We start from the raw sequence: 72,089 nt of genomic DNA on the forward strand, positions 1-72,089 counted from the left end.
CCCCATATCTCTAATTGTTCATTTATATTACACAGACTACTATATAAAGTAAAAGTAAATAAAGGGATGACAGTAGGCAATCCTTTCCCTTTTTAGAGTGCAGTCATAAAACTTTTATTCCACTTGCAAAATCTTAATCTACATGTTCCTCACAATTATGCTTGAGTTGTCATTGAAAGTTTCATGAAAAATTAAACACACCTGTCCATCATCTTAAATTATTTCTCTGTTAACTATCTTTACAGTCATGCATGTACAGCACAAAAATGAAAAACCCTAAAATAAGTTAAACACATTTTTTTTTGTTTTACTAGTGATTGATGTATATGAAATAATAGATATTAGGAAATTTGATTTTACAGCATCTTTTCTTGTAGATTTGTTCTCAGGTTGCCTAAGACGTTTAGATACATATAAGCACAGCAAAAATAATCAAAGTACACAACAGGGAACTTTACAAAGTATAAAATATGAACCATTTCTGCCCTTTCCCAGAGCCAAGTGGGTCACAATTTTCTGTAAAGGAACATTTCTGTAGCTGTAGTCAAAAGTGTGGCCATTGAAAAAAGGTACAGCAGGGGGAATACAGTCAGTGGTATTGTGATAGAGTTGCATGGTGACAGATAGAAGATCCAGTTGTGGTGAACACAGAATAACGTCTAGAGTTGTCCAATCACTATGTTGCATACCTGACACAGATGTGATATTGCGTGTCAGCTGTACTCAAAGTGTGCACACTGAGATTGTGTATTCCACAGATACACTTCATTTAACATGTGATAGCTGCTGAGATATAGTCACAGTGTACCCACAGTACTGTGTCAAACATAAGTTGTATAAAAGTTCCATATTCCTATATGGAGCTCCTCAAAAGCAGACAGCTCCCAAGGAGTGCTCTTGTTCTGATGAGCACAGGATGATGTATGGAAGTGTTGAATCGGTAGATGGTACACCTGAAACTAATATAACACTCTGTTAACTATAATGGAACTAAAATAAAAACCCAATTAACAATAAATAAATAAATAAATAAATAATAAATAAATGTATGTACGTCAAAAAAGAAAGACAACTCCCTACATGTTAATCAGCTTTACTCCTCTAATATTAAACATAAAAGTCACAAAAGGAAGATAAAAATTTAAATAGAAGTAACATAAACCTATCACAATCACAAACAAAAACCTATTTGGGATAGTTTGGTCAGACCAAGCGGTCTACTCTCTGTAAATTTTTAGAATGAGGCAAACAAAATTTGAAAGGCTAGTGAATTTTCCCCTCTTTTCCCTCCTTCAGCTTTGCTTCCTTGCTCCAAGGTCAAGTTGCCTCTCAGTCGTTGCATTATTAGCCTGCTGTCTTTGTATGACTCTTCACTCAGTGTATCAAGTTCAGCAATAGTCCCCTCAAAAGCTGTCTATAGAGCAGGCTCGCTCAGAGGAGTTCAGACCTCATAGTAGAGTACAGAAAAGTTGAGGATGAGACCCAATCAGATAGGATGTGTCCGTTGGCTCTTCGTTTCTGCTTACTTCAAAGCTTGTTGGTATGTTTGTGGTGACTGATCCACAATCCCTTTCCTCTCAGCACCAGAAGCAATTCCAGCCACGTAACAGTAAGACTCATCTTTCACTTACAAATAGAAGATTTTGCTCTCTGCTTGCGAGGAACGTGATCAAGAACTTCTCCAAAAGTGATAGTATATCATTGTAGATGTACTCTAAGCTTTGTCACAGTTATCTCTCCGTAATCCTGAATAATCCTGTTCCCCCCCCCCCCCCCCCCCCCCACCTTTAGCATCTCCTGTCTTTAGCTTGGTACTTGAGATGACTCTCTAAAATGACCTATGGCTTTTTACAACATTTTTCACTAGTAACCGAGAAAAAGAGGCTTTCCTCATTGGAGATAATTCAGCTCCTTGTTTGGTTATGGACAGGATGCAGGCTACCATGTCTTCATATTGTTTAGCCTGCTTGGTCAGTTTTGCTTCTGTTCCAGCTTAACTTTCCCTTTTTGTGTCTGAAGTCATTGGTAGAAGATGGATGGGTCTCAGGAATCTCTGCCTTTTTGTTTTCAAAAGATATTTTTATCAGATTAATGGTGTCCTCATCTATTTCTGAATTACTAAGAGTTGTTTTTTATTTTAAAAGATTTTTTAAATTTATTTGACAGAGAGAGATCAATCACAAGTAGGCAGAGAGGCAGGCGGAGAGAGAGGGGGAAGCAGGCTCCCTGCTGAGCATAGAGCCCAACGAGGAACTCGATCCCAGGATCCCAGGACCCCCTAGCAGAAGGCAGAGGCCCAACCCACTGAGCCACCCAGGAGCCCAAGAGTTGTTTTTTTAAATTAGGAATTTAGTTTGAATTTTATCTAATGTTTTTCCTGAACCTATTTGAAAGAGTCATATTGTTTTTCTCTTTTAATACCATAATGTGGTGAATTGTATTTGCAGATTTTCTAATATAGGCCTGAAGAAGAGCAGTCTTACACATTTTCTTTTTGTAAATTTCTTTTAATTGTCTTATTTGCCCATAAAAAGGCATATTTTTCAGTTTTTAACTTTATTAAAAAGTTTATGATGCTACATGTAATAATTTAGGGCTCTTGCCCCTACAAATAATATATTGTTAATGTTCATACTTATTATATTTAGCTACAATTCATTCATTTTGACTGTTGCTTCATATTTGATTTTGAAAATAAATAATTTATCATATGCTTGGTCATATTAATTATGAGACTTTTTATAAGTCATAATAATAAAGACAGTATGTAACTGGCACAGGGGTAGAAAATTGGCCAATGGGATGGAACAGAGAACTAAGAACTAGACTCAGGCATCCATTGGAATTTAGGTACATCAGAGGTGGCCTCTCTCAACAGTAAGGAAAGGTGAGAGAATTCAGTAAATGAAACTGGATGATTGGTTACCCAGAAAAACAAAATCATCACCGGATAGATTAAAGATTTTAATATTTAAAAAACCTGTGAATGTCTCAGTAGAACATATTGGTGAACATATTTTCAGGCACAAAAATGTTAACAATATTTGACAATATAAAAATTTAAAAACTTGGTTTGTCAAAAAATAATCCTAAGTGAAAACATTAGTTACAACTGGGAAAACGTCATCAGCAACAAACGGAGTCAAAAGGAAATTTTATCAAGACGAGTTAACAAACCCTTATAAAATTAGTATGTAAAGCATCAGCAACTAAGAGGAAACAAGGGGCAAAGCACATGAACAAGCATTTCACAACAGAACATGTACAAATGGCTAGCAAATATATTAGAAGATGATTGACCTCATTGTCAGGGCAATGTAAAGCAAAACTGACAGAACTTTTAGAAAGTCTGATTGCACCCAGTGTGGGAACCTTCTATACTTTATACATTGCAGCGGGGGTGGGAATGGGTGTGTGAAATCTGAAACCACTGATCCCTGCATCAGTGTGATTGTCTCTTGAAAAAATTGGGGTGAAAAAAGCACATACTGTATGATTCCATTTACATGAAATTCTTAGCTACAGTGAGAGAAGCAGAAAAGTAGGAGCCCGGGAGGGAGGTGAGGGCGATATACTAACTTGTGGAGGAGCTCTAAGAACTTTTCAGGATTGTGTTTGTGTTCCATTTTTGATTGTGAAGGTAGTTACCCAAGACCAGGTATTTGTCAAAATTCATTGAATTATATGTTTAGAATGGATATGCTTTATTTTCTATAAATTATACCTGAACACAATTGACAAAAATTAAAAAAAAATAGGGTTTTCCTTTTGGTGGTATATTCACAAATCTATTACATTGAACATACGATCCAGTCACATAAATTTAGACAATACACAATAGAAGGCCACAGGTGGAACAGTTGGATGATGAACTATTCAAGTCTGAGCCCTTTAAAATCATTTAAAATTTCAAAAGTAACATGTCTGTCCATGCTATTTATGTAGGCCGCTTAGAAAAATCTAAATAAAGATTAATTGGCATGTCTTAATACCGGTATGTGTTTGTAATATTTTCAATAAAGACATATATTTATTATTTCCCTGATATTGGAAAGTTTATCAGAAATAGAGATTTACATGACTCTTCATCTGCTATTTATTGTTAATACATACTGAGAAAATAACAGATAATCTGGAATTTTCAGGATGTCCATGGGATGCTTGCAGATATGGGTAATGTCTGATTCTAGCACCCTGGGGCTCTTTTTTTTTTTTTTTTAAGATTTTATTTATTTATTTGACAGAGATCACAAGTAGGCAGAGAGGCAGGCAGAGAGAGAGGAGGAGGCAGGATGCCTGCTGAGCAGAGAGCCCGATGCAGGACTCGATCCCAGGACCATGGGACTGCGACCTGAGCAGAAGGCAGAGGCTTTAACTCACTGAGCCACACAGGCACCCCTCCCCTGGGGTTCTAAGGCAGACTCAGGGATGGAGGAAGAGACATGCAGGGCAGGAACAGATATTCCTGTAGAGATTGCTTAAAAATAGTATCTTAAAAAATAAAATAGAAATCACTTGCTTCTCTGAAAATGACTGAGCTTTATACAATTATATAGACGTCATTTCCTAAGAATTCCACATAGTAATCACTATAATTTCTTTGATAGAACTGATTAATAAAGATACCTGTACTATGGCTCTAATACATGAACTAGCTGTCAGATATTGTCCAGACTATTTTCTTGTACTGAAATCCTTTGCTTGAGCAGTAGTAGAAAGGGTGTAAGTGTAGGAATCAGGTAGGCTGGGGTTCGCATTCTAACTCTTTGTTCTCTTCATTCCCTCAACAGATTAGATGATGCCCATCTACATTGGTGAGGACAATCTACTTCACTCTGTTCACAAATTCAAGTGCTAATCACGTCCAGAAATACCATCACAGACATCTAGAAATGTTTATCCAAATATCTGAGCACCTCATCATCCAGCCAAATTGACACATAAAATTAACCATCATAAGAAACACATACGTACTCATTTTAACAGTGATATTACTACCAAAAAGGCCAAGAACTAAAATTAGTCTAATGCTGGTCTTCTCATTGAGAATCAAGAGCATGTTTACAATTATTTACACAAAAAGTAAAATGTTTCTTCTCTTATTGTTTGAAACACACGTTTTCCAAGCTGAAAGTGACCTAGAAATTATCTAGTCCAAAACTTCGTTTGTAAATATGAAAGTATTGATGCCCCAAATGCTCATGTTTTCAGTTAATGAATTCCAGAGCTGGAATTGGAATCTAATCTCCTAACATACAATTTAGTTCATCTCAGAATATGACACTGAAGATCTTAACAAAAGATCAAAAAGTTACACTTAGTAGCTATTTAGTGTTGAACAAGTAACCTAAATTTTCTATATCTTGGCTTCCTCTTCTATAATTCCAAGATAATGATAATAACAGTACATATTTTATAGGTTTTAATATGTTTATAATATTAAATGAAATAATAAAAACAAGGCACTTAGCACAGAGTAAGGACTCAACAATAGGACAATTATAAAGAGTCTATTGAGAGATAATTTTTTCCCAATTAAGTGTTTCTATCATGACATTTTGTGATACAGTTTTGTCCTGTGCTTTGGAAGATGAATTTTCTACCTGAGAGGGATGGATTCAAGATCTTTCTCACCCTAGTAAATAACCTGGAAACAGGTTCTCAGTGGACTTGTGTTGGGAAACCTATACATCAAACTGAAAATGATTAACTGAGGAAAGAAAGAACAAGTAGATTTTTATTTCTTGAAGAGGTATCAACAACCCTGAGTGTAACTGTATGATCCTTTTCACTAATACTCTGTCTATTTCTGTCAAAGCCCAAGAAAATCTGCTAGGCTGTGTCTGTGGCCGGTGATTCACTGGGACGTCTCATACCTCCACTGACAGGCTCTTCTTACCATCTCTCTGGGGTTTTTCTCTCCCTGTGCTTTTTTTGAACAATATATATATATTTTTTCCTTCTCTTCAGTTGGAAACAAACAAAAGTAAACTAAACTAACTAAAGAGAACAATGCAAACATTCCTCTGTGAAACAAAACCACCTTGGAATATATATATTTTGTATCATGATAGAACCAGAAGCTTTTCCTCCATACCAGTATTTATAATTCCAAAGAAGAATAGCATTGACCAAAAGTTAGGAAACATTATAAAAATGTTACGAAGATGTGGGAACTTTCCAGGAAATGTTAATTTATTATCATCACTAAACTGGAATAATTTATTAGCCAGATCTGGATTGTCCTACCCTTCTAAATGACCCACTAAGTCATTTATCAACTTAGTCAGCATTTTTTTTCGGTATGAGAACCAATTTATGGAAAACAAATACAGTTAGTGACGTTTAACTTTTTGACCTTTAGTAACAAGTTTAAAAAATATGTATCTTTAAAAAGATGATAAATGGTCATTTTAAAACATCAAACAGTAAAATAAAATAAAATAAAATAAAATATGACTAACATTGAGAAAAGAGTGTTATTTAACAGGTAACAAAACACATTCATCCTATTTTACTTTACTGAATCCAAAGGGGACAGGGTATATTTATACAAATTAGACTACCTATTTATCATACAAAATCATCCCAATGAGAAGATAATTTTGCTTTATATCTCAGAGAAGTAGCAAGATAAAGGCAGCTTTCTAGAAAGCTCTTATCCTGGGGTGACTTAGTGGTTCAGTCAGTTAAGTGTCTAACTCTTGATTTTGGCTCAGGTCATGATCTCAGGGTGGCAAGGTCAAGCCCCTCCTTGGGCTCTGTGCTAAGCCTGCTTAAGATTCTCTCTCACCCTCTCCCTTTGCCCCTACTGCCCCTGCTTGCATTTCTCTCAATAAATAAATAAATAAATACATACATACATACATACATACATACATACATAAATAAAGCTCTCATCCTGAAATTAAATTGGAGGATACATTCTGAATCTATACGATCTCTATTTGATCACGAGTTGGTCACTGCTGGTACATAAGTGTAGATTACACCAATTACCTTCTGAGGTCTTGTTCTCACTTCTACTTCTTTGTTTAATTAGTTGAATCTCATTGCCAGTCAGGAGTAGAAGCCTCAAGGTTTATCCTTCTTCTTAGATCTTTTTAGATTTTTCTAGATCTTTAAGTGTTCTTACCACACACACACACACACACACACACACACACACACAGAGGTAACTAAGCAGGGTGATGAATATGTTAATAAGCTTGATTGTGGTAATCATTTCTCAGTGTACACATATATTAACAGGTCACATTGTTCACCTTCAATATGTATGATTTTTGTCAATCTTATCTCAATAAAGTTGGAAAAAAATATGGGTCACAAACCATAACTCACAATTATGGAAGGATATAGGAAAATGGATAAAGGAAAAAGCTATAGCCTTTTCTCTACGGAAGTTTCTGTTTAAAGGAGAATGCACAAAGCCTTTAAATATTTAAGACATCTCTAAAAGGCGGAAGTGGAGAGACACAAATCACAACTATAAAACCCTTCAGCTGATTAGGTCAGAGCTGAGGAAGCATTTTATTTTCTTTCTGAAGTCCTAATCTTTTCCTCTTAATTTTATTCTCCTACAGCAATGTGCCTCGGAAGTCAGATCACCTAAATTCTGGTTCACTAATCTTGTCTACCATTTTTCAATCACTCTTCTCTCATATCTCCTCTGTGATATCCTGGCTCCATACCCAACCCCCTCCGCCCCCGTCTTAGAAGTATGATAGAAACCCAGATTTCTATTACAGAAGGACATGCATACAGGTTAAACTAACCAACCAAACATATATACAATGCAGTTTGTTTTGCTCTAAATGTAGAAATTAACAGGGTTAATGTTGTGTCATATATTTAAAACAAAAAACTATGAACAAGGCTGCAGTTTTATTATGATCTGCCACCTACTGAATTCATGACTTTGAACAATTCTTTCACATTTCTGAACTTGAGTTGTTATGTCAGTAAAGCGAGAAAAAATAGAAGTATATCTACTCAGCAGGTTATATGTAGTCATTTTGCATATAATCTATGCAAAAACATCTCTATATGGTAGGTATTCAAAAAACCTCCATTTCCAGTATTTTCTATGATGAAACTAATTTATATTTTCATAAATTGCCGTTTTAGCTTTTGACTAAAAATGATTGAATCCTAATTTCAGGGAAAGTGTCTTGAATCCAATTCCAGTACCTTGATTGCCAAAGCGAAAAGCGAGTGCTAAAACTGTCAAGCGATGGCAAGTGATTCAACCTTCTTTTTGCTGGATTGTTTTCTGGTTAAGTTAACACACATTTCAAAACTCACCCAGAATTGTTGCCTTTTGGCTTCGACTCTGAACTTAAAGTGATGATATTTCAAGGAAAACCGAAATGCAAAGGGATGTTATGTTGCATTTACTTTAGGGTTCATTCACTATGACTTTTACATGACTTGTTAGACATTAGCCTCCCTGTTTTGAAAAGGCCAGGAACATCAGGGTCTGTGCAGAGGGTGAAAACCATTAGTCTGCACTTTATCACTGTCATCCAGCTGCAGAAGGGCTGCATTTTACATTCCACAGGTAATGGAGGATGTCAGAGCTGTTTCAACTCTTACACAGGTCAAAACTTCACAAAGACTCAGGGTTTCTGATTTTAGGCAGGGAGCACTTCTCTGCCCCAGTTCCTCAAATAGCCTTCACCCACTCTGCAAGGAGACTGTAGTAATTATTGCCTGTAAGTGTGCTTTGTAACCTATTAATGAACTTTGGAGTAGAATTGATTCCTAACTTATAATTCAAATATCTAAGTCATTAGAAGGCAGAGCCAAACTTTGCTTCAACTCTTTTCCTTGAACTGGATTTAACCAAGATTAGGTATCATAATAACATTGTGTTGTCATATCAGTCTTCACGTCAACTCGTAGATGTGTGGGATTTCAGAGACTGAAATGACAGCATGTTCACTCGATACAGCCCTGATCTCATGTGTGCCCACCTGAGCACAGCCCAGCTGGCTGAGGCCCCCAAACAGTGACGGGTTTCTTTGGGCGCCGAGCAGAGATTCTATTGCATTACATTACATCTTATTGCACTTTTCATTTTTTATTCCATTATGGCAGGCTCATCTTCCCCTCATATGGGGTAGAGGCTACTGATTGGTAATAAATCTCAGCATCACATCTACTTGAAAGGGGAGAAATCTAACGAGTAGAGAAGGAAGTAGACCATAGTTGCTGCTTCTTTTCATACTCACAGATTTTCTGCAACTTTAGGGGATTTGTTAAGATCCTCAGTTTAATATTCTGGGATGAACATAAATTGTATGTTAGGAGATTGGATTCTAATTCCAGCTCTGGAATTCATTAACTGAAAACATGAGCATTTTGGGCATCAATATTTTCATATTTACAAACGAAGGATTGGACTAGATAATTTCCAGGTCACTTTCAGCTTGGAAAACATGTTTTTTCAGACAATAAGAGAAGAAACATTTTACTTTTTGTGTAAATAATTGTAAACATGCTCTTGATTCTCCCTGAAAAGACCAGCATTATACTTTTTAGTTTTTGGCCTTTTTGGTAGTAATATCACTGTTAAAATGAGTATGTGTTTCTTATGATGATTAATTTTATGTGTAAATTTGACTGGGTTATGAGGTGCTCAGATATTTGGATAAATATTTCTAGATGTATCTGCGATGGTATTTCTGGAAGTGATTAGCACTTGAATTTGTGAACAGAGTGAAGTAGATTGTCCTCACCAATGTAGATGGGCATCATCTAATCTGTTGAGGGAATGAAGAGAACAGAGAGGTGGAGGAAGGGAGAATTCTCTTTGCCTGACTGTTGAGGGGACACATTGATCTTTTCCTGCCCTTGAACTGGGACTTAACACCATTGGTTCTGCTGGTTCTCAGGCCTTCAGACTTGTACTAGAATTACCCCACTGGCTTTCATGGGTATCTAGCTTGAAGAAGACTGTGGGAATCCCCAGCCTCCATAATCATGTGAGTCAATCACTTATTTTACGTATATATCTCATGGGTTCTGTTTTTCTAGAGAACCCTGAGTAATATACTTTTCTTTGCAAAAACTGGAGTTTTCAAAATTATTGACGAATTAATAATTCTTACTTCTAACTATACATGTTTACATGACCTTCAAGATACTTATGTACATATTGCCTTGTTTTTTCCCTTTTCGTTTTGTTAGAAAATATGAATTGCTTCATATAACTGGACAGGTTTTACCATCCCCATTTTAAGGACAATGAAGTCAAGATGAGCAATACTTAGGTAGCTTAACAAAGAATTTATGGTTAGTTAACAGCAGGAGATATAGTACAATTTAAGTCAGCTAAATGCTAATCATATATATGCTTATTTTATTTTTAAAATCAACATCTTATTATGAAATATAACATACAGAAACATACATAATACTTCGTTTAACAATAGCTGTAATGAGAACACCTGTGTAATTGTCATAGCCGTGAAGTATTAGAACATTACTGGCATCACAGAAGGCCCTTTATCTCCTCTGTGCCAGTTATCAGTTGATTGCTTCTCGCCTTGAAACCCACCTTTTTTTTTTTTTTTTTTCCAAATCTCTTCCGCAGTAACAGAGCTTTAAGCATCCCCTCCACCCCCCCACCCCCGCCGCCTTTGGTGCCCGTGTGATATTAAGCGTTATCGGTAGAGGGAGCTAGAGGGACTTTGAAAGAGGAAGGGGTTTCCCTTCCGGTGTGTGCAGTCTCTGGCACGTGTGGCCTCTAGGTCTGTGTCACGTTGCTGACACAGGATTCTCAACCGGGTGACGTCGCAGCTCCCTCTGTTTCTACCACGCAACCTTGACCCGTCTGTACCCCAGAGGGATGGTTCCGGCTTCCCCGTGACTGTGAATCACTTCTGCCTCAATAAAGCTGTGACCTTCGCCATGCTGTGGGCTACCGCTACCACCCTTTCTTAACAAGGTATGAACCCCAATCTTGAGGAAGCACACCCCTTCCACGTTTGTGCTTCCGTGTGTACCTCCCTCAGCCGTAAGGTATTCTTCAGAATTGTAGTTACAGCTTTATCATATCCCCCCCCCTTTTTTTTTTTAAGATTTTATTTATTTATCTGACAGAGACACAGCGAGGCAGGGAACACAAGCAGGGGAAGTGGGAGAGGGAGAAGCGGGCCTCCCTCCAAGCAAGGAGCCCAATGCGGGGCTCGATCCCAGCATCCTTGGGTCATGAGCCGAAGACAGACGCTTAACGACTGAGCCACCCCGGGGCCCCTAATTTCTCCTCTGTTACAGTTGTTTGAGCTCCTGACTGATAAATCTCACAAATCACAGAGTCCCTCATTTCTACCCAGAAGCAGCTACTCTCCTAACTCATTTGAAATGATCTGCTGGAGTTCCTTTATAAGTTTCCTACTCATATATACATTTTTTTTTTTTTTTTTAATGGTGAACAAGTTTGAAAAATTCCCTGCCAGTGCAAGTTGGTGGGAGGGGTGTGTATGTGCAATGCTGGCAATGGCCGACCATATTACATATGAGTATTACTCATAGTACATACGAGTGGATGCCTGCAGGACCAGAGGGCAGCTGAGCATGCCTGTTCGCATTTAGAGGTGCACGTGTATCAATGACTGTGGAGGTAAGAGTAGTATGAGTGTGTTTTAACTGTGCACACACGTGTGCATATGTGTGTGTGTGCACGCAGGTGTGGGACTGGGTGGAAGCAAGGAGGCTCTCTGCCCAGGGAGCTCCAGCTCCTAACCTGTAAAGACCCCCACTTTTGAGTCCAGCTGAAGTCTGGTGAAGTGAGGAGTTTCCTTTCTCTTGGTGTGAAGGGCTGGGTGTTGGGTTTCATCACATTTTTAAACATAGTTTCATTTTATCTTTTTTAGAACTTTATGTTAACACAATGTCTATAATCTTTTGTTACTTGCTCTCTTTTGTTTAAAATGATGTTTTTAGAGACACTAATGTGGCTGTGCCCATGGTCTGCTTTATTTATGTATCCACAATGTGCTTTCCATTGTAAAGTTGTGTGCATTTGGATTGCTTCCAATGTTTGACAATTATGAACAACTGTGCTCTCAACATTCTTGTACCTGTTGCAAATAAGCATGTTTATCTCTGTAGACTATACACAGGGGTGAAATTTGTGAATTAAAGGGACTACCTCTTTCAACACTTCTAGATTATGATATATTGTTTACCAAAGAGGTAAACAAAGAGCTTTATCAAAGAGATACCAATTTATAGTCCTTCCAGCCGTGTAGAACTCTCGTAGCTCTATATGCTTGTTAACATGTATTAGTATGAAGTAAAATATTATTTCGCATTTTCCTGGCTTCCGAAGTTTAGTGCCTTTAATGTATGTCTATTAGTAATTTGATTTGCTCTTTTATGAAGTGTTCTTTTAAGTCTTTTACCTGTTTTACTCTCTGGTTGTCTGACTTTTTAGAGTTTCCTTCTTTATCATAAATAATCTGGATAAAACCCCTTTATCAGCTATGTGTTGCAGATACCTTTTTCCATTCCATGGTGCTTTGCTTTTTAAAATGGTATCTTTTGAAGAAGGCAAAATTATAATAATTTTAACGTAGTTAACCTTATTAATCTTTTTCTTCATGGCTACTGCTTTTTGTGTTTTGTTTAAGATACCAAAGATATTAATATATTCTTCCATATTCTAAAAGCTTTATGGTTTTGCCTTTCACATTTAGGTTTTTAATTTACCTGGAATTGATTTTTTAATATGGCATGAATGCTCTTGCTATTATGCTATAATTTCTAAGAATCAGATGTGCACAAGGTCACTGTTACTGTTTAGTTTATGCATGCACAATTTTGGGAGAGCTAGCCTCATAGAGAAGGGTGCTAAACTGGGTGGGTGGGGGTGGAGACTTTTTAAGAAACCCATAATTAAGCTCTTATTGATGGGAAGTACTTTACTTCCATAACTTCAGAAATGCTAATTTTATAGATAAACCAGTTCAGGGTTGGAGAGTTGAAGGAGGTTGGCCAAGGTCACACAGTAATAATCAAGTTGAGCAAGGATTCAAATTTTTACCATTGGACTCAAAAGCTTCTGCTATTCTGTCTCTCTAGTGAAGGGGTGTGTGTGTGTGTGTGTGTGTGTTCCCTTCTTATTTTCTTTGCTTTTCCATGCTTTTAATTTGACATTTGGATTTTCCAGGGATAACAGACTATTTCTGATTCCCATTCTGAGTTTTGCCTATGCCCAAAGTTACCTCACTTTGCTTATAAGTGTTTTCTTACATTTTTAAAATAGTCCCATATGCAATTATGCTTCTCTTTCTGTTTGTTACATTGTCTTTCAGTAAAAAGTTTTCACTCAATAAATATAGAAATTTGACTATTTCCTAGAGTTTGAATTCCTATCTATATGCAAGGGCCCCAGAACCTGCTCTGGTTGCCTAGCTATGTTCTCTGGAGCCCTGGGGGCTCTGACAAATTCCCACATAATACACATTGGAGGTTGCTGGGCTAAGCACTCCAGGTTTTGCTTCCCTCCTCTCACACAAACTTCAGCCAGAGAAACTCTGATTTATCTGTTGTATTTGTTTGGGCTACCAGTTAAAATTTCATTTGAATAAAGGTTTTTGCCACTAAAAATATCTGAAAACAACTGGACAATCAGAGTGAGTAATTTTAGGATGCAACAGGGTGCTTTCGGTTATCTGGTTATAAGAGTATTAAGAAAATATGCTGGAGAAAATTAAATTTACAAAGTTTTTAATTCTATAGTTAATAACTAAATTTAGTACGATCAACCCAAAAAGTCAATATTATTTACATGTTAATAACAAACAATTGGAAGATGAAATAAAAAAAAATATAAGACCAGAATAAAGCCCAAAATACTTAGGGAAGATATTTTTAGAAAGACATGAAAGACTTCTCTCTGAAAACGACAAATAATTGCTAACAGATTTCAAAAAGTGTTAATAATCTGGAGTTGTATTATGTTCATGAGGTGAAAAATTCAGTATTATTAAGGTATATGTTCTCACCAAATTTACTTCAACACTATCATAATAAAAACCTTACTCTCTTTGGTCTTCCGTCTGCCCCTGGATCTTGCTCTAATATTTCCTTTTACTTTGTTATTTCTTCAATGCCATCAAGCTATGTATATGTATAAGTATATGCATACTTAACATCCTCTGGCTGAGCTAAAATAGAGTACCCAATCTATGTTTTCTCCACTTTGGTACCATTGACTCTGGGGGCTGGATAATTCTTTGTTATTGGAGGCTGTTTTGTGTGTTGAATATGCAGCAGCTTCCTTGTACTCTACCCATATGATACTGTCCTCCCATTTGTGACAAACAAGAATCTCTAGTTATTGCTAAATGTCCCTTGTGAGGTGAAATTGCTCCTAGTTTAGAACCACTGACTTGACATATCATTTGTTGAAGCAAAAATCCCAACTTTTCAATTATTTTTTTCTTCCTGTCATTCCATTTATTGTTTTCCAACATTGGTTTTTATCCCAATTCTTGCCAACTGCTTTATTACAGATGGAAACATTTGTGATGATTACATCCCTTTAAATCATTAATTTATTTCCCATTAGTTATAGAATTAATTCCAAATATCGTAGCATGGCATGAAAGCTCCATCTACTTACCAATTTCTTGTCTGGCCATACCTGGTTTTCCTGCATTACTTTTTTTTAAAAAAATAATTCTTGGTTTACACCACTGTATGGTTTTTTATTATGTCTGTGCTACCTTTCTTCCCTTGATCTGTGAATCATGTATTTCTTATGTGTCTCTTCAAACCCTCTTGCACCCATTTCTGACTTGAGACACTGTGTGTCAGTAGTTTTGTGGTGGCTTCAAGGAATTTGACACAAGTGTGGGCCTTTATGTGTACATTTCATATCCTGCCGTGGATTTCTCTGATGTTGCCATGTGAGATGCTAGTGGAAATTTGCCTTATAGTCATGAATGGGTACAGGAGAAGTCAATGCATGTGGGAGCCTTTTTTTTTTTTTTTCACTTCTTAAATTTTTATTTTAATTCCAGTTAGTTAACATACAGTGTTAGTTTGAGGTGTAAAATAGAGTGATTCAACAGTTCCATATATCACCCAGTTCTCATCAAGACAAGTGCACTCATTAATCCCCATCACCTGTTTAATACATATTCTCACATCCTCCCCTCTGGTAGCCATCAGTTCTCTATAATTAAGAGTCTGTTTCTTGGTTTTGTCTCTCTTTCTCTCTTTTTTTTCCCATTTGTCTTGTATCTTAAATCCCATGTATGATTGAAACATATTTGTTTTTCTGACTGACATACTTTGCTTAGCATTATGCTCTCTAGCTCCATTCATGTCATTGCGAATGGCAAGATTTCATTCTTCTTTAGGGCCAAATAATATTCCATTATTTATATAATAACACACATACACACACACACACACACACACACACACACGAGAACTAATTCATGTGAGGATACAAATTGAAAGAAAACACGTTTCCTCTGAGGCTAGAGAAAGTCCTGAAAAATACATGGAATCACATGTCAGAATTTGTGCAAATTAAATTACACTATCATATTAAATAGTCTTATTCTCCATCAGTCAGTAAGCAAGAGAGGACTTGAGGAGACTGAAGACTTGCAAAGGAAGGAGAAACTGAACTAGATCTTCCATGAGGAATGATATGGAATCCACTAGAACTGAATAAAGTAATCACCAGATAGTGGAAAGCATCCACAGGGGAACGGATGTATATATGACAGGGAATAATATATATATTTTTAATTAGTGTACATATACAGTCCCCTTAATGCCCATCCCAGATTCTTGGGGTAAAAAGTTTTGTTTCCTGGATCAGCTGTCTATAGTCACTTTTGTTACATAGAATCAAGGTTATTTGCTGAGAGAGAGAAAACTAAATGTACAACCAAGGAGAATGTGTTGATACTTGTCACAAACAGCTGGTAAGAAAGGCAGAGAGAACCTGGGATGATATTATCTGGTATCTGAGGGAGCTGCTGCCATTCATGAAAATCTTGCAGAGATCCTTGGGAAGAAAATTTCTTTTCAATAAAAGAAAAAAAAAAAAAACCCAACAACTATGCAGTGAAACTCAGCAGATAGAGGGAAAATGGAAGAGGAAATGCTACCAGCCTGGGAACTAGAACTGCAGACAAGACAAAGAGGTAGTATAATGCTGCGGGAGTCTACGAGAGAGTCCTTGAGAATGCTGAGTATGCCATAGAATCAACAAAAACACTGACTCCTATGGTTAGCTCTTTAGATTGGCACTGCTAAGGTGGGTTGTTAAGGGAAGTCCATGAGTAGAGCAACTTTTAAGTATACAATACAACACTCTGCTGTATAATAGTTCTCCTGATTACTGAAACCCTGTACCCTCTGATCATTATCTCCCTCACCTTCACACCTTGCCCAAGCCCTGGGGAGCCACAATTGTACTGTTTCTTTTGGTTTGACTATTTTAGATTCCACAAAGAAGTGCGATCATAGAGTTGGTGTCTTTCTACGTTTGACTCATTTCACTTAATATAATGTCTTTCAGGTCTGACACAAATGGCAGGATTTCCTGAGCTTTTAATGTCATAGCCCCCCAATTAGAGATATGCATTATACCTTTTATTTATTTATTTATTTATTATTGACATGTAATGTATTATTTGTTTCAGGGGTACAGGTCTGTGATTCATCAGTCTTACACAATTCACTGAACTCACAATAGGACACCATCCCTGGTGTCCATCACCTTGCATTATACTTTTTAAATTAAATTTCAGTGATATTAAAAGAGTTAGAGTACTTAGAATGTGGCAAGACTTGTGCTAAATGATTTATCAACATTATCTAAACAAGTACTTAGAATAACCACTTGAAGTCTATTTTTATGGACAGAGAATGTAAATCTAGACAGGATAAGTGATTTACCTATGGACACATAGGTATGCTAACCCTAGAAATAGATACCCCTGGTCTACCTGACACAAAGTCCATGGTTGTAATTGTAGAAAATACACAAAATGTCACCAGATGGCCAGCTATGATCTAAAATAAGAAAGTCTAGGGAAAGTGAAGGAATACTCTGAGGATGGATAATTTTATATAATTTGGCATTATTGATGACAGCATTTAGAAAGCAAACATGCATCTGCATAAAAGGGCAATGGGAAAATATTAGGTGGCAGGTCTGTAAATAGTATATGTGCCTACTAGTTAAGACGGATAGCTGAGTACCCGGTTATACTTCTGTTTTTGTTTATAAGGGATCATTTTCTAGGTAAGGTTTGTTGTCACGATCATTGCTAATAGCAAATGAAATGAGTTAGTATCATTTCTTGTTGAAAAATAACATTCATTTGGATTGAAATGAACATTTAAAGCCATGAAAAGTGTAGAAAGAAACTGAGTATCCTTGTAGCACTTACCGGTAAGATCTGGGTCTGTGTCTAAGGGCCATGATTATACCCTTGAGAAGAGTATGAAGTGCAAAAGTTAATTACGTCCTTAATTCATTCAAAAAAAAATTTTCATGGAAGAAATTCTGAATAAAAACAACTTTATTACTTTAATTAATCTTCACAGAAAATACTATATGGTAGATATTAGTATCTCCTCTTACAAACAAAGAAACAGACTTCACCCAACACACCTGTGGTCAACAGCCGCTGGGGGGCAGGTGTGGCTTTAATGGCAGGCTTGTCTGGTTCCAAAGTCTGTGCCGTATTTCCTAAAAAGGTAGATTACACACAGTCTTGCAAACACAGGCAAAACAATCCCTGGGTGCCATCACCACGTTATCCTTCCTCCTCCTCCTAACAGCGACCTATGGGGGAAACTCATGGGTCACAGGCTTGGGCAGAATGTCACACTGTCTGGCAGAACGTCAGCTTAAAAAGTCAATAAACTTTGCAGTAGAGCATTCTAATCATCCACGGAAAATAAATTGCTCATATTTCTGCTGACTAAACAAAGTGAAGGCTAACTCGTTATGTTCATATTTTGGGTACATTTTCTCAGGGCCAAAAAGTTACTAGTGTGTAAATCATAGTCTGACCAGCTATTAATGTTTTTTTTTAAAAGATATTTTTAATTATCTTCCCCATGAATGGGAGCTTTAAGCACGATGGAAAACCACATACATTTGAACCCACTGAGGACAGACAGAGAAGTCACACTAAGGCGATGAGGGTACGAAAGAGTTCTATGACAGAGGAAATATCTGAGACTACAGGTTGCTGCCGTAAACACCTACGGGATGAGTCAGGCTGCAGAAGTTAGAAAAAATCAATACTTACTAAGATGCAAGGAAGACAGAGCAGGAGGAAATTGAAGGAGAACCTTTAGAATGGACGCTCAGAAAAGAGTCTTCTGGCTATAAAAACTGTGAGTTTTTAGAATAATCTATCTACCACAGGAAGCTCTGTGAGTGCCATCATTTAGGACACCCAGGGATTAGACAGACTCCCAGAACCATTAAAAGTATGTATTAGCAGAAACATTAGTTGGAAATGAAGACAGTAGCTTTTCCATTGTTTACTCCTGTCAGTACAACTCAGAGGAAGTCTTCTTTGTCCTTGAGTAACATTCCTGATGTTTGTTAAAATGTGCAGATTTTCACCCCGTTGACGAGTTATACTTTTTTTGACCTTCATGTTTCATTGGATTTGTTCAGTTCTCATGTATCATGAAGAGTCACCTGTGTGGAACTTGTGACTGTGACAAAGAGATGGTTTGTTTTAACATAGTCACTGTGGAAAAATTAGAACATCCAGACATGCAGTTAAATTTCACCAATATCCTAAGTACTCAGCAATGAACATGTTAACATTTCTATGAAGAAGCCTCCCAATATTTCAAGTGTGTGTGTGTGTTTATATAGGTTTGTGTTCATAGAGATTATAATTATGCTATATAGACTCTTCTGCAATTTCCTTACTAATTAAGTATAATATAATCATCCCCCATGAAATTAAATAATCCTCTAAGTATTATAATGCAGATTGCATCCACAGTATTGATTTATAACTATTAAATATTCTCAATTGCTGGACCCTGGCTTGTTTCTGATTTCATACTATTATATAAAATGGGATGCTGTCTACTCTCATACATCAATTTTCATCAAAGCTTTAATCATTTCTTTGAGAGAAATTCTTGAATTGCTGAGGTAAAGGGTTTGCACATTTCACTAATTATTTAGGTACCCTTGAGTTAGAATGGAGTTTTTGGGAAAGTAGAATGCAGGCTCTGGATTCAGTCTGATTGTGTGACCACAGGCTGATTCCATGTGGATGAGTTTCCTTATTTGTACAATGGGATTCCTAGAACTACTCCATGTGATGACTGTGAAGATTTAATAGATAAAATAGGCAAAATAATCACTAGAGTACCTGCCAGAGAGGAAACTCTTAGAAATGTTTAGTATTATTATTGTCGTGATTATTTCTAATTAATATTTCCATCAAAAGCTATTTTCCTTTACCCTAGATGACAATATTATCACAAATAATATTTGCAAATTTAATAAATAATGCTATATTATTGTTTTAATTTTCCTTTCTTTGATTTCGATAGGTAGGGTGTTTACCGTTTGTGTATTGGTCATTTGTATTCTTTCTTTCATGCCTTGCTTGGTCATGGAACTTTTTGGCCTATTTTACTGCTGCAGTTTTTAATTTACTTACTGATTTGTATAAGAGCTGCTTCTTTCCTGTCTAATAGGACAACAACCTCTTGCATGCTTTTAGGCAAAATGTGTATGACATTAAACAATTTCCAAAACAAAAACAGCCATACATTTCCTCCTACATTTTCCGGAGTACTATTCTTAGAATGTGAATCTAGCAGGACATTTTTTACACTTTTATACACCATTCCCTAAAGATGTGGTTTTCAACCTTTTAAATTCTCATTTCAATTTTAATGTCTTACATTTCTTTGACTTAATGAGTTCTTTTTAATAACTTATCTGTTTTGACTTCAGTCTAACGCCATAATATTGATATTTTTTGGCCTTCTATAACAAAAGCAATTTTCCAGTTTCCATATAAAAAAGCTTCATGCTGTTAACATGCTTTTACTTCTCTGGGCTAAATAATGCCAGATATTTTGCTTTTTCCTCATTAAACTCATTTTCCAAATCTTAAATGACAAATAATATAGCATATCATTTATAGACATTATCTTTAGAATCAGACATATACTCAAATTCTCACTCAGTTCAGTAAATTTGTACAATCAGTATGTCTGAGCCTCATTTTTCTTACATATAAAATGGAAAAAAACAATATCCATCTCAAAGAAGTAGTCTGAAGGTTAAATAAGATCAAGCAGGTGACAGTTTAGGTACTTAATAAATGGTAGTTATATTTTATCACTGAAATATTATCATTGTTATCCAATAAACCTTCCTCCAGTTATATGGTCATATATATAGTGAATATTAACAGCAGTCATTCACCTAGTTTTAAAATTAGAAACATTGGAGCTATGCTCATATCCTTCTGCTCTTGCATTTCTTATATCTAATCTCTTGTCAAGTCCTACCAAGATAGCCCCTAGATTGGCTTCACCTCTATCTACTCTGTTCCATTCCCAATGCCAGTGCCTCCATCCAGAACCCTCATCATGTCTTGTCTTGGACCTCTATAAGGATAGGCACCCTCAAAGTCTAACTTTTAACCCTTGCTCATGGACTGTTTCTAAATCATAAATATAAGTTTTGCACTGGTCCACTATAATACTTTCCCATTTCTTAGAAGGAAAGGTTGAAATTATTGAGTATGGAATTTGAAGTCTTTAATAGGATGACTTCATTTATTCATGTAGTTTCATCCTCAGACTATTTCCCTATATCAGTGACCCTTTTAAATTATTTTGAATCATAACCACAAATATTTTTGCTATTTCCAGGATGTTCTATGCACAATAATGGATTAGGGTCTTTACTAAAAAAAAAAAAAAAAAAGAGTCCTACCTAAAATAACAAATATTCTTTAAGTCATTCAAGATTAATGGAAGGGAAATTAACATTTACTGAGCATTAAACAAATGCCACGCATATTTAAGACTTAAAATAATCCTGTGAAGTAACTATCATTAGTACCATGTTACAACGGATACAGTTAAGTATTTTGCCCAATTTCACCCATGTAAACAGTAGAACTGGGATTCCATATTCTTTCTACTTTTCCAAAATATATTAATTATATACCCACTCTGTGTCCTGTAATGGAATACTGTGGACATAAAGATGAATTAAATTAAATGAAAATATGCTTACTCAAGGAAATTACAGTCTAGTGGAAAACCACTCAGGAATGTCTTGTTTATGAGGACATCCATGTTTCCACCAGATGTGCTGGTGGCATAACCACATTCTGCAGTTTGATAATCCATGGCTGCTCTGTTTCCAGCCATGACTTTTCTCTCTATGTCCTTATCTGGTTGCGCACTTTCAAAAACAGTAAGAACCTTAATTTACATAATAAATAGCATCTTTACTGCTTTAAGCAGCTTAAGAAAAGACTTGAAGAAAAAGTAGAGGATTGAAATGAGTGGCCAAATAGGACTTTGGGCTTGCTCTAATTTTCTTTTATATACGTATGTATCATCATGGAGAATTCATTGAGTGGCTGGTATTTTTGTGTTCCACACATGGAAAATTTGATGTAGATAAAAGGCAGACTATGTAAGCAGGAGGAAGAACAGAGATGGGAATTTGAATTTCCTGGATGCTTGGTCTGTTGCTTTTCTTTCAAACTACTTTGTGTTACCTATCATAAAATTATAAAGCAAATGTCAGGGTAGATAGATAGGTGAATAGGTAGATTTTTTTTTTTATGATTAAAAAAAACAAAGTGTTAAAAAAATTCCCATACTCACAACTGCAAAGATTGCTCCTACTAAGGATTATAAAATGTAAAATTTAGAGTCCTGAGACCTCCACAGGGTCCCAAGCCCATTGGTCGGAAACGACTAGCATAGCAGAAAGAAAACAGAGACAGAAGCTAGTTAAAACTATCTAATGTGCCTGCATCATTTGGATATTATCAGTGGTTTTCTCATCTTAAAAGATAATAGTAACAACATACTCATCTCACAAAGTCATTAGAGTAAAATAGATAAAGCATATAAAAGTTTTAAAATTGATGTAGCACTATCAGAGTTTCTGGTATCGTTATTATGGTACTACTTATATAACCAGAGTCCTATGAATTATAGAATTAAATGTCAGAATGAGAATTTAGAACTGGAAAGAACTCTACTACTACTTTTTCATTCTATAAATTAGGACACTGAAGTTCAGAATAGCTAAATGACCTGCCTAATGTCTTATAGGTATTGCTTAAAATGCCACACAAGCACACGTTCTATTTAGTTATAAACACTGCTTGTTATTTAACCCAACCAATCTTATTAATGTCTCCACCTTAATGAAGAAAAGTGGACACTGTTGAGGACAGGGACATGGGTATAATCATATATGGGTACTGGTATGTATTTTATAAGATGCCTTGAATCACCTCTATATACATTATCTACATATCAGAATCTTTGCCCTTAAATAAAATACATTGATCAAAGATATATGACAGCAGTAAATGGGTTTGCAGAGATAGAGACATAAATTTAGGTATCTAGATTAAGATATATAACTAGACCCATTAAAACTTTTTCATATACCGAGAAAGAGGAACACAGACAGTTTAAGTAATTTTCCTAGAATAAATCACACAGATAATAGATGACAGAGTCAGGACTTGAGAGTGAATTTTACTAACTCCAAAGACCTTCTTTTTGTCTCTATAATACATAGTTAGTATATGTCAACGCAATATTACCTATTCGTTTCGGTATAATATTAAGTAATTAACAGGCAGTTTGGAGAACATTCTACTACAACTGAAGTAGGAGAAATTACTTAAAATTTGAAGAAAGAGGTTGCAATTTCAGTTACTCTAAGGATGAGTAGAACACCATAAGATGGCCAGAGAATGCAAGGGCAATCAAGTAAGTGAAAATTTCAGAGGCAAAGGCATGATGCCTGAAAGATCAAGACATTGTTAGAGGTAGAACGGTCCATGTGGGTACAGTGGAAGTGGGTAACTTTAAAAGATCTATGGGGAAAGTACTGTATTTATTATTTCTGACCTTATAATCTTGGTGCCTAATAGCTTGACAGAGATAAACAAATTGGTGAATGAATGAGTGAATGGATACAATCGAGAGAAGGAAAAGGAGAGCTTCATTATGAAAAGTCTTGAATTCCATACTAAAGATTTCAGAAATTGTCTTTATACTTTGATGGAAAATTGAAATATTTTAAGCAGATTTGTGACAAAGTTAGATTTGTATTCTAGAAAAATCCTTCAGGTTGCAGATCTCGGAGGATTAGAGATACAACATAAAATTTTTTGGGTAATGAACTAGAAAAAGAGACAAGGAAAATCTGCTAGATGCTTGATAATGTCTTTAAACAATTCTCAGAAAGAAGGGCTGTTGAGAAGGATGAATAATGTGGCAAGTTTGGGTTCTATTGAATTACAAGTGCCTATAATATATTCAGGTAGTATAGTCTAAAAAATGTGTACCGATAAAGTTGCCAGCATTTATTACTTAAGCCCTAAAGCAGAAAAATAGATAAAATATAATTCAATAGGGATATTGAGAAGAAGATAGCAATAGAGGAAGTGAGAAAGACTGTTCAAAGAAGAGAAAGGACTAGAAGAGAGTAACATCCTGGAAGCCAAGAGAGTTTACAGAAAGAAGGGGTAATCAACAGTTCCAGAGCCTTCACAGAGGCTAAGAAAGGAACTTCAATAAGAAGTCACTAGATTTAGCCACCAAAATATTGTTCCCAATTTTGAGAAGGCAGTTACTTTTAAAACATTTATTAATTTTTATTTTAATTTCAGTTAGTTAACATCCGGTGTTATATTAGTTCAAGTGTATAATACAGTGATTCGACATTTCCATACATCACCCAATGCCCATCCTGACAAGTGCACTTCTTAATCCCCATCCCCTATTTCACCCATCCCCCCACCTACCTTTCCTCTGGTAACCATCAGTTTGTTCTCTATATTTAAGAGTCTGTTTCTTGGTTTTCCTCTCTCTCTTTTTCCTTTGCTTGTTTTGTTACTAAAATTCCACATATGAGTGAAATCATACACTATTTGTCTTTCTCTGACTGAATTATTTTACTTAGCATAATACTCTCTATCTCTACCCATGTAGCTCCAAATGGTAGGATTTCATTCTTTTTGATGGTTGAGTAATATTCTATTGTATCTATACACATTTTTTTAATTAATTTGTTTATTTTAGAGAGAGAGAGAGAGAGAGCACAACCTGGGGGAGCAACACATGGAGAGGGAGAGAGAGAATCTCCAGCAGATTCACTGCTGAGCATGGAGCCCAACAGGGAGGCTCAATCCCAGGACCCTGAGATCATGACCTATGCTGAAATTAGTAGCCAGCTGCTTAATCAACTGAGCCACCCAGGTACCTCTACACCACATATTCTGTATCCATTCATGTGTCAGTGGACAATTTGGCTGTTCCATAATTTGGCCATTGTAAATAATGCTGCTAAAAAGCAGTCTTTTTTTTTTTTTTTAAAGATTTTATTTATTTATTTGACAGACAGAGATCACAAGTAGATAGAGAGGCAGGCAGACAGAGGGGGCGGGGAAACAGGCTCCTCGCGGAGCAGAGAGTCTGATGCGGGGCTTGATTCTGGGACCCTGGGATCATGACCTGAGCCAAAGGCAGAGGCTTTAACCCACTGAGCCACCCAGGCACCCCTACAAAGCAGTCTTGAAAGAACCAAACAAAAAGAGCAATTCCAGAGTTCAAGTTATATTACAAAGCTGTAGTAATCAAAACAGTATGGTACTGGTACAAAAACAGACACATAGATCAATGGAACAGAATAGAAAATTCAGAGAAGGCAGTTATATTTGAGTGATGACATTTATTTTTTAAAACATGGACAAAACTTAAGAAACTCTTCTGTTCTCAGAACCGGGGGTTATGGTTGTGCATGTATCTGGTGTTAAGTGCCGTAAATATTTCTCTATGGGAATTGAATTCCAGCTCAGTGGTAGAGCATTTGACTGAAAAATTATATTATAAATTATACAGCCTACATGTCCACTTTAATTTATGACTACTGGTGATATACTGTATTTACAGGCATCAAAGTTGGCTGGTTCAGATGCCTGCATCATCAAGAATGGAAATTTAACCTATTTATGGCTAAAATTTCCTTGACTTTGAAAAAGACTTACTTTACCACTAAGCAATCTTCTAGTCCTCAAGCAGGTCTTGTACTTCAAAATACTGTGGTCAGAAGAGACAAAAATCAGTTTGACTAAATGGAAGGACAATTCTTGTATCGTTTGGAACTAGATGGAGAATGTACCTAAAATTTTGAGAAAAATATAATGATCCAAGGGCAAGATCAATTTTATATTAAGACTATAGAAGAACATTTAAAAACTCAGCATTTAAATGTCTATTCTCCTTGGTAGAAGATACTCTGCTTCTTACTTTCCATATCCTCATTAGGGCTGGTCCTAACCTCACATAGTATGAACCTTTGCTGTTGTGGATCTGAAGTTTAGAAAGCTCTAACAATTTAAATGCTAAAGAATTTGGGATTTGCTTATAAGATAATTTTTCATAGATATACTTATTCATATCTACATACTTACCCCTATATTTATAATATGTTGAAATATTCCATTTAAAAGGGAAACTTAAGTAAAAAGAACTAGTATGTTCTGTACTATTCAGAACTATTGAGTTAGTAGACTTACAGTTCATCTCCCTGGGAAATGGAACATATAATAGTGAGTATAGTGCATGAACTGGGTGATTATAAATTTAGTTGAATTAATGAAGTTATGAATAAACTTTATTCATTTTCCGCTAAAAACTACTGCTTATACTTTATTGTGTTTACTTCTCCATTAGAAAAATTAGAGCATTCATAGGCTTTTTCATAACAGAATTTAAGATTTCCAGTTGAATGCTTAGGAGAATAGACTATAACAATCAAAACACATATTACTTCTACAATGCTTAATATTTTAATATGTTTAAAGTATTTTATTACTACAAGCTAACAAGCAATGTCTTTTTTTTATTTTTTTTTTAAGATTTTATTTATTTGACAAACAGAGATCACAAGTAGGCAGAGAAGCAGGCAGAGAGAGATAGGAGGAAACAGACTCTCTGCTGAGCAGAGAGCCCGATGCGGGGCTCGATTCCAGGACCTGGGATCATGACCTGAGCCGAAGGCAGAGGCTTTAACCCACTGAGCCACCCAGGTGCCCCAAGCAATGTCTTTTGAGTCCACAATTATATAGAAGGTAAAAATTTTTTTTTCTTTTGTAGCTTTTTAAAAGGATGAAATTTGAAGTGGAATACATTAGGAGGGCTTACAGCTTACTGTAGGTTTTTAACTATGTGCCCAGATATGGCCTATCATATCTTATTACTGTACCTAATAATAATGCCTAAGTTTATCCTTTTAAAAATTTCTTTGTACCACAAATTTGTGCTCCTTTTAAAAATTTGAGTGTTTATATTTTAGTCATGGCACAGTTTGTGGAAAATCTTTGACAGGAACCGTGAAAGCTTGGTGAAAGTCACAGTTTAAGATTAACATAAGCACCTACAAAAAATATAGACAATTCATAGTGGTTTCTATATTTCTTCTTATAAAATAAAAATGATATTAAGCACACTATACTCTAAATACCTCTTTTTGGCAAGTGAGGTTTACTTTTAATTATCTCTGATATTATTTATATAAGTACATGTCACAAATAACTTGGTAAAAATAATGAGGTCTTGGTTGCATGAGACCTCATTCTAGCTATGTGTAAATGAAATCTTCCTACTGGGATTATTATATTACTATACTACTATAACCTCTCTGAAAAATTTAACATCAAATATGAATGCTAATGTTAATATCTAAGTTTATTATAAGAAGTATCATATTTACGGATTTATTAAAACAAAATCCAGTCAAACCTTATAGTTCAGTTGTTTCTTTTTTTAAAGATTTTATTTATTTATTTGACAGAGAGAGAGTGATCACAAGTAGGCAGAGAGAGAGGGGAAAGCAGGCTCCCCACTGAGCAGAGAGCCCGATGAGGGGCTTGATCCCACAACACTGAGATCATGACCCAAGCTGAAGGCAGAGACCCAACCCACTGGGCCACCCACGTGCCCCCAGTTTTTTTTTTTTCTTCTTTTTTTTTTTGCTTTTGTTGATAACTTGACAACTATCAGTTACTATAAAAACAAGTTTCATGCATGTTTGGGCTTTTTATTCTCCTAGATAATGCCAGAGAATAAGTTCCATAAATATATCTATACTTGACAGAGTCATTGCCATATGAGAGTAAACATGCAAAAAGTGAAATCTGGCTTTCATTCAATTCCCAAGACTTCTTACTCTTAGAATAATCAGCTTTTGGAAACCTGAGAAATGTATGTACATATTTCAGTTTTTTTTTTCTGGAATATTTTATATTGGTACACTCTGCTTTTCTAAAAGCCTCAAGTAATTTTCAGCACACTTGATGAAGGATATTTAAGAATATATCCAGCATAATAGCCGCTGGAAAGGTGACGAGAAAGAGTGGTGTAATCTGTTGGTTGTCCAAACCCTTGGGACGCACACAAAACTTTATGTGGCATCTTTAATGATAGGTAGCCATTTTATACAATGACAGTTTATTTCTATTCTTAAACCACAACAAAAACACAGTGGCTCATTCCACATGGACTTCAATCTTTTTTTCCAAGTATATAAACCCAGAATTTTATTTGTTATTTATTTATTTATTTAAGATTTTATTTATTTATTTGAGAGAGAGAGTGAGAGAGCACACAAGGCACGAGCAGGGCGAGGGTTAAAGTGGGAAGCTGACTGTCCGCTGCTTGCGCAGGGAGCCCAATGTGGGACACAATTCTGGGACTCTGGGATCATGACCTGAGCGGAAGACAGACAGCTAACAACTAAGCCACCCACATGCCCCTAAACCCCAAATTTTAGAGAGTAAAACGGATCATAGATTTTATGTGGACTAGTGGTTTTCAGACATTTGTGTTACAAAGATTAAAAATTTAAAAAACATTGAGGTGGAAGAGAACAAGGACTGCTCCATTTTTTATGGAATCCAACACTTTAAACAGAGATTAATGAATAAAGAAAATGTGGCATATACATGCAATGCAATACTATTTATCCCTCAAGAAGGCAAAAATATCCTGCAGTATGGGCCAAGATGGATTAACTTTGAGGATGCTATGCTAAGTGAAATAAGTCAGTAATAGGAATGCAAATACTGTATGATTCCACTTGTGTGAGGTGTCTAAAATGGTCAAATTCGTAGAATCAAAGAGTGGAGTAGTGGTTGCCAGGGGCTAAGGAAGTGGGAAATGCAGAGTTACTCATCAATGAGCATCGAGTTTCAGTTAAGGAAGATGGATAGGCTCTAGAGATCTGCTGTACAACTTTATATGTACAGTTGACAGTAATGTACTGGACACATATACATTGGTTTAGAGGTGGATCTAATGTGTTCAGACTACAATAAAATAAAGTTTAAAAGAAGCTACAATTATTATAACATTTTCAAAAAACTTAACCCCAAATATTAATATTAATAATAATACAGACAGAATAAAGAACAACCTGATAGGTACATTTTCATTTTCTAAAAATTTCATGAAGTGCAGTAGTCAGTTGTCACTCCTGTTGTTCATGAGGTAATCATTAACATGTCCTACCAGGACACACTCTGCCCTTGCCTTCTCAACCAGCCACATCTCTTACTCCCCTTACCTTTTGCCCTCCAACTTCCCAGACATTCTTTTGGTTCCTTCAGAGCAGTGGTGTACAAAATGAGATAAAGAAAGACACTGGAGGTCACAAGATGATATTACATTGAGGTGATGGTGAAAATATTAGGATTTATTTTGATATTTATCTACAAAACTGTTAAAGTAGACTTCACTGACATTTTTGGTAAGGATTACTCCCTTGATATCTTGGTCAGAGGGTACTCTGTTACAGAATGGAGGAATTCTCTGGGGAGGAGAGGGTGCTTGTAAACCTGCACTGATATATGGCTTCACTCTTACTCTTTTGTCCGTTTCCAGAATATTTTAAAGCACTGCAGTTCATGCAAAACAAGCTTTCTTAAAAAAAAAAAAATAGGTTTACCCTTTGGTAAGGTTTTACTGAGATTGGTATTTATTTATTTATTTAGATTTTATTTATTTATTTGACACAGAGAGAGATCACAAGTAGGCAGAGAGGCAGGCAGAGACAGAGGGAAGCAGGCTCCCTGCTGAGCAGAGAGCCAAATGTGGGGCTTGATCCCAGGACCCTGAGATCACCATCTGACCCAAAGGCAGAGAGTTAACCCACTGAGCCACCCAGGTGCCCCATGAGGTTGGTTTTTCAAAACATTGCTTTTTATAATGGAGTGTTTATAGATCTTAGGAAATAAGATGGGCAGTGACTATCAAAATATTCTTTGATGTCCAAAGATTGCTAGTTAACACATGGTGAAATTCTCTGAAGGGTTGTTCTACATAAAGACAAATTTCTAAGTTTTCCTTTTCAAAAAAATGTGCTCATTTCTGTCAAATCGTTCTCTTCAATTTCAAACCTACTAATCATTTTTTACAACCAAAGTTTCCTAGCCTATTTGAAGGAACTTTGATGTTTCAGTGAGTGAAACGGCTAATAATACTCTCTTTTAAGGAAACTCTTGTTATGGATACAGCTCTTTTGAAGACAGATGTTTGGAAGTGTTTCCATCATTATTACATAGATGCCAGAAGTTATGTGATTGCACCACCTATAAATGTCCTCTTTGGAGGCAAAGTTTTCTAATCTCTGAGAATTTTTTAAATGCAGAATTTCTGTGGATTTTAGATTCATTTGTTAAAAATTGAATATTCAACACGTGCTGATCAGTTTTCTAGACAACTGACTGATGCCAGGAAATCACAAATTGCTAGGCAATTCTTAATAAAAACTTCTGCTTACTGGGCAAGTAGATTGTAAAATTGAAGTCATAATTTTGTAAGTCTAGCTAATCACGTAATTTTCCTTTTTAGATATGCTCCTTTGTGGACTATTATGTTTTGAAGCTATAATGGCCATTAAAATTAGTAGTCAAAATAAACAGGCCATAGAAAGACTTTTAATCACTGTATCACAAAGTACTAAACCAAGATTTTCAAAAACAAAAATGTATAATCTATTTGCCACAGTGTTCTTTTGTTGTTGTTGTTGCTGTTAGAATGGAAAGGTTTCTGTACTCTTCATGTAATATTGAAACATTTATATTTTTGTTATTTTTATATTATACATATAATACAAATACAATGGTATGTGTACTCTGCTCATGGATAAAGAAACAAACATTAGTAGTGTGGTCAAATTTTTTAGCCGCTTATTGTACATAATCATACTAAATTGGGAGACCACTGCTTTCATAAGCTATGCTCCCTGCCACTTCCCGATGTTACTCATGCTTTGCCACTTGCCTGAAAGGCTCTCAGCCTCCTTTCATCTCTCATTATCATTACCTCCTGTTCATCTATATCTCAGCTTAAAGACATGTCTTTAAAGTTATGTCTATTATATTAAATTATTATGCCTACACTTCTGAGACAAAAAGTTAGGTCTCCTCATTCCCAGCCCAGAGATATTAATACTCTCATATTGTATTGGTTTTTATACCACATTGATTTTTTGGGGTCAGTTCTTTCCCTCTGAGTGGGTTACCAACTTCTCCATTTTGGAACTTATGTTTCATCCAGGGTTTTGTGGGTCATGAAGTTTATACAATTCTGAGGACCCTCATTAAGCAAAATAAAATAAAAACCAAATTGGACACAAAACTGAGTTGGTACAATAGGTGGTTGAATATACTGGCTGTAATTAGATTTTTTTTTAATTGCTACACCATGGTGACTATAAATAAATTAACTAATTACAAAGAAATGACTGAGAATCATGGATACTATCCTTCTAATATAAAACATCTGCAGCTCAACCTCCCTCTAGCTAGGTCCCAATAATGAGGGCTACTCCAAAGCTGATTATTTGACAGGAAGGAACCCTGTGACAGTGAAAGTTGGAGAGGAAAGAGGCAGTGATATTAACTAACTTAGGTTACAATAACTTAATTTTGCAAATTTTTCAAGATATAAACTTCTATAAACATAGTATTAAAGCCCATTCCAGAGCCCTGGAAGGGGACAGTAGAAATGAAGCACATTTAAGATTAAGCTCCATTAATTTTAGGGGTGCCTGGGTGGCTCAGTCAGTTAAGCATCTGCCTTCAGCTCAGTTCATGGAGGATCCTGGGATCGAGTCCTACACTGCGGGGGGCGGGGGCTTGCTCGGTGGGGAGCCTGCTTTCCCCTCTCGCTCTGCTTGCTGTTCCCTCTGCTTGTGCTCTCTCTCTCTCAAATTAAGTAAAATCTTTAAAAAATAAGTAAATAAAACAAAATTAAGCTCCTTTAGCTTTATAATAAACACTTCTCTGCTGATACCATTTGTGTATGAGCTGTTGCAGTTTGGTCTCCTTGACCTGCTCCATTTGTTCCTACTCTGTATTGTGTATGCTCAGCAAAGAATTTATCAAATTGCCAACTTCCTAACACCTTTCTAGTAGCTGGTCCACTATTTTTCACCACCCTTCTATTGATTTATTTATTTTGGTTTCTCTCCTTTGGGATTTTATTCACTTCTGGAGATAGAAAAACCATGTCCTGAATTTGAACATTTAAAAGCTTCTCTGGAGAGCCTTTTCACCTCTGAGTCTAGTTCAAAACATTTATTGCTCTAACAGCATAAAATGGCACACTGGGGTATTATTCCTAGTGCTCAAATGCTACATATATGTATATGCAAGGTGTAACATTTAATCTTCTAAATCGTGTACATTCTCTTTCATGGGGAAGGAAGTTATAAGTTAGCAACAGCCAAAAGATCAACCTGATTGCCCTACAGTAAACAGGTGTCCCTCCTTTCTGTAATGTTCTTCAGATTCCTACCTTGATTTATCCCCACTCAACCTATTTCTCTACCCACCTCTGTGTCTTGCATCTCTGCCTATTGCATTTGGATCATTTTCCATGAATCGTTGACTTCTTCTATATTTGCTTCAATAAAGTAGACGGAGAACATCAGCTTTGGAAATAAATATACTTTTAATATATATTAATTCCTCTTTTTAAAAATATATTTATTTGTATATTCAGTTCTCTGACTCTGACTGTAAACTCATACACACAAAAGCTATTTCCTTTCTTCTTTCTGTTCTTCATATTGTCTAACACAATGCCTTGGACTTATATAGCATTAAATAGGTTTATGTAAATTCAAACTAATTGGGACTGTCATTATTTGATTATTTACCAGCATTTGAAAGGATAGCATTTTAGTACTTAAAGAAAAAGTTGTTAAAGCTCCTTATTGAAGAACTGTTCTTCGCTTGGTAAATCCTCCCTTGGTGTCCATGTCCATCATTCAACTCAGTGATCACATATCCATATTTTATCTTCTGGAAATTTAACTGCTAAAGTATATCCTTATGCATACATTCTGTTTTTGAAAAAAAAAAATCCTATAGGTTATCTCTGGCAGGATGGGTAAATTTCATAAAACTTAGAAATCTACCACAAAGGGTCTTTTCTGTGAAGCATTGTCATTTTGTTTGCCAACTCTGAAAGACTTCTCTTTCAAGGGCTGAGAAAAATTGAAATGACAACGATACTCCCCAACCAAGAAACCAACAGATATATATCATCTAAATTAGAATATACTGGGTGCGATATGCAAGTGATGTATCACTAAATTCTATTCCAAAATATTACACTATATGTCAACTAACTAGAATTTATTTAAAAGACTGTATTAATTTCTTTGAGAGAGAAAGAAAGAGAAAGAGTGTATGAGAACAGAGAGGAGCAGAGGGAGAGGGACCAGCAGACTCCATGTTGAGCACAGAGTCCAATGTGGGGCTTGAACCCGTGACCCTGAGATCATGACCTGAGCCAAAATCAAGTGTTAGAGACCCAACCAACTGAGCCACCCAGGGGCCCTGAACTAACCAGAACTTAATAAGATTTGAAAAAATAAAAAATAATAAAAAAGGAATATACATTGAGACTTTTAGGTCACCATGATAGAGTAATATCACCCAATTATCTTCCTCTTTCACTCTAAATTTCCACAAAAATTAAGGAAGATAAAGGCAAAGGAATAAATCTATAGAAATGGTAAGGACTAGCAAGAATGCCAAGTGTGGATTAGGAATTCTAAGGAAATTATTTAAAATGTAATGGAAATGAAACTCTTAATGAAAAATCATTCAAAGTTCTAATAACACAAAGAGATATGAAAATTCAAGCACCAGCTTCTCAAGTTCAGTCACTAAATTTCTTTCCCTTCATAGACTCATGTAGAGAGCATTTACTGTTTACAAAGTTTTGAGCTAAGTGTCAGGCACGATGAAAGCAGCTGACCCTGCGAGTGTTATCAGAGTAGTTAATTGCAAGACTTTATTTTATATTTACACCATCCTTAAGAATTTTATGTTGCATTCCCATTTTAGAACTGAAAAAAAAAATAAGGTTTAGCATTTACCCAACATTATACTAAGTTAATGGTAGAGCTTTCCTCTGAATTCAGGTTTACTTGACTCCAAAGTACTTTGAGTACTTGAAGTAACCACATGTGACTGATTCTTTGGCAGACAGAGCTAGCTGTGTCTTATACTCTGGGACTGTCCCAGTGCTCGTTCACGATAGATTAATTATGCATTATGAATTCATGTTGAGAGTTTTAAAAATCTTGATGAAAGAATGAGATTCCAAAACAAGCAAAAAACACTTCTTTAACTCAAGAATGGTGATAGTTTACTTCTGCAATGTGAAAGTTAATTATTATACGCTCCCCAAACAAAAAATGTTATAACATTTTTATAAAAAATTATAAAAAAGTAGGGTTTTTTATAAAATAACCCATTATAAAAAAGTAGGGTTTTTTCCCTTCTCCATTCAGAAAGTGTCAGTGGACTATATGTGAAGTCATCAGAGCATTAATCCAACAATTTCACGAGGAGCTGATGGACTAGTAATGGGCAAAAAGTGATTCTAAGGTAAAGTAAGAACAAAAGTATAGAATTTGATGTGCCATTTGGAGCTGACTAAACAGAATCATTGAAAATATTCTCAACTAGAAGATGAGAGGCTTATCCACTATCTCAATCCCCAGATGCTTCACTAGGTTTTGGTTTAGATACTGGAGGAAGACTTTCCTGAGGAATATGCAGTGTGACTTCCATCACATATTTAGGGGTGAAAATAAAGGCTATGCAAAGTCTTAGGCCAGTGGATTTAGGAGAGAATGGATATGCATAATTCATGTGAACTGAATTAACAACAGTTGATGGCATCCTGTCCCTCTTCACACACACACACACACACACACAGACGCACACACACACACACACACACACAGGCATGCACGTATGCACACACATGTGCGCGCACCACGTATTGGTCCTAAGTCCCATCAAGAGCAAAGTTGAGCCGCTTTTGTAGGGACAGAAAGAGAAAGAATAAATTCTGTTTCCAATCATAAGTAATCTTTTAATGTGAGCATTCTTAATGTATCTGTCACACACAGATTCTAGAAAAATATATTATCCTATTTTATTATTCAGTATTCATTGACTATTCACTATTTCAATTTGAAATTGCTTTGTGCAGTTTAAGAAGAGTCCAGTTTGGGTAGAAAACATGGAAAATTTGTGTTACTTCCCAAACCAGTTGTTCCTTACTGGACCTGACAGATTTACATTCACCATGGTTGGGGCCACCCCTCAAATTACCCTCTTTCCAATTCCTTCTTTCTTCCCAGACTACCCTAGCTATCTTGGTATGGTATCTGCCTCCTACCTTTTAAGGGTTTTGAGACTGTCAATTATTTGTGTTATATTAGGTGCTTGTTTTGTTTAACTTCTTATTTTTTTAAAAGATTTTATTTATTTATTTGACAGAAATCACAAGTAGGCAGAGAGGCAGGCAGAGAGAGAGGAGGAAGCAGGGCTCCTCGCTGAGCAGAGAGCCCGATGTGGGGCTCGATCCCAGGACCCTGGGATCATGACCCGAACGGAAGGCAGAGGCTTTAACTCACTGAGCCACCCAGGCGCCCCTAATTTCTTATTTTTGAATGTTTCTCAGTAGAGTTTAGAATCTCCATGAACGGAGGGAGTTAATAAAAGACCAGTTTAATTATAGGGTCAAATATCCCCCAACCAGTGAGAGTTTCATTTGTTGGCATTGTTTATGCATTCTTATGCTAAAAAATATCACTCTTTATTACCTATTTTTAATTTATTACAAAAACTTGCACCTATTATTATAACGTGGGTGGACCTAGAGTATGGAAAAAACCATCTTCATTTTCAAGCGTCATAGACAGGTACTCCTATCCCATGCATATCCCCCGCAAATGCAGGAAAAGGAGAGAACAAGTGAGGGAGTCTTTTTTTCTTCCATGTATATGATCATTTCATTTTTGACTTTCTGTCTTATGAGGACATCTTCAGGAACAGTTACTATTCAAGAAGAGTACTATAAAATGTTAAGGAGAAGTTAATTCCGCATTGTTGGAGGACTCCTATTGTTACATGTGGAGGGTTGCTTTATTATTTAACATTAACCAAGAGGGATACATTTTCTTCTGATGTTCTGAAATATGATCACTAGAGTACTTCACATTTTGTGTAGAGTTTTATGCTAACACAAGTCTTCTTGTAGAGTAATCCTTTATTATACAATTGAGTATAAGTCCAACTCATGTATGATGATTTCTTTTTGCCAGCTCAATTTTCCGGTTATTATTGATTGCCCACATTTTGTACATACTGCTCATAACAAAGAATGCTTGGTCAGATAATTATTGTGCTAGATGCTGGTAAATGTGGCAACACAATTAGCTTCAAAGAAAGTTAGTATAATATCCCACCTCAATTCATCACGAACCCTATTGGATTCCCTATGGAAACATAAAGGGTCAGACCCAGCAGGTATAAGAATAATTCTAACACTGTAATTGCTTTTCTATTAGTTGTCATCACTATAGAAAGGTGGTTAAGAATTAAGAGTGTTCTTTGTCAAAATGATTAGGCTATTAACTGTACAATCTCCTTTTGGAGCTTGTTTTTATGATTATCTGATAATTCAACTCTTTTTTTTTCTATTTCTGGGGACATTTAATTCTACACACTGAGCAAGTGAAGTAATTCCAAACTTCGATTTAATTAATTAAAAATAAAAAGCTTTGTTGCTTTTTTTATTTGCCTTTCAGATGCATTGGGGAATAATGAATTTCTCCATAAAAAGAAATCATGTTTTCCAGCAACCACTCTATTTTTAATTTTCTTAAATGTTGTAGTATTAATCATATTGTTTTTCTTGTCATAAGTCAGTGATCTTAAAAAAATAATTGAATATTGAAATCTCTGAATGCAATATTCCCAGGAGACACATACTATTTTAAAAGCAGCTAGTATCTAAAAAGCATATCTGGTTTAAAAAATAAATTTCTGTTTTAATTGTCAGTTTCTTATTAGTAATAATTTGTCAAATTGCCTTTAGTTCCTCTATTCAGACAAAATACTGCTCTATATATTTTGGTCTGTTTTCTTTTTTTCTTTTTTTTTTTTTTAACATTATTTCAACATTGGAACGAGTCCCACTTAAAAGAAAGTCTATTTTATGTGTAGAAATGGAAAACAATTTTGAATTGGTTTTACCTTTACATATAATCAAAATGGAATTATATATAATCTGTGAGTTTCAGTGCCTCTAGTACTGAGTGGATAAGCTCAAATTCAGTTGCTGTATTTGATAAGAGTACGCATTTGCTTTCAATGTCTTCTATCTGATGTGGATTTAAAACAAAGCTTATTAAATCATGGTTCCCACCTTTTCAATGGCTCTCATTAGAGATAAAAGCCATGGGTATCTGTTCAACGTACTACATCTGTAGGAGTGTTTTTTCTCCTTTCTTTTCGTGTGTGTGTGTGTGTGTGTGTGTGTGTGTGTGTAGAATTATTTCTGCTTTGTGTGGTATTAAATATAGGCTCTTGATTTATTTCCTGTGGTGAAAAAGTCTTCAGGCTTTTAGAATCTCACTGAGCATAGGCTTAAATATTAAAATAAGAATGTAATTCTATATTCTTCAGAAAGCCCTATTTTTAGATAAAAGGAACTCACGCATGCTCTATGGTGCCATCATAGACCGTGGTTAACCTTTCATAAGCCGGGAGTCCTGGATCTCAGGAGGTAGAATAATAGAAACAGTTATATATTTAGTACCCCATTCCTTTTAGTCCTTCTCTCTCTTCTGTTCATATTTTTTTCTCTGCCAGTAGAAAAGTGGGCATAATAGAAAAAAAAAATATGAAGCTGTTGGCTTGGCTGCTATACTATTAAGTGAGCAACAGAACAAATCGGAAAAAAAGGGTTGCTAATTCCACTTTTATGTCTTCAAGTTCTGTTGTTTCAGCATTTAGCCTGACGTTCTTACTGTAATTCATGTAGTTACATGTTACTTAGTGTAACATGAATGTCTGCATTTTTATAAAACGATTTATTTATTTAAGAGAGGGAGAGAGAGAGAGAGAGACAGACAGACAAGGAGGAACAGAAGGAGGCAGGCAGACTCCATACTAAGTGCAGAGCCTGATGTAGGGCTCAATCTCACGACCCTGAGATCATCACCTGAGCTGAAATCAAGACTTGGATGTTTAAACCACTGAGCCACCCAGGCAGCCCGAACATCTGCATTCTAAAGCCTGCTACAACCAGTTTAGGCACTATCACTACTTCAAACAAAATTTAGAGTAGACTGAAGAGTCACTGAGGAAAATTTCTATGGAAGAAACTCATAAGAGTAAAAAGTTGTGGGATTTTCCCTTCCTTCCGAGTAGGGGAGGGAAAAACTCTCTCTTCCCCCATCTAAAGCTGAGTGGAGCAACCCAAGAGAATTACTTCACAAACTCAGGCTGCCTGCAAGAAGAGGGTAGGCATTCTATTCCTGGACTGAAGGCCTGTTGGCAGCAAATCCCAGTCCTTACCGTGCTGCTATTGCAGATTAATACCAGAGAGTTCTTAACCCCCAACAATTCGAGTTTTAAGCCATCCAAGAAGTCGGTGGCTATCTCTTGCATGCCATAATTTTGAAGGCAGGGTTGTCTGATTTTGGCAGAATAAGGCAAGACAAGTTAGCAAGGACTAAGTATTATCTGGAACCCCAGAAATCTTAACAGTAACTCACCCAAGATGACTGGCCAATGAGGTAAGAGCTTTAGCAGAAAGATGCTAGAGGTATTCTACTAAGGACAAGAAATGAAGAAGGGATCCATCAAAAGAAGACAGTGTGAATGTCCCTGCAGGAGAGCAGAGAAGGAGGACATTCTAAAGAATACACAAATGGGGTTTGAAATAGAAAGTCAACTTTTAGATGGTGTCCATGATGGAGGGTGCCAAGAATCACCTTATAAAGAAGCTAACAATCTGTATACAGTTTTTTTTTCAGAGTAGCTGCACCAGTCTGCATTCCCATGAACAGTGAACAAGCTTTCCTTTTTCTCCACATCCTTGCCAACACTTGTTGTTTCTTGTGTTTTTAGGTTCAGGCATTCCAACAGGTGTGAGGTGATATCACATGGTTGTTTCGATTTGCACTTCTCAGAATTCAAGAAACAAATGAATAAAGGAATAAAGAGACTACCCTGCCAGACTCTTAAATATAGAGAACAATCTGGTGGTTACCAGAGAGGAGGTGGGTCGGAGATGGGTGAAATAGCTGATGGGGACTAAATAATATATAGAATTGTTAAATCACTACACTGTACACCTGAAACTAATATAACTGAAATTACTAATATACTAATATACTGAAATTAAAAAATAAAAAAAGCCCCACAAACAAATGAAACTACTCGACACACAGAGCACTTTACCCTTCTTCCTACAAGTCTTTCCTTCCATGCCCCTAACACTGAACCTGTCAGAGGCAGAAGAGGAGTGGAGGATGGAGTAGAGAAGTTAGTTGAATAAAAAAGAAAATCAAATTTATGCCTCTCTTTCCCCCAGGCAAGTCTGTAAACTCTCAGGGAGGCCTGAGGAAAGTGGCTAGGGAAGAGCACAGTCCAATTCTAGGTGGAATTTTAGATTAAGAGTGTCCTGGATTTGGTAACACAGTAGCAGGAGATCCAATGGAGATGCCTCCCAGAGGTCAGTAAACTAGGTTGTATAGGGTGTGTTTGCAGGCAATGGTGGTAGAAAAATAAAACTGTTTCTGATTATACTCCACATGGTTAAGCCCAGTCATAAACCAGTTACCCAGAGCACCTGAGAACACCGTCAGCTCAATTTGATAGAGCTAGCTTATTAAACTGTCAAGAATTGCTTGGGTTTTTTATTTTGTTTTTAAATATAGACTTATTTATTTGAGAGCGAAAGAGAGAACACAGGCTTGGGGAGGGGCAGATAGGTGTGGGGGAGAGAGGCAGAGAGAGAAAGACTCTCAAGCAGACTCTCCGAAGAGTGCAGAGCCCAGCCTGGGGCTCGATCTCGTGACCCTGAGACTATGACCTGAGTGAAATCAAGAGTCTGAATTTAACCAACGGAGCCAACCAGGCGCCCCAGGAATTGCTTGCTTTTAAAGATGAAAATGCTGAGATAGAAACATTGTACATGTTTTTTATAGTCAAGGTGATAAGGATCTAGAAGAGACACAAGAAAATCACACTAGCTCAGAGTATGATTCAATACAAGGAGAGCTTCAGGAAGACCCCTGCAACAAGTCAGAATGTTCAGTACTTTTTGGATATTTGTTGGATTTTCATTCAGAGTATTACTCGATTTGCCTCTTTATTGTCTGATAACAAAAGCAAAATAATTCCAGCTCTTCAAAATGGAGAGGTTTTAATACAAATTGCTGGATAGATGAAATTATTGAAGTGATTTTAAAACTGCTATTACATTACCTCTCCTGAAATAGAATTTGAGCCAAATGTAAGATCACCAGAACGCCCAATACAAAAGGTTTATGTATTCTCCATCTGTGTCACAGGGAGTCTGAACTTTTCAAGAATGCATGAAACTCCATACGGACACAGATAGTTTACCCTTCCTTTCAAGTTCATGTCATGACACCCATGAGCGATTGTGGAAATGGTGTTCCTCTGAGGAAAATTGAATCTACAACTACAGGTATTTAACCACACCCTGGCCTCCAGTGGTGATATCTGGAAAAACACTCTGGCTGATTTGGGTTATAGATTGCCTACATAGTACCTTGTACACTATTTCAAGGAGAACCGAAGCTGTATCCCCTAGAATGTTATAGGACAGCTTTATTCACCTGTATAAGACTTACCAGTGTATAACCCAGCTGCCTGAAGCATGGGAACACTAACCTTGAGGCTCATGATGAGGGTGGGCCAAGGAAACAGCCAAAACACATCAAAAATATACTGCAGTGAATACAGACATCTAGGACACTGAAAAAAAAAAAAAAAAACAAATGTGGTTTTTGTATTAAGTTTGGAAGGTGTTCATTCTTGGCAACAAACATTTTATATCTCATTTTAATAATTACTCTAAGGATAAACTATAAAATCTATCTGTACTTCAGACATCCTTAAAAGACAGTGATAACTATTCTACTCTTACATTTTTACATTTAATTTAACTTAGTTTTCAACAGTAGTGCTTTTCAGTTTTTTTGTTCTATTAATGTAAACTCCAGAGGCTAAGAAATCTTTGAATTTCTGCGGGAAACAGTAGCTTATTTTATGCTTTTCGTTGAGGTCTGTTAGAAACATTTTCTCAATAATGCTGATTAAGTACTCAGCTACCTTTTTGTTACTTGGAGATCTTCTATGTTTTATTTAGTAATGACAGCTGTTATCAGCCAGTCTCTGTTTACCAGTGAATGACTACAAATACCATAGAAAACAATTGCTTCTTGAGGGTACAACCACTCACTTTTCAGCATCAACTTGCATTGTCTTAGCTCTTCTGTTTATATAGTGTTTTAAAATTTTCTTGCAAAAGATTGCTACATCTAGTTCTGTATAGATACAAATTTTCTCAGAATGTACTTGTGATTCATATCAGAAGAAAATTTTATATTTGTTATAAAATATAAGAGGCAGCTGCTAAAATTGAGGGCAAAGTAATAGCTCCCAAACTAGCTGATCTCAGATTATCTGGGGTAATTTTGAGAAACAGCTTTCCTATATCCTGCCCCAGATGTATTGAACCAGAATCCCTAGGGCTGGAACTTAGGGATCTCAAGCAAAACACAAAACAAAGCAAAACAAAACACCAAAACCCCCCAAAAGTGGTTTAGGGAACCACTGTTTTAAAGTGAATGGTGGGGTGCCTGGGTGGCTCAGTGGGTTAAAGCCTCTGCCTTCAGCTCGTGTTGTGATCTCGGGGTCCTGGGATCGAGCTCCACTTTGGGCTCTCTGCTCAGCAGGGAGCCTGTTTCCCCCCTCTCTCTGCCTGCCTCTCTGCCTACTTGTGATCTCTCTCTCTCTCTATCAAATAGATAAATAAATTAAAAAAAATCTTTAAAGTGAATGGTGATAGCAAATTTGCTGAAGTAACAGAGATAGCTGTAGGTTTTCATTTTCATGTGTTGAAAGGTCAAAATTTGAAACTCCGGGAGAAACAGAGTATTAGGCCCTATGAAACTAGAAGATAAAGCAGCAAGTTAAAAATGAAACAAAATGGCTGTAGAATTGTCAGTTAATTGAAGGATTTGAACCATAAAACTACAAGTCCTTTAAACTAAGAGATAGTTTATGTGATATCCAAGTATTTTCACTAGAAAAAAAGTAAGAATTGTTTCTCAAAAAATAATTCTTTGCATTAGATACATTTTATACATGATATATGTATCTATATGTATATGCATATACAAAATATCTGTACATACTTTGTTATATCGTATTCCTTTTCGTGTTCTAAACGTGAGAGAGAGAAAGGGAAGGTTCAGGTATCCTCATTCTGAGACTCCATCTTCTTCCCATGGTTGCCGGGAATGGGAGCCAGGGCCCACAAGGCTGTGCTGATGTAGTCCAACAGCTGACAATTTGAGAGGCAGGACTAAGAAGTCGGGAGATTTCATTAACGGTCATAGCTCATATTTTTTTAAGGTGACAGTGAAACATAATGCATTTATTGTAAATGCTCAAAGTAAAGCTTTGCCGCTTAAAGGGGAGCTTTATATATCTAGACACTTTGAGGTTAAACCCTCATTCCTTCAAGGATTACTTAAGATAACAACACTATATAAATTTGTAGTTTGGGAGAGATGTTTGAGTGTGTTTAGTTTCTTCTCCCATTTTATAGACGAAGACCCTTAGGCTCAGAGAGTTGTATGGTTTGGCTTGTGATTCAAAGCTAATGTGACCAATTTGACAGAAAAGGACATCTTTCCTAACTTATTTTTCTGTAATTATGGATTTGTTAAAAAGAGTAAAGTACATTGATGAGTGATCTATGTTAGCTCAATTTGCTAATATTTTTAATGTAATTTTACTTTTTGTGTGATAATGAAGTATTTTATAATACTTTTTTTTTTAAAGATTTTATTTATTTACTTGAGAGAGACAGAGAGCATGAGCAGGGTGAAGGACAGAGAAAAAAGGAGAAGCAGATTCTCTGCTGAATAGGGAGCCTGATGTGGGACTTGGTCCCAGAACCCTAGGATTATGACTTGAGCTGAAGGAAGATGCTTAAGCTACTGAGCCACCTGGGTGCTCCTATAATACTTTGAATCAAAGTAATGTCTTTCTTTCATCAATAATTTATTGTAAACTGAGATAAAGTTGATTTCTGCTGAAAAAGGATTCTACCCACTCCCCCAAATTAAAATTTTGCCCTCTTTAACTGATCACTAATAATGGTGTTTTCAAGGGAACAGCAAAAGTGAAACATTCACTTTAGTTTCTTTATAAAGTTGAACTATTTTTACTTTGCTCTTATGGTAATGGGCAGAAAATTACAGAAAACAATATTTTGAAGGAGCCTTTTCCTGGTTGATTTTAAATCATTGTGCTACCTGAAAAGTTTTACACTTTAAATTCTCTACAAATTATTACATTCATCAGTATCTGATTACTGCATTGTGGGTAAAAAAGGTATTGAAAAATAAGAAATGGATTCTGTGTGCTTTTTTATAATCCACGAAGTTAATGAATGTGGCAACATTTTAAAGGTGATAGCAAAAATATTCTGTTCTATAATCAAAATACTGTCTTCATACTGTAAGGGCCTGCCCCTCCCAGAGGAACTAGCTTGTGGACCCCGGAAGTAGGGGTGGGGCAGGCCGGGTGGAGACGTCCAGTCGGTGGGGCGTGGGTATATCCACTGGGTAAATTGGGATTCAGTTGGCTACCTGTGTAGGGGCGGGGCTCAACCACCCCCATAAAGGTTGGTCTGTGAGGCTGGCGAGAGGAGAGAAGAAGGAGAGCTGTCAGAAGAAGAAGAAGGAAGAAGAAGCAGGAGAAGAGTCGGGGGAGTAGCAGCAGCAGAAGAGTCGGCGGGAGAAAAAGAGCTGTAACAGCTCTTGTAAGAGCTATAAGTGCGGCCGGCGGCCCCAAGCCGCCAGCAGTCCCGCACCACCAGCGCCCCATGCCTGTGGCCCCGAGATGCCTGCGGCACCGAGATGCCAGTGGCCCCGACGCCGGCGGCCCTACCCACCCACTGCGACCCTCGGCAGCAGCACCGCGGGGATCGGCCTAGACGGCAGCAACCTCGCCGGGAGCCCTGAGCCGCTGCCTCCCTGGAGCTGTGTCATTCTGGGGAGCGGCTTCGTCTGGGAAGAGGCCTCCTCGGTGAGCGGCCCTGCGGAAGCAGCATCGTCAGGGAAGAGGCTTCCTCCAGAGCGGCCTCGCCAGAGCAGCCTTGTCAGAGTGGCGTCATGGGGAGCAGAATCTGTGTCATCGGTGTTGTCCTCCCTGTCATCGTCGCTGTCCTCATCGCCTCTTCTTGAGAACAGCCCTGTCCGGGGAGCGACCTCACCAGCAGCGGCCTTCTTGGGAGTGGCCTCTTCTTGGGAGCAGCTCCAACCGGGGAGCGGCCTCATCTGCGGAGCAGCCTGGTCCGGAGCGGCCTTCTTGGGAGTGACCTTGTCGGAATCGTCGTCGTCGTCTTTTCGTAAGAGACAGCCCTGACCGGTCAGTTTGATTTTTGATGCTTGGCGTGAAATAAAGCTTTGTTTGATTTTCGCTTTATATCAGTCTCGTTCCTTTGATCACAGACCCTAACAATACTTAAAGATCATCATTTTCTGGCACTATGAAATTCTTACATGAAGATGTTAAAATGGAAATACACGATAATAGTTTATAAAATATTTTCAGTATGACAATAATCTCAAAGTATGAAAAAAAAAAACAACAACAAAAAACTTGTCATCCCTGACTCAATTAGTTCTAAGACGACTGGGTAAAAGGTTTCTTATGGTCAGATGGGAAATAAGTTTCTTCTGTCTCATCATGAATTTTTCTGAGGCTCTCTCCTTCTACTGATGAAAAAGAAGTGTAAGTAGCTTCTGAAATTGTCACTGAAAGGAGTGGCAATTTTGGTATAAAGTTAACATGGCTAAAGGTAAAGGAGAAGAATGGAGAAAAGCTGTTTTGTTAACATGTGTTGCCTGAATCAAATCAAGTCTAAAGGTTGGTCTCTTTTTGTTTCTACTTAATACAGTCAATTAGTGCCCTTTATTTTTAAAGCCATTTTGTGGTGATTTTCTGTTACGTCTAAACAACCTCTTAGTTGATAGATTATTTCAAAATCTCAAATTGTTCTGTATGCTGCTGTCATTGGTGCCATATTTTTCTGTGGATTTTTGTCCAATACTATAATGTAGTGAAGCCTGAGCTAGGTAAATGTATCCATTTAGGAGTCAAACAAAAAAATAAACTCTAGGTATGAAAACAACCTCAACAGGATTATTACAAAATTTCCTTAGGAGTATCATGAGGAATAAATCTTAAAGCCTTTTAACTGTTTTATGGTTTATACCATTGACATGCAGCAGCATGACCAATTTAAAGATGAGAGCTGATAAACAGGACCCAACAGAATAAATTCACATCTATATCTACTCCAAAGTAATTTTCTAAAAATTATGTTTGTGTATAAATTCTAGTTGCTTTCTCCAGAAAATGGATCTTTTATTTGGAAACATAGTCGTATGGGAAGATTTGTCAAACTTTACTTCTTTGTGGAAAACTTGTCTACCCATATACCTTCATGAGATAGTTGGAAAAGTGAGTAGAGATGGACAGTCTAGGTCACTGGCACAAAGCCATCTTTTTAGGGGTCATTTACATTTGTCTTTTAGAAATGGACACATGTGGGAGCACCTGGGTGGCTCAGTGGGTTAAGCCTCTGTCTTCGGAAGGTGAGGATCCAGTCGGCAAACCTCTATGACTGCTGTGTTGCCTGTATCATCAGTTGTGCTGGAAACAGATTTGTTTACTCTTTAACCCCTGAATAATGAGAGAAACTGTACCATATTTTGCCTAATGGTCTGTCATTTTATTAATTTGATTTAGAAGTTTTCTTTACTTCTGTGAGTACATATGGGGAGGACAGCTGGGTGGTAGAGAAAGGCAGACAAATGCTCAGTCTTCCATTGAAAACCAGATGCTGCCTGACTGGAAGTAAAAATATATAAATTGTTTGGCTAATCCTTGCCAACAACCCAATGTCCACTAGTGAAGAGCAAATTGTTACTTTGTGTCAGTACTGACACTTTTGTTTCCAGTCTTAACATTTTGTATATCCATCTCAGGGATTTTCAGTGTGTTTTTCGACAAGAAAAAATTCGTCTCTGGTAAACCCAAACAGTTTCACAAAAGTCCCTATAAGAAAATATGGTAATTTAAAACCAGGCAAGCCTGTGTGCTTAAGGGTCTTCTGAGACATCTCTAGGTGTTAGAAGATGCTAATGGACCATGATTCTTCTGTTAACACTTAGCCACTTTATACAAAAGTCATTCTAAATATACGGTGCAATTCCCTGTGATCTTAATTAAGATATATTGAATATAATGAAATATAATAAGGGACGGAAGGAGATAATTAATAGTTACTGACAAATTAATACATTTTTTAGTGTCAAGGCAGAGAGCAGAGTCTGTGCCAAGCACTGTGTCCCAAGCCCAGAATAGATCTGTAGGATGAGCGGTGTTAACCCAATTTAGAGAAAATAAAACTGAATTTCAGGTAAAGTCAATACCTGCTCTAGGACTCTCAGCTCATAAATGCAAAATCAAAGATTTCAATCAAACCTTACAGTTCCAAAGACTCTAAGAAACTCTTCCTCTGTAACATTTTACTTCCTGACTTTTCCTTCATAGGTCCAGTGACATTATGGGGCATTGTACTGTGTTAACCAGTGTTATATTTAATTTATTTAGGTGTAATGCAACAAAAATCTAGATTGAGACTGCTGAAAATCAAACAATTACTCTGGAAGAAACATTGTTCCTAAGAGTGTCTATAATGTTAAAATATAATAACAACTATTAATATAATACCGACATACTTTGTTTTAAATTGAATAAAGCTGACACACAAGGTGATGTTGGTGTCGATGTGCAACATGGTGATTTGGCAGCTCTGTATGTTATGCGACGCTCACCACAAGTGTAGCTACCATCTGCTAATGACATACTTTTAAAGTGCATGATGGAATCCACCAATATTCTGGAGATTTCCTGAATTTACCTTGTATTACTTGTGCGCGTGTGTGTGTGTGTGTGTATCTGTGTGAATGTGTCAAATTCTGTACAATTTTACCCCAGTGTGTGGGGCTTGTTCAGCTTTTTGAATAAGAAGGTGTATGTTTTTTGCAAATTTGAGAAGTTTTCAGCAATTATTTCTTTGAACACTTTCTAAGTTTTATTCTCTTACTCCTTCCTGTGAGCCTCCAATAACATGAATTTTCAATCTTTTGTTATTGTTGCACAGGTCCCTGAGGCTCTGTTATTTCTTGTTAATCAGTATATTTTGCCTCTTGTTCAAATTGGATATTTTTTGTTGTTCTTTGTTCTAGTTAATTGATTTGTTCTTTGTCCCCTCCATTCTGCTGTTTAGTACATCAATTGAGGGCTTTTACCAAACGCCCCCCCAGCCTCTGTGTTTAAAGGCCTACAATTTCCATTTGTCTCTTCTTTATGCTTGTATTTCCTTCCTGACACTTTCTATTTCTTTACTGAGACTGTGTAGTTTTTCATTTTTTTCAAGCATGTTCATAACTGCTTGTTGAAGCATTTTATATTCCTTGCTTTAAAGTGTTTGTCAGATAATTTTAGTATCTCTGCCCTCTTGGTGGTGGTGTCTATTGATTTCTTATTCATTCTGTTTAAGATTTTTTCAGTTCTTGGTATGGTAACTAATTTTTTATCAAAGCATGAACATTTGGGATATTATAATATGAAACTCTGGGTCTTACTTCAAATCTTGTGCTTTAGCTAGCATCCTCCAAAGTGGCTCTTGGGGCGTGGGGGCGGGAAGTGGGAAGGGTGAGCAGGGCGGGCTTTTGCTGCTGGAGGTAGGTAGAAATTTAGATTTCCTGCTTGACCTCCATTGCCCTAGGGGGAGGGTGGCTCTGGTTGCTGTTCAGTGTGGAAGAACTTCTGGCTTCCATTAGGCCTCCACCAATATCTCTGTTGCTGGGAGGGCTAGGGGCTAGGGGTCCCTAGTTACTGCTTCCCCCATGTTCTCTCCTGACCTGGGGGCCATGGTGTCTACCGGTGAGTGGTGATGAGAATCGCAGATTTCACCCAGGCCTCCTCTGCCCACCCCTCTCCTCCCTCCTCCAACCCCCCCCAACACCATTACTACAGTCTAATTGTTTCAAGTGTAAAGTTTTAATAACCTGAAAAGCTTCTTTTCATCTAAAGATTTTACTAGAACAAATCTCTGGGTCACTCATTCTGAGAGATTTTCCCCAGGCGCATAATTTGAAATTTCAATATGTAGTCTCAGGAGTATTTGGGGTGAGAGTGGATTGCTATGTTTATTATTATTATTATTATTATTATTATTATTTGTTCCATTGCTCATTTTCCCCCCACTAGTACTTGGTGCTGCTCTCATCTGTCTACTTTCTATATCTCCCACTTTGATGAGGTTTGAATCAGTTTCTTCATTTTTTTCTTTCTTTTTTTGAAAGACATTTTTTAAGAGCAGTTTTAGCTTAAGAGCACAATGGAGAGAAAGATATGGAGATTTCACCCACTCGTTTATAGCCTCCCCCGTGATCAACATCCCCCACTGAGTTGTGATTTGTGACAACTGAGGAACCTACAATGAAACATCATAAGCACCCAAACTCTACAACAGGGTTCATGCTGGTGTTGTGCATTCTTTTTATCTTCCTTTCTTTCTTTCTTTCTCCCTCCCTCCCTCCCCTTCTTTCTTTTTTCTTTCTTTCTTCTTTTCTTAAGATTTATTTATTTATTCCAGAGATCAGGGGGTGGAGAGATTGTCAGAGGGTGAGGGAGAGGAGAAGCCGACTCCCTGCAGAATGGAGAGCTGCCACAGGGCTCAATCCCAGTACTCTGAGATCCTGACCTGAGCAGAAACCAAGAGTTGGCAGCTCAACCAACTGAACCACCCAGGAGCCTCAGGTGCCGTGCATTCTGTGTGTTTGGACACATGTATCATGACTTGAGTCCATCGTACAGTTTCATACAGAGTAGTTTCACTTCCTGAAAAATCCCCTGTGCTCTGCCTATTTATTCATCCTTCCCCAGACACCCTCAGCAATTACTTATCTTTTTATTGTCTCCATAGTTCTGCCTTGTTCAGAATGCCATGTACTGGGAATCATAGCACATGTAGCATATTCAGATTGGCTTCTTTTGTTTACTAATATGCATTTAAGGCTTCTCTATGTCTTTTCATGCCTTGTTTTTTTTTTTTTTTAGCACTGAATAATAGTCCATTGTTAGAAAGTACCACATTATATTTGTACATTCATGTACCTAAGGACATCTTGTTTCCCCCACATTTTGGCAATTAATGAGTAACGTTGCCATAACATCCCTATGCAGGTTTTTGTGTGGACATGTTTCCAACACCTGTGAGCACATACCAAGGGGGACTATTGCTAAAATTATTTCCTTTTGTAAGAAATCTCCAAACTGTCTTCTAATTTTGCGTTCCCATTGTCAATGAATGAAAGTTCTTATTGTTTCACATCTTCACCAGCATTTGGTGTTGCCAATGTTCTGGATTTTGGCCATTTTGATAGGTGTTTCTCTTCATTGCTTTCTGGTTTTTAACGTTTTCTTCCCTACATCTCCTATTTCCTTTATGGCCTATTCATTTTATTCGTTCTTATGTTCTGTTTTGTTTAATTCCCATGCTGAAATGATTTTTATGTTTTTAAATAAACTTATTATTCTGAAACAGTTGGAGACTTAAAGAAAAATTGAGAAGAGAGTGCTGAGAGTTTCCTTATGTTCTAAACCTAGTTTTCCCTATTATTAGCATCTTGCATTAGTATGGTGCATTTGTTACAGTTAATGGATAAATATTGATACATTATTATTATTGTTATTGTTATTTTTATTAACTAAAGTCCATGCTTTATTCTAATGTCCTTTTTCTGTTTTTGGATCTCTTCTGAGACTACATTTAGTCATCATGTTTCTCTTTTTTCTTTTTTCTGGAGCTGACCTTGATGGTTTTCAGGGGTACTGATCAGGTCTTTTGTAGAATATCTCTTCTTTAGGGTTTGCCTTATATTTTTCTTCTTATTAGACAGGATTACAAATTTTAAGGGAGGAGAAGACTACAAAGGTTTAGTGACATTTTCTTCATAACAAATCGAGAGTACGTACACTAAACATGACTTTACTATAGATGTCAACCTTGATCCCATAGCCAAGATGGTGTTTGCCCTTTTTCTCAGGTAATGTTATTTACTCTTTCCCTGTCCTTTCACCCTTTGCTTATTATACTCTCTGGAAGGAAATCACTATGCAGAGCTCACACTTAAAGAGTGGGGAGTTATGCTTACCCTCTTTTAGAGCCAATTAGCTACATAAATCATTTGAAATTCTGCTTGGGAGACTTGTTTATTTGCTTCATTTGTTTATTAAATCATTCATTTTTATCAGTATGAATTCATGGATATTTAGTTTATACTTCGGGTTCTTAAAGAATTATACTTTCAAGTATTATTCTTTACCAATTATTCCATTTTTAAAGGTTCTTTTTCTCTTCTGATTTGTTATTTTTTTAAATTTCCATCACTTAAATTTTTTCTTTGACTTTGCTGATTGATTTTATTAGTATTATTTTATTTTGTTAAACTTCTATTTTTTATTTTTTTACTTATTTTGAGCTAGCGTTACAATTCTTATCTGCTCTGTGGTTAAATGTTAATGACATGTTTTCATTATATATATAGGGATGTTCTTTTCCCTATTTTCTTTTTTATCATAATGACATTGCATGAGAATATGCTGCAGACCTTTTCTGTTACACATTTGTAGGTAAAATAACCAATTGTACTTTCAGGAATGAGGGATGAGCAAGGGTATTTATTATAGTTTCACCACCCTAGAACCCCCCCTCCTCTATTGCTTCACTGACAGATCACAAGTATGGTTTCTACTGTCTGAGAACTTCCTCCACAGTTCCCCACCCACCTCAGCTCTCTCTAGTCCTTATTTCAATCTTCGCTTTCCCTTGCTCCAATTCACCCACATCTGCTCAAGTTGGATTCTATCCAAGCAATAGCTCCTCAGTGCTGACCACTGACCTAAAAATGTGTTTTATTTGTTGGCTTATAGATTTCGTAGACCCCAGACTCCCAAATAACTTTACCGCTTGCAGATATTTCCAGAGTTCCTCCAACTCTCACCCAAACTGGTGGTTACCATGTGCCCTTCTAGCTTTTGCTGCTATTTCCGAGGATGGACTGAGAAGCTTTGCAGTGAATACGTGATCATGATTTGGAATTTGTGTCTAAGCTCATTCACAAGGACCTTTGCTTTCTCTCTACTTTCTCTAGTGTGGTTTCTGATATTGAGCAGGTAGTTTAGTTACTGCTAGTTTGTCTTTACCTATTTTTATTTTGCTTTTTTTTTAAGTTGAAATATAATGGACATATAATATTGTATAAGTTTAAGCTGTATAACATGTTGATCTGATATGTTTATAATTTCCAATATGATTACCACCATAACAATAACTAAAACGTTTACTACATTACATAATTATCATTTCTTTTTTTTGTGATGGGAACAGTTAGATCTAGTCTCTTAGCAACTTTGAAGTTTATAACACAATATTGTTGATGGAAATCTCTATGCTGTGTATTAGCTCCCCAGGACAAACACATCTACTAATCCCAAGTTCGTATCTTTAAAAAATACATTTTGGGGGTTCTTGAAGATATCTTCTCACTTCAATTATATTTCTTTTTTTTTTAAGATTTTATTTATTTATTTAACAGCGCGAGAGAGAGAGAGAGAGAGAGAAAGAGAGAGAGAGACCACAAGTAGGCAGAGAGGCAGGCAGAGAGGCAGAGAGAGAGGGAAGCATGCTCCCTGATGAGCAGAGAGCCCAATGTGGGGCTCGATCCCAGGACCCTGAGATCATGACCTGAGCCAAAGGCAGAGGCTTAACCCCTGAGCCACTCAGGCATCCCACTTCAATTATATTTCTGAAAGAATTTCACAAGGTTCAGGTATCATTGTGTCAGCAACCTTACTTGTTCAAATTTGACTCCAGTCTTTCTCACTCTCTTCTGCATACCTCTATAGTCCTATGGTGAGCAGAGTTTTATATAGTATTTTAGTTTCTTATAATTTTAACCCCTGTCATTTTCCCATCTATGTCATTATTGTCATCTTTAATAAAACAGAATTCTATGATCTAGCCTAATATGATTAAAAAAAAAAAAAAACAAACAATAGTACCTGGGAGCCTCAGTCAGTTAAGTGTCTACTCTTGATTTTAACCCAGGTCATGATTTCAGGGATGTGAGATCAAGCCGTGTGTCAGGCTCCACACTGGGTGTGGAGTCTGCTTAAGATAGTCTCCACCACCTTGTGCCCGTCCTCCACTTATATGTGCTTTCTCTAAATAATAATAATAATAATAATAATAATAAAGAAAGAATATTTAAACTATCAAAGCTTTAGATTGAAATGAAGAAAACTCTTTGTGACCTAGGGCTAGGTGAAAAGTTCTTAGAATTGAAACTAGAAGCACAGTCCCTAAAAGAAAAATGTGACAAATTGAGCCACATCAAAATTTAAAACTTTGGGGTTGCCTGGGTGGTTCAGTCGGTTAAGCAACCCAATCTTGATATCAACTCAGGCCTTGATCTCAGGGTCATGAGTTCAGGCCCCACACTGTGCTCCATGCTAGGTGTGTAACTTACTTAAAAAAAAAGAAAAGAAAAGAAAAAAGAAAAAAAAAAAGGAAAAAAAATTATAGAAATTGTTTCTTCCTTTAAGTATGCATGCGTGTGTGAGGATAATTAATAAGATGTGTGATACACACCTTTAGCAATCTGAGGAAATAAGCAAAGCAAATATAGAGGCAACAGTATACTATGTATTTGTTTATTTATACTTTATAGCTCCCTCTAAAATGAATGTGAGGAGGCGGGATTATAATTGTTCTAATTAGGTTACACCATTCTCTGTTTTGAGTTTGCTAAATCTTGTAATTTTGGGTTACATAAAAAAGGATGAAGTATATAGTCCCCTTATGCTTAACATGCTAGCTATTTTGGTTTCTTTTCCTCTTTTTTTCCTTTACACTTACTTGCCTTTGCTCTTTCTATGTTTTTCTCTTTTTCCTCCTTCTTTATATCTCCTTTTGTTATAAGGGACATGACTGATATATGATTAAAGATGCTTCAGATAAAGTATAACATAAAGCTTGGGGACATGAAAAATGGACTAGATGACAAAATAGGGCTCCAAATCTATCCTGGTGGATTGTATCTGCTAAAAATGAAATTCAAAAGTATCGAATGTGAGAAAGAAAACCAGAACATGCAGCCAACGGCGTAAAATTTAAGGAGAGTAAAAGGTTGTTGGCAGCAGTGTTTTAGTAAGCAGTGACTATCATTTTCGTCAACATCTGAAACGACCACTAACGTGCTAAACACCCCGGGCCTGCAATGATTAAGGACAAATTAAGGACAGAGTTTCACACTTTCATCAAGACTGTGACTGTGATATTTTTTTTTTAGCTGAAGAGATGTTCAAGTATGGAATTTATATTTAAGGCTCTTCTTAACCATGTTTATTTCTGCCAGATATGTTCTACTCGGTAACATTCGAATGAGGATGGTACTCAAACCCTTTTGATATAAATTAATGCCCTGTTTGAGGAAAACAAGTGTGTTTCCCTCAAATATTGATAGTGTTGTCATGAAGAACAATCAGATAAAGTCTCTAGTGGAGGAATTAGGAAGCTTGGGTCAGTATGAGAAAGAGGTCAGATGAATATATACGACTTGCATGGAAATCAGACAAAAAACAGAATGGTCTGCCCCAGGTGGTGGTGAGGTATCTAACCCACATTCAGGTGGACATTTGGTAAAAATTTTGGAATATTCTATATTCTCCAAGATGACTGGATTGTATGCCTTTTAAAATCTCTTCAAACTATGAATGCTGGTGATTTTATGAAAGATCCACTCACTCTAAAGAAATAACAAGCATCATTCCCACCCAACTTAAATCCAAATAAAATCTTTAAAAAGGAATTGACTTATACTGAATTATCATTTGGATTATCATTTTGAAACTGTTGAAAATATAATTTAGTCCCTATTAGTAGTGTGCTGTAGTGAGATCATTAATACTAAATTAGAATTCCTGAAAACAGGAAAAAATATTATTTGGGGGTTGAAATGTGTGCTACTGACCTCTTGCTATCTCAAAACTTTTACTCATTGGTAAGTAAATCCTGAATCTTTTTTTCTATTCGCATTTAAAATAAGACTCATGGAGATATTTTCTCAAATGGGAATAAAGTGATTTAAGTAGCATCACAGAATTTCCCTTTTGCAAACCATAACAAACGTGAGAGTAACTTAAGGATTTTATTTATTTATTTATATTAGAGAGAGCGGGGGGAGGGGCAGAGAGAGAGGGAAAGAGAGAGGGTCAGAACCAACTCTGCAGTGAGCACAGAGCCTGATGTGGGTCTCAGATCTCGATTTTAGGACCTTGAGATCATGACCTGAGCCGAAATCAAGAGTCAGAAGCTTAATGGACTGAGCCACCCAGGATCCCCTAAAATGGTCAGAGTAACTTAAAAAACAGCAACAATCATCAAAAATACTCCAAAACTACAAAAAGAGTGGCAACATATGGTAAGTAGCATAATCTAATGTAATAAACTATAAAAACTTGGTCTTGCATTAAAGCAAAAATTAAGAAAATCTGAAACAGAGGAAGGTGCTACTCAGATTGATTCCTGCTCCTCCTTCCCCATAGTGGCTGTAATGAAAAGTCAATAAAACCTGCAAGTTGTCACTGAGAGAGGAAAAACTGAGTAGATCTCTTTTATTATTTTCTTTCCTGAAGGAGTAGTAAAGATGATGACTGCTGGGAGAAAAGTGTGAAAGGGGGAATGAACCTGGAGCTAAGGTTCTTCAGTGGAAATAAAGCTTCCAGAAACAGACACTAAATTAGAAACCAGGAGCATATCTCATTCTGAGAATCGGGTTTCTCCTGTTAATGTATTGGGTGCTGGTAAGGACATTTAGCAAAATAGCAGGACCCCCCATTTTCAAAATGTAAGTTCAGTTTAGTGCTATTCTTCCCTTCACAATTCCCTGAGTTACAGAGTAGTGGAGAGAGCAGAAATCATCTAGCTCTCTCCAACTGTGTTTGTGAACAAAAATCCAAAATCCAGGTAAGAAGAGAGCAGGCAAAATATATATGGACAGAAGGCTGTGCTTTATAAAAAATAAAGCACGGTATCATCCAGAGGGGAAAAAAAGGATGATACCATGCTATGACCAATATTGTCATATGGAAGAAAATCACTCAATCTAGAGAAGAAACTTCCCCAGTCACTAAATGATATGCAAGTGAATAAAAATGTGAAATCTGTTAAAGAAGGGCTCAAAAATCAGGAGATAAAGCGGTTACGTGATATGTGAGACAGAATAATGGCCCCTGAATGATGTCCCTGTCCTAATCACTGGATTTTGTGAATATGTTACCTCACATGCCCAGAGAGATTTCGTAGATGTGCTTCAAGTTAAGAAGCTGGAGAAAAGGAAGTTATCCTGGATTATTTGAGTGGGTCCAGTGTCGTCACAAAAGTCATTACAAGGGAAGGAGGGAGGAAGGAGAATCAGAGTAGGAAGAATAGGAGGATTTAGAGATGCTCTGCCACTGGCTTGGAGGATAGAAGAAGGTACCACAAGCAAAGGGATGCAGGAGGCCTCTAGAAATGGAAAAATGCAAGCAAACATTTCCTACTCTTGCCTCCAGCAGGAAGACAGCCCTATTGACTATTTAGACTGAACTACAGGACTGTAAGAAATTTGCATTTTTTTAAAGCCACAAAACTTGTGGGAATTTGTTAAAGCAGAAAGAGAAAACTAATGCAAAGAGCATGAGAAAAAAAAAGTGCACACCTTAAAAAAAACAACTGAGGACCAAGTAAACATTGTTATTAAATTAAAAAAAAATCAGGGAAATGAATAGACACTGCTGAAAATTGATTTACTAAAAAGAAAGTGAGGTAAGGGATAATCTTTATCAATACATATGAGCACAGACCAAAAGATGGAACAGATTAAGAAATAAGGCAAAAAGAAGCCAGCATGGGGATAACAAGGTTTCTGGAAGAAAAATAGAACAAATACACATGAAATTTTGAAGGTATGATATAATTTTCTTTCAAAGTCCACGGGCATTGGTATGCATTCTCAAATATGGAACATAAACTCTTTTGGAAAATAATGAAGTTAAAATGAATTTTATGGTTCAGTTTTCAGGAAGATGGAGATGTACTTGTCCATATTTTTTCTGTTAAGTACAACCAAAACCCCTAAATACTACATAAGATGAACATAAGATTTTGGAAGATAGCAAGAAAGAGGTAGGCTGGTTGGGACCTTAGGATCCAAAGAATAACATGATGGTGGGTTCTTAGAATTTTCTTTTTGCTGCAAGTATCTCTGACTTGGAGCTAAAGAAACCAGTAACCCAGAAATGCCAGAAGATGCATACAAGAAGCTCCAACAAATGTCTGCTCTCCTTTGTGAACAGATTAGGAACAAGACAGCCTAGCAAGCAAGACCACAAACTTTTAAATTTCTACTCCATCCAGTCAAACACTGCAGAAAAACTCATGACCCCATCTCCACATACTAACACCAGCCAAGATCAAGTGTGAAACCCAAACTTTGACTTCATCATGCTAGAACTAACCAGCCAAGCTCCTAAACCTACTAGTTGGTGTCAGAGACAGTCAAGTAGGGAACAGGATTTCAACTCTGTCAGCAGTGAGGAGTAGCCCCCATAACCCCCCGAGACAGTGGAAGGCATGTGATTAACCTGTAACTCCAGAAAAAGAAAAAAAAAAATGAGTCCTATATAAGATATTCAAGGAAAGAGAATGTCACTGAAGGATTTCATATCTAGCAAATTTAGTTTTCAAATATAAGGGTCACCGACAGACTATCATGAACACACAAGAACTCAGGGTGTGCTTTTTCCATTAGCATTTTCCAGTTGGATTAAATAGAGAATGCTCTTGAGACAGCAATCAAAATTAGGAAAAAATATATATGTATATACTGACATAAAGTCATAGATCCTCTAGAAGTAGCCATTAAATGTGTTTGCACCCATAAAACTAAAACTTAATGATAATGATGAAAGAGACGATATAGGATATGATGCCAGTAGCAAGGTGGCAAATGTTGATAGCTGGTTTCTAGGAAAAAAAGCCGATTTGTGTTTGCTGATTTCTCTGGTGTAAATGTTCTCTTTATAACCAATTTCAGGCTACCAATTTGAAGAATCTTCTGCTGGTATGAGATGGAATAATTTGTGCATCTATAGAAATAATAGCAACAATAAAATCAAAGCACATCAAATGTGTTTATTCCATGAATTCATTATGATATAAAAAATGAAACGCCTCTCTCCCCAACTTAATTGACCACCATTAGAAGATAACATAAAGAATTAAGTCATTTTGAAAACTTGCTTTAAAAAAAGACATAATCATTTATTCTGCCTTTCTTAAAACGTCGGTACCTCGGGGAAGACAAAATAGCAGATGAGGAGAGGTAAATCTTTATAAAAACAATACCATCTTATACATGAAGAAGGAATAATTTAAGATGTTAACATTTGGTGATCCCTCATAAAATAGGTATCTACTACTGATCACTAATCATCACTGACGTTACAAGGGGAAGCAACATTTATATTAGGTACCTCCTAAAGGAAGTACAGTGTACCTTCTGTGAAATAGTCTTGCAAAAGCTAGATCTATGGACATAGAATAAATATAGGAGAGAGATGAACATGTCGAATGATACCATGGTAGCGCAAACAGCACATCCAGACTACAGGGAACATATGGGACACAAAAAGACCAAAAAAAAAAAAAAAAAAAGAAAACAAAACCTCGATTTCTTCAAAATAAATTATAAAAAGAAAAAGAGTGATAACTGTAAATTACAAGAAGACTTAAGAGACAGATTTACCAATGAAGATGTATACCTCTCGTTTGTATTTCAATTTGATGAAATATACTATAAAAATAAAAAGAACTATAGGATGATCAATTAAATGTATATATATTATCTATATATTTGGTGATATTACAAATTATTTTTTTAAATTTTGGGGGAGGGTGTGATGAAGATATTTTAGTTATGTTGTGAAGGTAGCTATTGTGTTTTACACATACACACTAAAATGCTATAGGTGAATCATGTTGTCTGAGGTTTGTTTCACAATAATTGGATGGTATGTGAATGTGTGATAGGATAGAGAAAGTAAGAACTGGTCATGCTTTGATCATTGTTAAACTTGGGTGATGGGTAGATGTGGATTCAAAATGCTGTTTCCTTCACTATTCTGTAAGTTTGAAATTTTCTATAATAAAAATTTTGAAAGATGATCTTGTGGCAATAGAATATAAAATTCTAGAATATCTAATTAGATAAGGTATTGTCTATATCTAACAATTCTGAAGGAAATTCAAGCTAAGTGTTTTGGTGGCATTAAGCTATATGCTTGAATGACCTCTCAAAGTTCTTTCTATTCTTGGCTGTATTTCATTTCTTTAGAAAGCAACATTATTTTTCTCTACAGTTCTACAATGCTTTTAAGATTTTAGTGCCAAGGAACATTTTATTATGGTAACTTTAAGTGTGACTTTGTTTTCAATATATCACTGCTCTAGAGATAACTATACTTAAGACTACCTGTTTTAGGTCACTTAATATACTACTTTCCCCGCATTTAATGGCTAGAGATCAATATTATTATAGTAGACAAAAATCATAGATAACTCTGGCTTCTAGGTATTATTAAGGAGAATTACTGAACTCAAAATACTATTTGATGTTGCTTTTGCTTTTTTTGTGGGTAGACAAACTTGTTATAATATTGAAAAGAAATAATTCTTGGCCTCAAGGCTGTATGCTGCCATATCATTGATTTCACAGCACTTAAGATTATTCTAAGATGTGTGTTTTTAAAGATAAGACAAATTATATTTATTCCATATATTAAATGAAAGAAGAAATGCTACTATTACCTTGGCTATATTTTTTAATGTTTTAATAAATATTGAAATAAAAACATTTATAACATACATGGAAGGTAACAGAAAACAAAGGAACACTGGTGTACCAGGAAACAGACTGTTCCCAGTTCCATTGAAGCCCCTTGAGATAATCATTACTGCAGCCCATCACAGTCCTCATCCTTGCAGAGGTGACCACTATCCTGAGTTTGCGTTTATTCACTTTTAGGAAATTGTTTAATACAATATACCTTCATCAAGATACTGTTTAGTTTTTCAGTTTTTTAAACATGTATTAATGAAACCACATTTATATATTCTTCTAGACATTCTTTCTTTTTAATAAAGATTATATTTCTGAGATTTACCCGTGTTGATTAATTTTGCTGGTGTTGATTCATTGACATACCATGAAGTATTTCAATTTATAAATATACTCCATTTTATTAGCTACTATTCTATAGGCATGAATTTGATGTGTTTTTTTTTTTTAAAGATTTTATTTATTTATTTGACAGACAGAGATCACAAGTAGGCAGAGAGGCAGGCAGAGAGCGGGGTGGGGAAGCAGGCTCCCTGCTGAGCAGAGAGCCTGATGCGGCACTCGATCCCAGGACTCTGGGATCATGACCTGAGCTGAAGGCAGAGGCTTTAACCCTCTGAGGCACCCAGGCTCCCCATGAATTTGATGTTTTTAATTTCTCCTATTATAAGTGTGTGAACATTCTTTTTTTGTTTTTATTTAAATTTCAGTTAGTTAACATACAGCGTAATATTGGTTTCAGGTATATAATATTAAATATTGGTTTCAGGTATATACTAATATAATATAATATTAGTGATCTGACACTTCCATACAAAACCCATTTTTTTCTCTATTTCTAGTCCTTAGACCTTTCATTTTCTTTCCTTATCTTTATTCCCTAACCAGAGCTTTCAGCACAGTGTTTAAAAGTATCAGTTAAAGTATCTTTGTCTTACTTCTTTTCTTAAAGGGAATATAAACTTTTCACATTAAGTATGATGACTGCTGTGGGTTTTATAACAATTCCTTTTTTTAGATTAAAGTAAACTTTTTTAGATTAAAGTAAACTTCCATTGCAAGTTTGTTAAGAGTGATGCCTAAGTGCCATATTTTAGCTAAATATTATCTGGCACCTTTCGGGATAATTATATGATACATGTTGTTTTCTAATATCTTGTTCAGAGTTTTCTTCATCCGCAGGCACAAGTGTGTATTCTGCAGATACACTGGGCTGTTTTTTTCTTTATCTTTCTCCATCTGCTTCTGCTTTTTTCAGGTTAGGATAGCGGCATCATAAAATACATTGTAGTGTTTTTTCCTCCTCTTAAATATTCTGGAAAATTGTGTATAAGTTTGAATATTTTTGTTCTCAAATCACATAGATAAAATTATCCTGGTTTTGCATTTTGTTTGTAAGAAGATTTTAATTCCTTTTTCAATTATTTTAGTGATTAAAACATTCAACTTAACTATTGCTTCTTAATACACAGTATTTGTTTTAAATGTGAGCTAGAGTCCAGAGAGAATGTTTGACTCATATATAGTACCAGTGGTCTCATTTTTTTCTGGGTAATGAAGTTCCCACATTTCATATTCCCTCACATTTAACTTGCTAACGAGGTGCTCTAATTGCAATGTATGCCTCTCTTCATATATTTCCTTTTGTCCCATGAGACATCATGTAATCAAAATTTGTGCTAGATTACATGAAACACTTCATGGAAGAGCATAATTAAAAATAAAAACATCTTTTCTACAAAACCTACATAAAGTCAGTGAGCGGGATGCTGATTGTGGTACTGCTGAATTTATGATTCAGGATATTAAATATCGCTAATATTTAAGATGAAGATTAGAGGGCTTAGAATATGTAACTTCAGGTAGGAAAATCTAGAAATTGAAGCAGTTGAAGGGAAAAACTGCCAGTTAACATCTGCCAGGAGATACCCTGGAAGGTAGAGCACACTAGAGCAGATTTGATTGGTGCCCTTTCCATATGAGTGCACAGAAGCCTAACTTCCAACCGCTAGCACCTGCTTTTTATTTTCTCTCTTTTTCTTAAAGAGTTTGTCTGGCTCTTGGAGCCTTCTTAGCCCACCTGGTCTCTGGCAGTGTCAGGAAATCAATGCCTCTTCCTCCTGGGGTCCCCAGCTAATGGCAATTGGTATATAAAAATATCCCAGTTTTCTCTTTCCTGATGACATAACTCTGAAGTGAGTGCTGTACAGTGGTTTCCAGAATTCCCCAGTTGTTGGAGGAGGTCATGGAGAGGACATGTTGACTCACAAGCTGTTTAATGGGAGGCTCCTCACTTTCTCTCCTATCCTTAGAATGTTCTTTCTCCTTACCCTTCCAACTGTGGGAGCTGTTATCAAGGATGTAGCCTTGAGAGAACCATGTGTTACTGAGATCATTTTGATGATATATGTGATTCAACCCAGTTAAGGCCTCTGTATAAATTTTTATGATTTGGGTGACCTGGTGCAGAGATCGTCTCCTCTTGTGGCCACCCAAGACATACCTTGTAAGTAAGTTCCCTGTCCTATTACCTTGTCTACCTATAATCTGGAGTGGCCCGCCTCTCCCTTTGGTCTGTCTTTGCCCTCTCTGTTATGGGGCCAATTAGTAAACCAACACCAGTGGAATTAAGCTACTGTTTCCCTAAGTGGTAACTTGATGTATATACTTTTTTTTCCCTTTTTGGCTGTCTTCTCCATCGCATTTCTCCAATCTCCTATCTACGTTTTCTGCAATTACATTCCAAATAAACTAATTGTACTTGAGTACCTTTCTCAAGATCAGCTTATTTGGAAGCCCCACAAAGGCAGAAATTTTCCTAGGAAATGGGTCCTCAGGATGATTGTGTAATTGGACAACTCACTAGCCAAATGATCATAATACTTCCATTGCTGGTCCTGGGTGATGATAATCTCTGGCATGCTTTTTCTGTTTTTTAGTTTTTTGTTTAGTTTTGTTTTTTTAAAAGATTTATTTTTTTAAAGGCAGGGAGGAGGAGCAGAGGGAGAGAGAGGGAAAATCTCAAGCAGACTCCTTGCTGACAGTGGAGCCCAACAGGGAGCTCCATCCCAGGACCCTGAGATCAAAACCTGAGCCAAAACCAAAAGCCAGACACTTAACTCACTGAGCCACCCGGGTGCCCCTCTGGCCTGTTTTTACATCACAGTTACTAAGAATTTTCTCTGGAGTGAATCGAAATGGGATTCAAGTGTAAGGATAGACTATGCCGTATTTCTAGCATTTGAGTGTTACTGAAACAATGTTAATCAGAAGGCCCATGGAATTGGTTTATTTTGGTCAAGTGTCATCAATGAGCCAAGGACACGAATATGCAACTCATGTCATCCAATTCCCACCTCAGAATATGGTGAGAGAGCCAGAAGTCCTCTGGGACTGTTGAAAGAGATCCTCATCTACTGCAGGCAAGAAAACATAAGAAATAGAGGTTGAAGGCAGACGTTAACTCCCAGGATCTTTAGGTCTATTATTACTCTCTTCAGTGTTCTTATATTTATCTTTTTTCTCTTCTGTTAAGGAAATGAAATTAGTTTTAAGACATGGAAGGTCAATTACTTTGCAGTTCAACATAGAAAGCCACTTATTTTGACTCTTGTGGTGGCTAAATATATTACCTTAGAAGCCTTCATATGTGATGTAATCTGGACTAATGGATGACAGGTTAATCAAAAAGTCTGTTGAGGGGCGCCTGGGTGGCTCAGTCGTTAAGCGTCTGCCTTCAGCTCAGGTCATGATCCCAGGGTCCTGGGATCAAACCCCACATCAGGGTCCCTGCTCAGCAGGAGGCCTGCTTATCCGTCTCCCAATCCCTCTCCTTGTGTTCCCTCTCTCACCATCTCTCTGTCAAATAAATAAATAAAATTTTTTAAAAAGTCTGTTGAAATAGGAAATTTAAAAAGTCTGTTGAAATAGGAAATTGGTGAAATAAGAAACAATCATATCTTCCAGTTTAACTTAAATACATGTGAACATTCCTGCCAATATCAATATATTTGGAGGGCTAGCACCTATGTTCAGAGGATGATCTCATCCATATTTTATCAGTTTACATAGCTTTTAACTTACTAAAGTAAGATGCTACTACCCGAAAGTGGCTTATTTGCCTCATGCACATTTAGTGTTAAGGGTCAGTACTGTCAATTTTATTGGTCAATTGCTTAAGTAGAGGTCAGTGAAAAGATCTTTTATTGTTTACCAGATGAATTTCATGGGCTTCTGAAAAGGAGTGTCTAGTACAGTTATGGTATAATAATCTAGAAAGCATTAGAGTGACAGAGTTTCTAAATACACCAAGATATGGAAATGCTAGAAGTAATTTTTATCGACAACTAAACATTATGATACAGAAGAATGATAAAAAAACTTAAGATTCCATATGGATTGTTCTCTTTTTGTTCATCTTTCCACAGATTTTATTTAGGTTTTTGCCATTTCTTACTGGAATATTTGGGGTGGGGGTGCCTTATTTTTCATTTGATATGGGTCTTTGTTTTATTCTAGTTTTGGAAATGTGGACAAATTGCCAGTCTGTCCCTGAAATGGACATTTTAATAGTTCGTAAATATTAGAAATGTTATAAGGACTATTAAGTGAGATTATATGTTTAAATGGTAAGTACAGGGATAGGATCATTGAAAACACTCTGTAAAAGTTAATTTTTATAATAATATTAATTAAAACAAAACTCACAGAAGTTACTCATCTAAATAGTGCTTTGATCCTGGATTATTTTTCTGAAATTTTTATTTTTTTCCTTGTAATCACTTATGGAGGCAAGGAGGAGGCTACAGTTTTTTTAACATATGTTTTCTTCTACTTTGGTAGATTTTCAGAAATGTAGACAAATTTTGTCTTTTTGTCTACCATTTAATATAAATATTTCTAAAATAAAGAGCAAGTTTAGAAAGAAAAAAAACCCTCCATGTTACATTATTAATCCTGTTAGGTGTTAAGTAGGAAAAAAAGTGTGCTTATTAATAGATAGTATAAACTGATCTTTGTAAAAGCAAACAACACATCAGCCCACCCACCCAATACCTATCCAAATAAACACCCAGATTTATATGTGCATAGATTTATAGCAAGTTTTTATAACTGTTTATCTCCAGAGTTTAGACATGGAAGGGGTTGGAAGAGAGATTATTAATAATTTACTATTAATATAATAATATTAATATATTATTACATATTTTTGAATTGGTCCACTGGTCATAAGGATGTATTATTTGATAATTTTAAGTATGTTTAGATTTCTCAGCATATGAAAAGATCAAGTTATTTGGATCATTCACATGTAAAAGAGTGAGCAAATCTTGTTATTTTAAAGACATTTATATTAAGAAACTTAAGAAAACATTTTTAAAAATTGAGAAGATAGGCCTTATTCCTTGATATTCTTTACCATGACCCTTATTGTCTGTCTCAGCAGTTAAAACAGATACCATTTAGATATTTAAGCAGTTTCATATCATGAATATTAATTTAAATATATTCCAATAATTATTTCAGGAAATTATATTGGCTGCTAGCAAATAGCAGTTTTCTTCTGGATATAAACATTTAACAGAAGAAAAAATATTGGCTTTGCTCAGCATTTGCTTCAGAACTTCTTGGATTAGTAGGATCCACTGAAAGTAAGAGAAATAGGCAAAGGGCAAGTCTCTTATCTGTCAGTTGCTAACTTCTGTGATTGCTATAAGGTAATGAGCCACATCATTTTGCGGAGCAGATTTCTTCCAAGAAATGAGTCACTGTATATTCTGTTAATATTTTCAGATACTAACAAATATGGGGGTCTCTCACCAAATATAATTTCCTGAAAAAAGTTGATAAAATTGATTTAAAAAGACATTTCAAAATAAAAAGACAATGGAAGTATTTATTTTCATGTTGTTTTAATACTCTAACTTAAAGAATAAAAATTTAGAGGACTTTAATAGTGTATTTTGTGATATCGCCTCCAAATACAAAATACAGCCCATTTTTTTTTATTTTAAAGATTTTTATTTATTCATTGGACAGAGATCACAAGTAGGCAGAGAGGCAGGCAGAGAGAGGTGGGGAGAGCAGAGAGCCCAATGCGGGGCTCAATCCCAGGACCCTGAGACCATGACCTGAGCCACCCAGGTGCCCCTAAAATACAGCCTATTTTGACAGTTCAATTTGATTTCTTAAGAAGTTTTAAGAAAAAAAAGTCATACCACTCTCTGATTGAATTAATTTGTTGTTATCAGTCTGAAATAGTCAAACTGGTGTGTACCCATAGGTATGAGCAGATTGCTCCAGAATTTGTTCGTGAGGGAGCAGACCTCACAGAAGTAATTTGCGCCATTCCCTTTCCTAGTTTTTTTTTTTTTTTTCCTCTCCCAACTCTTTGGTTTACTTAATCCCCAAGAACAGTCTCTGCTCTAATCTCAGGCCTGGGAGTGAAGCCTGTCTCTACTGTTAAGGGCTGAAAATCTGGCTGGGGGAGCGGTTTCAACACCTTATTCTATCTTACCAGTGGTAAATACCCTGTCAATTGTCCTGCATAGATCTGTGCTTCCATGTTGGAACTGGCCTTGGGCTAGTTTGTAGCATCATGGTCTGGCATTCTGGTTCAGAAATTGAGTCCTACAATGTTATACTCTGTTTTACCTTGACAGTCTGCCCCACTCTTGTGTTTCTGAAGGAATGAGGGCATTTTTATGTTTTACCATCACTCCAGAAATGTCAAAGTCATCTCCCTTCCCTTGCCCATCTGTGTGCAGTGGTGCCTTTTGGACGGGTTCTTTCTGCCCCATGTCTCATCTGTATTGCATGGTTCTTGATACTCTTTTGTGGAACTCACTTACTGCTAAGAACTTCTTATGACACCCTCTTGCTGGACTCCCCTGTCAGTGACTTGTTGGACACCATCACTTCTCAACAATATCAGAGACCCTCATTATTTCTATACCTTTTGTCTTTTAGAAAATTTTATTTTCGTTTAATTTTAATTTTTTAATTTTATTTTATGGTTTCTGTTAACTATACAGAATCAATCAAGGGTTTTCAGCTGTAATACCAAGAAATACTAAGAATAACAGTAAGAGCTTATCCTCTTTTATGATTAAAATGTAAACAGTGTTCAGACAATGGGATTGTGGGTGTTTATACTTTTAAAATAGTCTCTAATATCATTTTACTATTAGATGTGATTCATACTTCTTTACTCACTCATCTCCATGGCACTAACAAAACTACCATACTGTTCGGATAGACCCTCATCTATTTCGTGCTTCTGTTTTAAAGTTCAAAGTTTGTCTTACTTCACTGAACAATGACTGAAATCTGAATTCTTGTTATAAAAGTACTCGAGTTTCTTAGTGACTTTCAAAATAGAGAAGACTGATGATGAAACTAACGGAATAAATCCATCCTTTTATTTATATATTCATTCATGATATATAATAAGTAATCATCTAAGTCCTGAAGGTATATATTTGAAGAATATCTTTACTCTTGGTATTCTCACAGCATAAAGGGGAAAGGCCAATTTGTAAACAAATAATTAGTATATAGTGTGCTTGATACTAAAGGAGAAAGTTGTGACATTGCTAATGGAGGGACACTGCCCCAATCAGAAGCACTCTATCAATGATAGAGGTTGGAAATGGAATATCATTTGTTTTCTCAAATATCAATTCTTTCCAATCTTTAGAGTTTCTAGGATGTTTCCTTCATTGTATATCTCTTTTGTTTTATAGTGAGTTCTCTTCCAGGATCTTGGCTCAACCAAAGGTCAATAAGCACATGTTTACACAAGAAGCTGGGAGGAGAAGCATTGTTCATTCAACGTAGATTTAATATCATGTCTCATGAATTGTTTCCAGGACATATATATCTCTTCTTTTCTTTCCTTTGTGTTTATTCTTCTTCATCAGATGTTTCTGCACCCTGGTCCATCTTTCGTAAATGCTCAATATACAAGTGTGGTAGTAATAGCACTGGTTTTAGAATCCTGACCATTTGCTAGTTGTACAACCTTGGGTGATAATTATTCTCAGCATCTTTTCCTTGATGTGTAAAATTAGTTAATGTCAAATTTTCAGCATTAATATGCAGTTAAATAAGGATTCAGAGTACTATTTTATCTTGAAAATAGTAGAAACCAAGGAAGTTATCTTGATCTCCTTTCTCTCCTATTCAAATGACTTACAAAACAACTTTATGAAAGTATATTGGGATAAGTAGATGCAGTATTCAGTGCACACATTAGCTTAGAATTCAGTTGAACTACTTTAAGAAAAATGATAACTGTAATCATATAGTAAAAATAAAACTGCTTGGGAAAGGTCAGAAAACAATTCTAATAGCTTTTCAACATAGAAGTTTTCAACATAGAAATGCATAGAAGACAAAACAACAAAAACATGCAATAATAATTAAAGTCTGATTGAGCTTTACAAATCAACAGCATGTATCTTTCTCCTTCTTTCTGGAAAGTTCAAGTACATAGTACAGTTTGAACATTCGCTGTGGACTAGTGACATGCTATATGCTATTCCTAAATGAGTTAGGTTAAGTTGTCCTATTATCATACAAGTTAAATTTGGTATTTATAGAGGCACATAGAACAGAGGCTCTGGGGAAGTCTAAACAGACAGCAGTACAGACCTTTGCCTTTGGAGAAATCCAGGGATGATTCAAAGAACTGCTCTAAGAAATGAACCTGGGGAAATAATTTGAAAAGGAAGGAGGTAACTGTTCAGAGAAGCAGGAGAAGAATTAAAACAGAAATGGGGTGCCTAGGTGACTTAGTTGGTTAAGTGTCTGACTCTTGATTTCGTCTCAGGTCATGATCTCAGGGTCATGAGATTGAGTCCTGTTTCTGGCTCTGTGCTCAGTGGGGATTCTGCTTGAGATTCTCTCTCACCCTCTGCCTTTCCCCACCTTGTGCTTGCTCTCACTCTCTCTCTCTCTCAAATAAAAAAATATATATAAAACACAAACAAAACCAAAGACCAAAAAACATAGCCAGGAATCAAAAAATACAAAAAAAAAAAAATGTGAGGAAGAGAGAAAGAAGAGATGAAGAGATGAGAAAAAAGACATATTAATGGGCCAAATGGTGAATCAATTCTGTTTCCTTGAGCTGACAAGTGGAAAAAAATTTACCTTGAGTTTTTGAAACAATCTCAGCACACACAACCTTCTAATCCTGATGGAGTTTTTCTATGGTAAAGAAAAGGCAAATATGAGATATCAGAATTTTCTTTCTATAGAAACTATGAAAAACAGTTGCAATTTGGGCAGATCAAAGGATCCTAGTCAGCTCAAGAGTTTGACAAATATTTGTTATGTCCCTTCCCTTTATATCATTATCATCATCAGCATCATCATCATCATCATCATTTCAGGTGTTGGAATGTAACATGATTAAGAACTGATCCTTGTCTTCAAGGGGATCACTGTTCTTGTGAGGCAGATACTCAGGTAAAGACACATTGAAAATCACATTATATATGTTCTTACTAGAAACAAGAACAGTATGACATAGGAAACAGAGGAGAAGATTTATTCTAATTGAGGGCTTTGGGAAATTTTCCTGGGGATATTTTAAAAAAGTAGATTTTGTTACGATAGCATAGATGGAGTTAAACAAGTGTAGAAAGTTGTAAGTTTCGAGGAAGTGGTGGCAGGATGAGCAAAGTAACACATGCATGAACCAGCATGGTATGAAGAAATTAAAGAAGTTGGTTATTGTGAGAGCCAGGGTTTGTAGATAGGAATTAAAGTTGTTAGATGTTAGGATATAAAATACTTCATATGTGAAGATAAGGTTATTTGACAGGAAGGAGATTTTGTAGGTCAAGTGTCAAAAAAACAAGTTCTACAGATAGTCTCTTTTTTGGGGTCCACATTAAATAAATATTTGACAGTATGAGATGTTGTACTAGAGTCAGATGCCAGTGCTTTGATGGCAGCACCCATGCTTCATTTCCTCATAGCAGTAATCTCCTGAAATGAGAAGGTTTCTATGAGGGCCATGTGTTTTCTGTTGTGCCACTGTGGCCACTCTTCACACAAAGTTTACATATGCACTTGCTAGCTTTATTCTTATCCCACCCACCTAGCCATTTGACTTTGCTAGCTCGCCTCTTGACGTTGGTTATCTACATGAGAGAAAACTATTGATGTATTTTAATTTCTGGCATGATATGTTTAATTGGGGGAAGATGAGGTTGGATTTGTGGAAAGGCCAGAAGGAGAGCAAGAAACAGAACATTTATAAGGTTGTAATCATTAATGTGCTGCTTAATTAAAACTTGCTTAGACTTTTATGGATTGGATGACTAGATTGATGATAAGACCCATAACTAAGATGGAAAACACCTGAATAGATTTGAAGGAGAGAGAGATGTATTCAATTTTGGATAAGCTGAGTTTGAAGTTCTCGGGGGTCAGGTGAGCAGTGATTAGCACTTGTAAGACAGAAGCTTAGTGGAAGGAACAATATTAAGAATACAATTCAGGAGTTATTGTTATATGAGTGGTATTTGAAACCATAAAAATAAGTAAAGCCTTGAAAGTGACAATAGAGCAAGAGAAAATCCTGGAAAACCAGAAATGGGAAAAAGGAAAGAGAGAGGTAGATTAATACATGAAAAAATTAAGGATTCAGAGAATTAGAGATAAAATCAGAAAAAAGTGTACTTCACTATTTGAATCTATTTGGTTCCTGAGTTCAGCTAGCAGGAGTTTGGATGGTAAGGAATATCTTTATCTCAGAGCATTCAAGGGGATAGGAAATTTTAGGCAGTTAGTGGTTAGTAGTTCCGAAGTCATAAGATAAGAGCTGAAATGCAATCATATAGAAATTATGGTGATCTTTGTTTGAGTAATTTTAATGTAGCAATGGAAGCAGAAGACAAAAGCCAGAATCCAGGAGGGTGAGAGATAAATGGAAAATGTCTAGAGTCAGTGAGAATAAACTACTTTCAAGAAGGGTGACTGACAAGAGAAAGTAAAATTAAAAAACAAAGCAAAACAAAACAAAAAACACAGAGATGATATTAAGAATAGGATGCAAGATCTAGAAGAGGCTTACAGTATGTGGAAGAGACTGGGACATGTTAATTACATACTTAAAAATATTTTGCATGGATATCAAAAACTAGAAACTTGAGTAATTCTAAATACAATAAAGGGTAACCTCTTATCATTAAGGTTTTTACTCTTTATCATTTTATTTTTTATTATTTTTAAAATTATTATTTTTACTATCTACCTTTTTTTTTTTTTTTTTTTTTTTTAAATTACACTCTACCATTTTAAAAAATCAGAGAGGGCACCTAGGTGGCTCAGTCAGTGAAGTGTCCAACTCTTGATTTCAGCTTAGGTCACGATCTCTGGGTTGTGAGGTGGAGCCCAGCATTGGGCTCTGCACTGGGCATGGGGCCTGCTTGTGATTCTTTCTCCCTCCCTTTCTGATCCACCCTGCCCCCCGGCATGTGCGACCTCTCTCTCACTCTCTTTCTCTGTCTCTCTCTAATCCAAGAAATTTTGTTTGATAATTCATATCTGCCTGAACATACCACATACATTTTTTTCTGTTGCGATAGCTTTAGTGATGGCGAGAGAGGCCCTTGTCTTTAAAGGCAACACATTCTGTTCTTATGCACCTCTAACTTTCCTCTTATTCTTTGTATGTCAATTCAAAATCTGCTTCTCATGTTTCCACTTGCGGCTCTAGTTCTGCTCTAAGAAGCCAGATACAGTAAGACTAATCTATCTTTCATAAGAAGTCCTTTAGATATTTGAAAAATAACTTGCACTCTTCCTCTTCTACTCAGCTTCTTTCTAAGCCTCATGGAAATTTCTACACTTAGCTCCTATTTGAGGTATTTTCAGGTCTCTCACGAGCTTTAGCTCTTATTTCTTCTTCCTCTTAATTTACTCTGGCTTATCAATATATTTAATAATGTTGAATTGTACATAATACTCCCAAGTTTAGTTTGTGTAGCATGAAGTTGGTCTGCCTGTTTCACTGTAAGGATATTATTCCTTTATTTAAACTTTTAAGATTTGCTAGCTATTGTAAGCAACCATCTCACACCTTAGCTCATTAGGAGATTTGCAGCCACAGATAATTTTCACATTAACTCATGCCAAGTACTTTTTCTTCCTCCATAGACTTATGTTAGTTATTTTTGAACTTAAAAGTGTAAGTGTACATTTTCTTATCTTCACATTAGCCTGGGATTTTAGCTTCTCATTGTCATATTGAATCTTAATTTTGTCACTATATTATTTGCTCTCTACCTACTTTGTTGTTTCCTGAAAAAATAAGTATCCTTTTATGTTCCCATCTAATGCATGGAATAAAAATGATAAATAGGTGAGGACAAGATCACAACTTTGTGGTGTTCCACTGGAAATTTATCCCAAGATTGAATTCAATGTCTTACTTAACCCTAGGTATGTTTATTAAGGCATTTGTGAATTCACCTAGCAATATTCCCCACCTCACATTTCAAAAACAACCTATTAACATATGTGAACACTTTATTCAGGTGACCAACTGTTTTGTCAAAGTAGTGAAAAATTACCAAAAGAGGAAATAATGATTGTATAAGCAGACTCATTTTAGGTAAATATTCATGGGTTTCTTAGGATTCATGATTCTTTTCAAGTAATAGTAGTTTATACTTACATAGTGCTTAGCTTTTCTAAAGTGATATGTCATGCAGTTTTCCAGAGTGGATGCATTTTACAAAGTTCATAGGCTTTGGAATCTAGCAAATGAATTAACATATCTGGTTTGGGTGTGTTTTAGTTCCTTGTCCAAGAAATATCTAAACTTTCACTATTTAAGAGGGGAATAATAAATGGTTCACAAGATTATTATTAAGATTTAATGAGAATTTATATAAAGCATCCAGTCCAGGGTCTAGTCCATAGTGTGTGTATGGCACTTTAAATTTCTTAAATTTTTTTATATAGTGTAATTGACACACAATTTATATTAGTTTTAGATGTATGACATAGTGATTCAACTTTTCTATGTGTTATGCTATGGTGTAGCTACTGTCTGTCACCATATAAGGCTATTATAATA

The 72,089-nt window shown here is 36.2% G+C and overlaps 1 pseudogene; it reads right to left on the minus strand.

The window, feature by feature from the left end:
- Nucleotides 1–1,234: 1,234 nt before the first annotated feature.
- On the minus strand, nucleotides 1,235–21,426 carry LOC116869557 (annotated as a pseudogene).
- Nucleotides 21,427–72,089: the final 50,663 nt, after the last annotated feature.

Source organism: Lontra canadensis, unplaced genomic scaffold (assembly GCF_010015895.1).
Source record: "Lontra canadensis isolate GAN:19392208 unplaced genomic scaffold, GSC_riverotter_1.0 scaffold19, whole genome shotgun sequence".
In the NCBI taxonomy this organism is placed as follows: domain Eukaryota; kingdom Metazoa; phylum Chordata; class Mammalia; order Carnivora; family Mustelidae; genus Lontra; species Lontra canadensis.